The 72,089-nt window shown below is 37.9% G+C and overlaps 2 protein-coding genes and 1 non-coding gene across 3 annotated transcripts; 2 read left to right on the top strand and 1 right to left on the bottom strand.

Annotated features, from left to right (window-relative positions):
• Nucleotides 1-12,313: 12,313 nt before the first annotated feature.
• On the bottom strand, nucleotides 12,314-32,897 carry Pmm2 (phosphomannomutase). Its single transcript, XM_089254410.1, has 7 exons — nucleotides 32,702-32,897; nucleotides 30,047-30,161; nucleotides 26,015-26,091; nucleotides 18,944-19,035; nucleotides 16,569-16,668; nucleotides 16,368-16,443; nucleotides 12,314-12,868 (listed from the first exon to the last, which is right to left on the bottom strand). The coding sequence occupies exons 1-7, from the start codon at nucleotides 32,840-32,842 to the stop codon at nucleotides 12,645-12,647; spliced, it is 825 nt and encodes a 274-aa protein (XP_089110536.1). The 5' UTR covers nucleotides 32,843-32,897; the 3' UTR covers nucleotides 12,314-12,644.
• Nucleotides 31,403-31,476, top strand: TRNAS-GGA (transfer RNA serine (anticodon GGA)). Its single transcript has one exon. It is a non-coding gene; the product is annotated as a tRNA-Ser (tRNA).
• Nucleotides 32,898-38,300: 5,403 nt separating the features above from the next.
• LOC149065018 (uncharacterized) lies at nucleotides 38,301-62,687 on the top strand. Its single transcript, XM_089254270.1, has 4 exons — nucleotides 38,301-38,553; nucleotides 38,661-38,906; nucleotides 60,730-60,840; nucleotides 61,117-62,687. The coding sequence occupies exons 1-4, from the start codon at nucleotides 38,301-38,303 to the stop codon at nucleotides 62,553-62,555; spliced, it is 2,049 nt and encodes a 682-aa protein (XP_089110396.1). The 3' UTR covers nucleotides 62,556-62,687.
• The last annotated feature ends 9,402 nt before the right edge of the window (nucleotides 62,688-72,089 follow it).

Raw genomic sequence — 72,089 nt, 5'->3', positions numbered from 1 at the left:
AGTCAGTCTAATTTCTCCGAGACGTCATTAATTAGGTTTGGGATTCATCCTGCTCCTCGCTCGCAAACAGTGCCACCAGCGCACTGTCAGGGTGAAGACGCGGCGATCTCCTTACCGGCGCTGGTACCGGAGTTGCAGGAGCTGGAGGAGACGGATCCCTTATCTTCTCGGGATGTTCCTCAAGGAATTTCACCATTTTTCTTATCTTTTCCTTTGATTCTTCTCGACGTAGTATGCCAAGCATCCGTGGTCTGTGTAAATGGGCAGCCGGCGAACAGAAGTGAAAGGGCATCGTTTCTGGACAGCATGTGGCGTAGTGCAGGGGCGTGCCAGGCTCAAGACAAGAGCATTTATCGCTGGCAATCACTTTAAAGCGATGTAAGGTTGCTGGGAAAGGCCCATGACCGGTGACAAATAAGATGAGCTCTCGTGACCAGCCCCTGCTCCTAGTATCTACTTTCTTTATAACTTCGTGAGTTGATCTTCCTGACGCCTCCGGCATATCCCAATGCAATTGCCAATTTGCTATCATGTCCCTCCAGAGGAGTGATTTTGCGTGAGAAGCTGGGTATAAGAGTTCGTCGTAAAAGACTCCGGTATTGGTCGCTTCTTTGGCCGCTGCATCCGCAAGCTCGTTTCCCCACTGGCCGTTGTGGGCTTTTACCCAGGAGATGCGTATTGATGGGTGAGATACAAGTATACTCCTTATCTTTCTCGCCATTGCGTTTTCAGAGAGCGGGTTTAGAATGGCCTGGAGACTTGAACGGCTATCCGATCTTATTACAGTCTGCCTCCTGTTTGTAGCTGCATCCAGAGCTGCTGTAAATATAGCGAGCATCTCAGCTTGATATACTGAATTATTTTCTTTTAGTTTAGCAGCCCATTTACGCACGATCTCCGTTCCCACGGTTTTTATACAGGCAGCTCCTGTACCTGATTCCAGTTTAGAGCCATCCGTGTAATATACGACGGATTTCTCCTCAGGCGTATCATCCTCCGAAGATTCTAGGAATACTTGATTGGCCTGCAGAGATTCTGCAGGATGCGAGGTCCAGCCTATAGTTTTTTGCTCGAAGGCGTCCGGGACTAATGTTTCCTCTAACAATGGACATGGCTTGTGAAGCTTTAGAAGACGTGTGACTCGTGCCAGGAATTCTATCTTGAGAGATAATGGCGGGAGCCCCAAGATCACCTGAAGAGCATTCGTAGGTGTAGTTCTATACGCACCAGAGATATATAGAAGGAAGGGTCTTTGTATAGAATCGAGTCGTCTGAACATCTGGACCTTGGGAGAATGCCATATTGAAGCTCCATAAGCTATCATAGGCTCAACCACTGTCAAGTAGAGGGATCTCCTCAGAGCCCGTGTCAGTCCCCACTGTGGTCCAGCCATCAGGCGCATCTTCTGAAGAACACGTGACGCCTTTCTCTTCTGTTCTTTGATGTGATCGTCCCAGCTAAGTTGCTTATCGATAAAAACGCCTAAATAACATAGCACGTCCGTTTTCTTGATGGTTTTCCCTTGGAACCAGATGGTGGGAGGTCTTTTCTTTGATATCCACAAGAATTTTGTCTTAGCGATAGAGAGAGTGAGCTTATGCATGTGCAGCCAATTTGACACTGTTCTAAGGGCTTCTTCTGCTAGATCACCTGATCCCTTGACAGTAGGGGCAGATGCAATTACCAAAAGGTCATCAGCATAAGCCTGAACTTTGACGTTTGAGGGCCAATTAATTTTCAACAACTCATCCAGAACAAGATTCCATAACAAGGGGCCGGAACATGAGCCCTGAGGTGCACCCTTTTGAAGCTCTTTCACAGCTTTTCCCGCATCCGTGACCAACACCGCTCGACGGTGGTACAAAAGATCCGATAAAATTACCTTGAGCTGTTGTGGTATGGGCGCTATTGCTAGACGGCGGCGTATAGACGAGTATCTGAGGTTATCGAACGCCCCTTCTATATCCAGGGATATGATGGCTACGTCATTACCTCGATTTCTTTGCGTCTTAACCTCTTCCATCATGTCTGCAAGCGCCATTTCTGCTGAACGACCTTGTCGGAATCCGTACTGGTTGGCATGCCAGAATCCTTGCCTCTCCGTGTAAAACATGACTCGTTGTACCAAAATTTTCTCCAGTACCTTCCCGAAGCCAGAGAGTAAAGAGATAGGGCGGTAAGCTTTTGGGTCTCCTGGACGTCTTCCTTTCTTCAATAAAAGGAGTAGCTTACCTTCTTTGAAATGATTTGGAAAACATCCCAGTTGCAGGCACTTATTGTATAGGGAATGTAAAAGATCTGGAAATGCTTTATTTATCGCCTTGACCATCCTGTTGTTCACCCGGTCTAGACCCGGGGCTTTCCGCATATTAAGCTGGTCAACGATTCTTTTTATCTCTTGCTTAGATATTGCTGTCATATTCAAATCCGGCTCGAAGTACATACTAGAGCTCATATAAGGAGGACCATAGTCATCGGAGTCAACATCGGGGTAAATGTCATTAAGGTGTCTTTCCCCCGCCTGCAAAATTGTTTCGTCACCAAATTGGCTCATAGTCAGCTGCGGCTTCGTTTTGCGGGACATAGAAGCACGATATACGGTACCAAATTCAGAGGCTGTTTTTTCACATAGTGCACGCCAGGCAGATAATTTTGTTTTACGAATCTCTTTACGGTACTGAGCCTGATATTTATTAAATGTCATGCGCAGGCGAATTTTGTCCTCCTGATCTTTTGCTCGTATATATCGTCTTTTCAGAGCTCTGAGCTTCTTGCGTGACACTTCCAGTTCAGTTGTCCACCATGTGCTTTTGGATTTAACTGGCATTTGCGATCCGTAGGGAGCAACGACCTATTACCTGCCTCTTCTATTACTTGATGCACAGTGTTTGTAATATGCTGAAGTTGATCATACGTTCGGCACTCACGAATCTGCCTTATCAGGACTGGTGTTGTACTTCTGAGGATACGAATAAAATTGAAGAGCTTACGCTGCGTTGTTTTGAAACAAGGGGTTCTAGTTGATGGAGATGAGTCACATATCACCATGTGAATATAGGAGTGACTACTTGCCGAATATTCCTCTCCCACAGACCATTGTATGGCATTTGCTAGAGACACGTGATTGCATATAGATAGATCCGGCCAGCCGAAGGATCCAGTGTGTCCATAGGTCGGTGTGCTGTTGTCGCCATTCAAAAGGAAGAGGTCTTTGGACATAAGGAAGTCTAGGATGTCTTCACCTCTTTCATTATTATCGGAATAACCCCATAGAGAGTTGTGTCCATTCCAGTCTACGGCAATAATGATCCCGTGCCTTCCATTCTTTACCACGATCTCCTCAATCTCCTGGATGGCTTCTTTTATGTCCTTGTATGGAGAGGAATATGAGCTAGCCACGATCAGCTCCCTTCCGTCTACATGCAGTTGCACCGCCACCGAGTTATTCATAACCGACAGCACAGCTCCATGAAGTGCTCTGTTGCGGATCATGATCGCAGCCTTCCCATTATTTGATGTCCAGCGTGACCAAGTCAAGGGGAGACCCTTGAGTTCCGGACCTTGCGCTGTGGACCAGACCCAGGGCTCTTGGGCCAGTACTATGTCCACGTTCATTTCGTTGGCAGTTTTTTCCAATTGATAAGTAGCCGCTTTAGAGTGATCTAAGTTAATCTGAAGTAATCTAATTCCCTGCTCTTTACTCAGTAAACTATTATTGGCCATTACACAATCTATTTCATGATATTTCGTCTACCCTTGATAAGAAGAAAACTGGTGCACATACGATCATTGGCACGGTGATAGACATCGAGATTTGTGCCATGTGCTAGGTTTTGGAAACAGCACTCCACACATCGGTCCTTTCCTTCTCTCCTGAAATCGAGGATCGACGGGAAGTTATATTGATAGAGTTGAGCACCGAATCGGAAACGATCAGCTTCTTGGCAAGATCTGCCATTATCATAATTTGCCTGCCGTCTATAGTTTTTGCCACTACTATAGCTATTTCCATTAAGATGCTTCATATTTCCCGTGCGTCGCTGACGATCTGAGTCAAAGTGATGTCGCCATCTACCACAATCTTGCTGCTTCATAAATAAGCCGCCGGTGCTACCGGATTTGTGATTTGTCAATAGAAATGTTGGGTGAAGCGGGTTGGCCGACATAAATTTCGAGCATCGGGATTTACTTTTTATCTTTCGCAATCGTTGAGGCCTCGGAGAGTCAATGAACTTTTGGTGCGAGTTTCCCCTCGACTCACACGTATCATTCGAAGGTGACCAAGTGTCAAGGACTGTGTATCTCGAGATAGTGTTTTCATTAGGTATCTCTTCGATACCCTTCAGCGGTTCAGGATTAGCTTGCCACTGGCGTTCTTCCAAAGGCGTTCTCCACTGCACTTTTTTAGTATTTCGGAGGCAGCTCTTATATGTGGTGTTTGCAATTGGCTCACCGTTGTTGTCCCTTCCAATGTCCTGAAGATGAACCGGCCATTCAGAATTACATTGCCGTGGAATTTTATTTCCACTTTTCTGGGCTCTAATCTGCTGTTGTGTTATCTGGGGTGGCCACGAGTCCAAGGTACGTACCTCTAGCTCCTCCTCTTTGGTAGATCTTTCATACCAGTCGGATATGGGTGTACTGTGCTTCGATACTTCTGTTACATGGTCGAACTTACCATATGGACTATTCAAGAGCTGATCACTATGTTGGTCTTTGATAGAGTTCGTGTTGCTCTTCTTTGTGCAAGTGTCAATTATTAGAAAGGATGGGCGTGGAGATGCGAGCTTCCTTTGGCGTTGCTGAACTGGCTGGATTTCCTCATTCAGCTCCTCCTCAAATTTCCCTCCAGTTTCTGGAAGCTGTAAAGACACCTTTGCTCCCATCAGGACAACCGGATTTATCTTTTCTGAGAACCTTAGCTTTTTTCGTGCAATTTTCCTAATATCATTACATTTTGGACTGTTGTCTTGACTTTTGACGCTTTTTGAGGCACAGTTAAATGCGTCACAGGATGGTGGGGCATTCTTTCCAGAGTTCCCTGTAGAAAAGATATCAGCTGGAGGCCCATAATGTTCAATCGAATGACAATTTCTTGGTGTTATTTTCGTCGATGATCTTTTCTTGTTCCTGTCATGCACTGCCTTTACTTCGTCAGTTGTGGCGGAGGGTTGATCGGTGTTTTTCTGAGCCAGCGCTGAATCCTCAGAAGAAAACTCTGCTGTTTCGACCACCTCTAACATTTGTATCCCAGAAGTACCACTTTGTGATCCTAAGGGCGGCTTTGGGTTCTCCAACGAAAGGAACACATGTGTATTCTTCAGAGAATCAGCACCAGTGATTGCCACACCATTTTCCTGAATCGATGTTGCAGATGCCTCTTCCATTTTTAATTTGTGATCAACCTGGTTTATCTCCTCAGCAACTATTCCAAGATCCATCGTTGCAAGTCCTTCCGGGGTCTTCTTAGAAGCCACAGGTGATACCACAGTATGCTCTTCCCTCGGTAAGACGATGTTCATATGCTGTTCCTGGCAGTTGAGTGATTGTTCCAATTGGTGAAATTGTATACGCAATTCTTCCTGGGCGTGTAAAGGCACAAATCGCTTGTGCTTTCCTACCGAGTTTCTGCGGGGAGCAGTTAGCCATTCCCATATTCTTCGCACATGCTCATTAGAGAAGACGCCTTCGTAATCTGTCTTGGACAGTGTCAAAGCTCCTATATCCATCTGCTCCGTTTGATCTGCAGTACCGCTATAGTCCTCTACTAACGACATCATGGAAGATTGTAAAGTGCGCAGCTGATTAGCACCGTCTGCTACTACACTTCTCTTCAGTGCTCTAAAAGTCTTCATTCCTATGTATAAAACAGTGCTCAGATACGTATTTTAAATGGTCTTATCCCGCATACCAGTCATTATAGAGGTACGTCGTCGTTCTTTCCGATTGCCAAGAGCGTTAGCAATGAAAAAGTCACACGTCTTATAAAAGGCAGCAATGTCTCGAGTCCGACAGTGAGACGCAAAGGAACACACTGATGGCCTTTAGAAAACAAAGAATAAGCATTGCCTTGGTAGCAATGTTGAAGCGGCCATAGAAAGTGGGACAGATTCTATACTAAGCCTAATTCGGTCAGAAAAATTGCAAAACCCTTGAGAGTTTCACATGAATCAGCACAATTTAGCGTATAGATGATTCGGAATATGAAATCAGAAATCGACACACACATGATTATATTTAAATTAATATATAAATCACTTGCGATCGCGCAAAGTTCACTCGAAGTCGTTTCGCCGATTCACACTATGGCCGCTGTCGGAGTCCAGCTTCCATCGGCGGGATGATGGCAATATTTTAGGAACTGCTCCTGCTAGAATCTTGAGACTAGTCTCATCGGAGACCTCACGATGTAGGCGAAAACGGGAACTAGTGAGCGCTGCTAAAACAAACAGGAAAATGCCTCCTTTTGGAAGTTGAAGAGGAGCTCCGTAAAAAAGCGTCTGAACAGTTCTGCAGCCATTGTTGCCTGACTTGGGGGTCTGGTACCCCCCCCCCCCCGAAATGTGAGAAAATGACCGAAAAAGGGAAAAAATGGCTAAATCTATTGTTTTATCACTTTGGGTCCCCCCCCCCGAAAGAAATTTCTGGCTACGCCCCTGAAAATAACACTATAATCTATAATCTCGGTTTGGGGGGGCCCCCCCCCCTTTGCGAACGCCAACGTATATTACAGCATTTTAATATTCTACGCTGCGCATTGAAAATTGCGTTTCAAATGTTATCATCAAGACCGTCACGAATTCATCTCCTAAATTGATTAAAAGGGTTTAAAATTAATTAATCCATTTGTGTGTGTGAATGGTTTTAATTAATAAATTAATTTCCATACAATTAAACAATAATTGGTTGTTTATTAAACATTTATTACCTTATGAACGAGTGAACTATTCCAAGCTGGGTCGTAGACTCAGAAATTTAAATTTGATTTACTTGGCCACGGTTTGAAAAAAGGTTGAGAACCACTGTTTTAGGTACATTTTTGGGCACTCAGGTTATGTGTAGACCTATCTGCTTATGTTTCACTACTTTCTTGGGATGGAAGCCATGCAACCCCCCTCCAAGGGTGGTGCCAACAGGGCCCAAGCCCAGGGTCATAACAATTACTCGACAGGTAGCCCACTATTTAGAGGGCTAAGAAGGGTGGCACGGTGCGAATTCTATTATTGTGTTTCATTTTTGACGTTATAAATTTACTGAACAGGGGAGTGGGGATTCTGATCTAAAAACACCAAAAATCCTAGCTTGTAGGTCGTCTAACGTTTTCAAGTTTTACGCTAATTCAAAGTGATGACTGACCACAGATCAGTGTCGTCTTAACGCATGGGCTCACTCCGGCACGACACAGGAGCCTCAAGAGCACAGAACAAAAATGAGAACTCTTTGATATTTTCGGAATTTGCCAAGTAGGCATAGGAAGTCGGGGGGGTGCATGATGACGATGATGTCAATTCATATATACATTAGATGAATCGACTCCACCTTTGATGATGGGGGGGGGGTGGCATTCCCCCCATATCTCCGCCCATGCAAGTAGGGCCTAAGAAAAATCGTTTTTGTCCTGGGGCCCTATAATGCTCCTAACATGGCCCTGTCACAGACGTGGATAAAACGTGGAACTAACAAGCAATGTGCCTAAACACACGAACCGAAGGTTTAAAATCAACTGTTTTTAAGAACGGGTCCTTGGCCAAAGCCAGACTTTTTACGAGCCCATCTATAGTTAATTTCTAGAATGAAAAAAACAAAAAATGATGGTAATTATCCCGGGCTCTGTCAGCCCCATCATTGTGGGGGGGGGGGCAATGATTATGAGTACTTGACAGTTTTAAGTAAATTAACTATGGTGTCCTACTATTTCCTTCAGAGGGCTAAGTTGCTTCTTCAAATCGAGCACAACTCAGGTCTATCGCCCCGGGCAATTTATTACCTAGTAAGTTGTGCTGGAAGTGTAAGTGTGTATCTGATATTGTGTTTGAATTTTCAGTACTGCATCTATATTTGAGAAGTCAAGTCAATGAAGTGTAATGTACTGTGTGACCGTTGTGCAATGTGCCGCTGTGGTGGCAGAGTGGTCAGTGACGGTCAAAGTTCGAATCCAACTGTCACCGCATTGGTGGTCGGCTGAAGTTGGTTTTCTATGGTTCCCAACTTGAAGGCGCAAGTGCGAGCCAATCTCCTTGTTAAAAAAGTCTCGCCGCAGAAAGCAACAGGCTTAGAGGAATATGGACGAGGTGCATGTCTGGTTTAGTAGTAGTAGTGAAGTGTAATGATTGAGTATTTGTACCGTTTGTGGACCCATTGATCTCTATGGCCAGATTTTTTAAAGGGGATATCGGCTCGTATTCGAGCCTTGAAGTTGGGAGAACCACAGAAAACCAACTACAGCCGACCACCACTGTGGTTCGAACTTGGGACCTCACGATGCGAATTCATCACTATGACCACTCGACCACCACAGCGGCTAGACTGTCATAAAGAAAAGAAATCTTAATTCCTGATACAGTAGTATACAGAGCCGCAACTAGAGGGGAGCAGGCGGGTCTGCTGCCGCCAGACCAGAGGAGGAGCAAATTTCACCTTCTTATATCTCATTCAACATTACAAAGAGAGCGCCAAAATTAGATCTTGCCCCGTGCTGACCAAGTACCTATCTAATTGTGGCCCTCGTAGTATAGGTCAGTGGTTCTTAACCAGGGGTACATCCCTGGACTTTTGCTATGCAAGATAGAGAAAAAAAACTGCAACACGTAGATTCATTAAGTGGAGAAATTGAAACGCAAAAAATTTAATTTTTAAATTGAAAAATACAAACCATTCCTAAATTTCGGTACCTCATTTTTTAGCTTTCACTTGCAGAAATGTGTTGTGCGAAATTCGAATGTTTCCAGCTTGAAGGGATTCAGAAGACACACTCTTATTATGCAATTTTCACATACTTTTGCCAAGTTTATTTTTCTGTTTGCAACACTAGTCCATTTTTTTCAACCTTTAATTGTATCAATGATGGTAATTTAGTGCAAGATGCTTTCATTGAAATACGAAGCTGCTCACATATTATTCAAATGCACTTTCAAAATTCTGATTTAGAACAATTTCTGTGTGCTGAGTTGGAACTATTTCCAGAACTGGGGAAGACTGCTTCCAAACACTTCTACCATTCGTTACCACCTACCTGTATAGAATGGGATTTTTTACATCACTTTTGCTGATGAAAACAAAACCATGAATCGCTAGAATGTAAGTGATAATATGTGGGGGTAGGTCCCCTCTCAAAGAGAAAAACCTAAATTTCAATATCATGAAAAAAATTATAATAAATTAGTCACTAAAAATTGACACAGTGTATTTTAATTTTTTATCAAGTTGATAACCACACGCTTCTTTTTTTGTTCAACAAATTTGTTTTGCAATTATTTTTTCACTTTAGAATTTCTTTAAACTACTAATTAGTGAATAATTAATGCAATTAATTGAGGAACTTAATTTTTAACAAATAGTCAACACATTATTCAAGAAGGTGCGGGAAGGTAAACTGAACTGCACTGCAAGTGTGGAGTGGAAAAACTTTAAGAGCCACTGTTATAAACCTTTGCAAGACCAATATCAATTATGTCAGTACCCACAACATGATTCAAGGCAAAAAGAAAGTATTCACGTCAAAACTTGGGGTTGTGTCCAGGACACACAACTTACCTAATTTTTTCCATCAAAAATAGAAACCAATGATTTTGAATTAAAACTATTAAAATTTTTGAAAAAAAACTTTAAAAAAGGGCTATGGCTGGAGGAGGAGAGGGACCATTTTCAAAAAATTTCAGTAAAATGATTTTTGTATTTCTACGACGTTTTTACCTGTTTGAGCATATAAACCTCTTTTATACAATTGATGCGCCGTAGGAACAAGGTTTCATTATATGGAGCCTGAGCTCTCCCCCCCCCCCCAACATTTTGAATAACTTTATGCCTATGACAAACAGTGGTGCAACATTTGATGTCCACTATTGCAATAATTTTCAGTTGACAACTGGTTTAGTAGTAGTAGTTGATAACGTGGACCTGGATGAATAACACCTCCTTCGTTCATAGAAGGTCCACTATCACTTCTCTTCGGAAATCAGAATGCGAAATAAGATCTGCTTCTCGCAACTCTGAATGAATTTTCCAACGTGCTATAATGGTCATATGGCAAATCTTTTCCAATGGAATCTAGAGTTGAGGTTTTGATCGGATTCTAGGAAGAATTTTTTTTATCCCATGCAACGTTGTTTTTTCCCCCTTCCAGATTGCTCAAAACTGTCTTGCCTTTTCTTGAAACGTTCACATGAGTGTTGCATTTTTTCCACCCTACATCTTTTGAAGAACATGTTTCTGGAGTTTCTAATACCTCATCCTCATTATTGCAAAATAAATCTAGCATTCCAGCATTTTATATACATCAGTTGGAACTGTTGCCACTAGATAATTTTCAACAATAACATCTTCATCTGTGATGTTACCATTTTCATTAGCAAGTAATTGGCATATATCTACGAGTTATAAATTTTCCTACTCTAGTTATATATATCTAAAAGTTTCTAAATATCCTACAGCTTCTTCTAAAGTGAGATATCTTTTGGACATGGTTACATACAGCTGAACATAACAAGACTACCTACGATTTCTAATCTCGGTTTGATTAGTCTGCGGTTCACAAAAACATGTATTTCTAAGAATGCAAGAATAAAAAAGTGCTCACCCAATATAAACAATTCACCCCAGAAAGCACGTTCCTCTGTGTCATATTACCCAGAATTCACCCCATATACATGTCGAATGATGACAACACCCTGGGGGTTTGAATGGGAAAATTGAAGCAGCGCCACTGCACATTAGATATCTCTAGAATCCCTTTCTCTTGAAAGGCCAATGTTCCATAAATGGAACATGCATATTTGAACGGCCGTAACTTGTTCATGTGTAACAGTACAAAAAAAAATAATAATAATAATAATAGACTTACTTTGATATATTAAGTGGTAGAAACACACAAAATAATTTTCAATTTATTCCAAAATTGAAATTTTGGCAAATTTTAATTGAAATGGGGAAAAAACGTCAAATTTCAAAACGCTGTCAAAAAAGTTCATATTAACCTAAAGTTTCTGAATTTATTTCAAAAAATACTTCGAACTCTTCTCTATATACGATAAAAAACTGGAAATGTTTGATTCAATTTTTATCTGATACTTCTGTAAATAAAAACTATGTTCCATTTAGAACATTGGCCTTTAAATGGTTAATCATCAATATTCACCACATAGGATTAATACATACATACATATAATTAGTCTTAGCTGCTACATTACTCCATCGTTCTAAAATCTGACAACACTGTAGAATTTCTTGACCGTGCTCAAAATCGGTAACTGTTCCTGTAGATCAGGAACAGTTACCAATATCATATCAGTTACAAAACATTTTTTCCAAATTTTCCTGATCATCTGGTAGTAGCGGAATATATTTTCATTAGAATTTGTTAGAAGAAACTGTTCTGAAGAAATCAGTTTCCAGAAGTTGAACAACACAATTTACAACAAGTGGGTTCATAATTACGATGCATTCCAGCTGAACAATGTTGCAACGAGCATTGAATTATCATAAAAAACTAAAAATTTACAAATTGGCATTTTGAATTATTTTTATACGGATAGTGGTCAATACTGGGGCAATTACTACAAAGGTAAAAGTAATGATAAGTAGCCTCCTAATAACATTGTGAGCAATGGATATATCCTACAGTTTCTTACCTCTGAAATGAACAGTGGCAGTTTTTTTGGGGAGGGAATGATTCTTGTAAGCAAAAACCTGATTCTTATAATCAATGATTGTCCTATGATAAAACAGCTTTTGATTTTACTGATTTGATTCTTATAGCCAGTCCCGTCTTAAGGCATGGGCCCACCCAAGCATGGTGGTACCTGGGGGCCTCAAGCGAAGAGGGGCCTCACAAAAATGAGATCTGGTTGCAATTTTCGAGAAGTTGTTCGGTAGGGCCTCAGAAAAATCAATTGGCCTGGGGCCCATGATACTCTTAAGATGGCCCTGCTAATAGCCAATGATTCTTAAAAGTGGTGGCAACTGTATTATCATTATTCCAAGTAATTAGCATTATTCCACCAAAAACAAATTTATGTTAGGGCGATACCCAAAAGTTTGCAAAACTAAGATCATGTGCTATTTTTGCTTGCATATGTTAATACGGGCATCCTTAATAGACACGTGCCATAGAGATTTTTATTGCCATAATGGTAGCTTGAGAGCAAAATGCATCTCATGAATACAAGATATCGTATCATATTCATCGCATAATAAAGGCACTCGAGTAATGAATGCACGATTGTGATTCCATAAATAAAAAAAAAATTTATAAGAAAGTATTTATAATGAACAAATCAACAAATTCCAAAATTCTTAACAAATGTATCTACGAAAGCATATGGTGCTTTTGTTCATTTGATTTCAAGTTATTAAACGCCTAAGAGTTGCCAGCAAAGCGAAATATCAGACAACATAAAACGTTACGTACATACACGTATTTCGAGACATCACAATGATGACAACACTTCAGTCACAATAACTTTTGTATTTTCCGGGCCGCTCACACTATGACCTATAGTTCTCGGGTCATTGAAAATCTCGTAATCGTTACCACCTTCGAACGTTCTATCACCAAAAAAATGTATGGCGTCAAAGTTGTCTTTCTCAATCACCGACAGAGAGTACGTCTTGTCCCATCCAGACGGAAAACAGTCAACACTAATTTGGCCTCCTGGAATGAAAAAAAATCAAACATTCAGTGTGGGTTTCCCAGAGCATTTGAATTGATTGGTTAGATATGAAAAGCTTTATTACAATGTAAACAATAAGCTCACTGGACAGAAAATTAGTCACAGTGGCATGCAAACACATAGGTGTTAAACCGGTATAGATAGCACAATGGTCAAGTCATATGCTCAATGCCTCTACATCAGGGTTTTCCAACATGAAAGCTTGCGCGGAACCCTTAACAAATTTTTCATATTTCTTCAATATACAGGGTAACCCAAAAGTCTACATTTGTTCTGCAGAATAAGAATCGAAACTTGTAGTAGATAAAAAAGTATCTAAAAATATATACATATATTCGAGTTACATATAGAGTGACCATATGACCTATATTTTACAGGACAGAATTATTTTTTATAATATTTGGCTATTTCATCGTTTTAGTAAAAATGCTAATTTTGTCAAGCCTGCTAAAAAAAACTCACTTTGAAATTTTTGAATCATGAATGCGTATTTAAGCTATAGGCCCTGCTTCAATGAAATGTCCGGTTTTTTTTTTTCATTTGGTCATTCTAGTTATACACATAGATTTAGCTTCAGAATAATGAAAAACATGCTCTTTAATCTTTTTTTCTCCACCATCTTCATTTTCTATGCAATAGAACTAATTAGACCATTACTTATACAGTTCACAACCAATTCCGAACGGCTTTTTTTTGTGTTTCTAACTGAGAGGTTTGTACTCCAACTGTTCGGTTTGCAGACTTTCCTCAATCGTGATCTACTGTTTGATCATCATGGCACTGTTTTTGTAATAGTTCTTGTATCAGAAAACAAAATAGGGCATCAAACACACTACATCTCTGAGCATCTTGTGGCACAGTTTGCAAATATCTTATAGACCTGGCTACCATATTCCACAGCTATGTGTGAAATATGTTTGTGGAATACTACTTGTAAGTAGTATTCCACAAATACCCACACGGTTTTTAATCATGACAACTAATACACAGTATCACTATTCTCACCCCAAATATAGAATGAGAGGTCAAAGGAAGAGGAAATCCCCCCTTCCTGGTCAACACCAGCTATAGTAAATATGAAGATTATAAATTATTCCGATTTCAGCACAAACTGAAATCATTGTCTCAGACGAGCAAAAAATTGCAACTTGAGCAAAACATAAAACATGAAGTAAAAGGATGGTCAGTATTTAGCAATTGAGACCCCCCCCCCCCCATGTAGCTTTTTTTTCTGGAACATGCTCAAAGTTTGCCTGTGACGTGATGTTACATAACTGGCACTGATTGGAGATTGAGAGCCATTATGTGTTAATTTTCAGTAAATTCACCCACATAAAATGATGGTCAGTTGTGGGAAGTTTCTCTTTCACTTTCCATTCAACATTAAACAAAAGACTAGCTGGGAAAAGGAAAAATGCAGTTCAATGTCAATGCTTTCTCGAGCTCTTCTCATGTGGTTCAAATGTCCCTCACAGACCAGGATGGGAGCAAGAAAAAGGAGACAACAGGACATTTATGAGTGGAAAAAACTTCAATTACTCTAAGGCTAAAGGGTGAAATTTGCACTTCCTCCAGTCTGGCCCCCAGGACACCAGACTCCCCAGTTAGAACCCCTTAAGTCCCATCCCCCTGAACAGAATAGTCTTAAAAGAAAGTTCCCCCCCCCCCACTCAAAGCACTAAAAAGGCAATCAGCAAAGGAGACAGCTAGCCGCGACATCCTTAACAAAGGTTGGCGATGCCCCTGAGATCCGCGACGCATGGTTTGAGACATTAATGTCTAGTATTTCTGTTATTTTCTTTTAGACAACTTTTGAAAAGCTAGATTCGATTCATTATCTGCTGCGCTTTTAGATATGAAAAACAATAACTTTCCTGTTAAAGTGGAAATTACGTTTTTTTCTTTCAAATCTTCAAGAGATCAATATAATAATACTCAAGATTTAAGCAACAGTGAGGTGATGTAATGCAAAGTACAGTTATTTAAGTAATTTATGATATGATTTTGAAAAATTTAATGTTAGGAATAACCTCAAGAAAGATTATTATATAACAAACAAAATGAAATTAAAATCATTGAATTTGGGATATTTTCTTTGAGGTCTATGGGGCGGGGAGAGATCATTTTCAGCGAAGTATTATCAGTTGTGCGATTTTCGCCCATATACAATGTTTTGACGTGGCCTCTTGAACGTTGTATAAATAAGCTTCCATTTGTGGTAAAGAATCTGTAGAATGGGAAAAAATGACCTCAGACAAGCTGGAAAGAGAAACTTTTCCTTTTCTCTGTTTTATTACAATTGCTATTTAGAATTTGGTATTTAGAAAAGTGATAAGAATCCGACATCATAAAGCTCAATTAGCCATCTGAAGAAGGGGGGGGGGGGCACAGAATGTAAAAAAATTTTTTTTAAGTTCCGCATCTTTGGAGGAAGACCCTTATGCATGTAGGTCTTGAGTTTCGGGAATACAAATTCCTAGGAAGTCTTCTTATGAAAACTGCTTTAGGTGAAACAGTATCAAGAAAAATTTCAGAAAAAAATCAGGGTTCCATCACATTTGATTCTGCGGTACCCTAATAAAGCTCTCATGGAACAAAAGTTGAAAAACCCTACTCTACGTGATAATATAATGAGTGAGAAATTTTTGTTTCAAGCGGGAATTGTTTGCCAAGAGATGGGTAAATGCAAGGATGTGACAGAGTGGCAAAAAGGTACAATTTTGTTTGGCTGTGCCCATGGCCATACGGTGAGTGAAGTTGCTGGGTTTGTTTGTTGCAGTAGACTGTTTTAAGTGTCAACAAGAACTGGTGTAACACACACATGGCAATGAAACACAACACCAAAACTGTGGTCAGAAAAATATCCTAACTGAAAGTGACCAGAGACGAGTTTCACGGCTTGTGAATCAAAATTGCTTCCAAACCTGACAGAAATTGCTGCAGTCAGTGAATGAAGGTCTATCCCAACCTGTTTGTGAGAGAACATTGTGATGGGAACTGCATGCAAAAACAATTTGGAGTCGGGTACCTCGTAAGAAGACATTGCTCACATAGGCACATCTTCCATGAGCCAGAAATTACAGAATGTGGACAGTAGCTGACTGGCGGCATGTAATGTGGTATGGCAAATCACTGTTTTGCCTTTATTCAAATAACGAACAGTGTCGAGTGCACAGAAGGCCCAAGGAAGCATTTCATCTTAATGTGCAATCTGCATTAATACAAAATCGGCATCCCCTTCAATTTTGTGGATCTTCTTGATCTAATCCTCAGTGAGTGGCTTAAACTGGATGTGACGTATATGCAGAACCTTTTGGACTAATCAAGGCCAGAGGCGGAGTTACACAGAATTTACATGATTTCTCAAGGGGTGACTAATTTTTTGTCCGGTGAGCTTACATGACATAATATATTGATTTCAAAAGCATGTATTTGTAATCATCATTAAAAATTTGCAAAATAAAATAAGTATACATATACCTATTGAATAAGCCAGGCCCAAATCGGTAAATTTCTCTCTCAGAGCTCTTACTAACTTCTCTCGAACTTTATGTTCCTATTTCAATGAATATATATCATGTATGAATATATATCACAGAAAAAAAGAAATGCAAGAAATAAATGTATAAAAGATTGATTGTTTTATTCAACTCATTAATGGTAATTAATGAGTTATCTTACTTGGTCATACTTTTCGAACGAATCTCTTTCCTCTTGACTACAGCTCCTTCCGACAGGACAGATGTTGATCAACCCAGTGCGGAACTCTACGAAGTTGCCTCTGAACAAAATTAAACATGAACACATGCATGTAATACTTTTTATACAATTAAAACAAAGGAACTATGTACCACATGTGACATACATAGGTTATAGGGGGGGGGGTCACAGTTTGGGAACCACTAGTGTATATTATGCAGGTTCTAAGAAAAGCCCCTAGGTCCTCTACTCACATGGCAATACTTATGTTAACTAGATTCATCAGATTTTACGTCAAGATGTTCGTACATGTAAGTAACGTGAGAATGAGTTTTTTTTTTATATTTTAAAATAGAATTTATAAACACCAACCATACAAAGCAGGGGGAAGACAAAACATGAAGAAGGGAAAACAACACAGTGGGATGGGGGGGGGGGGAGGAAATCAAAAGCAAATATCCATAATAGACCCAAGAGATCTATATATGATCTGTCCAGGATCAAACCACAAATAATGTTGTCGTTGGCAAACACGTGCTATTGAAACACAATACACAGCATTATAAATATACATAAATAATACAAGTTGATCAAACAATAGGCACAGTACAAGGTATGATTATTTTCTCTAATAATGTTTCTTTCACAAAATAAAACTCTGTTAAACACTTGACAGATATTGGTTGTTTTTTTAAATTGAATTAAAAGGAGTTGATGTAATCTACAGGCAATTTTTTGAAGCGGCTTATGTTTTGTATATACAGTCGAATCCCATTACAATGAACTCCAAGAGACCGGAGAAATCACTTCATTATAACGAAATTTCGTTATAAAGGATTTCCAGGTTTTCACATTGTTTTCATATAAACTTATCTGGGGGATTAGAAAAGTTTTCGTTAAAACTATATTTTCGCTATAATGGTATTCGTTAAAACGGGATTCGGCTGTATTCCGAGTATTATATTCCAAATTACACAAAACAATTACAATTGTCTTAATTTCCTGTATTGCTGTATGCCATGTTTTACTCAAATGTAGTCCTCCTTCTATCCTAGACAGGGTGATTCAGAAAAGATGGGGAAAACTTTAAGAGGTGGTGGTGGTTCTTGGGTGACAATTGTCATCCAAGAATGCATGGTCTAACGTGAAATGCAAACGCACTAGTGGGTTTTGAAATGGCTGCATCACAAACGTTAAAACGACATTCTTGTTAAATTTATCGGGGGGAAAAAGAACACCATGCATGTAAATGTAACATGGGGAAATACACTATTTATTTTCATACTGAAATGCATGTCTGCTTTTTCAGTATTACTAAAGTGCGCCATTATTCCATGTTACAACTGTTAGAATGGTTACACGCTGGAATAACTTCACAGGGCTGGCATTCACGCCTTTTATTCACTGTGATGCAGATTTGCATGTGGTTTCTTCTTCTCCAGGTTACATTTGCATGCATGTATGGTGTTGTTTTTGTCCCAATAAATTTCAACAGGAATGCCATTTTAACATTTGTAGAGTGGACGCTTTGAAACGCGCTAGTGCGTTTCATTTTAGACCATGCATTCTTTGATAACAATTGTTTGTATTGGTGTGTACTCTCACCTCTTAAAGTTTTCCCATCTTTTCTGAATGTTTTTCCCATGTTTTCATTCTGTATAAATGTTTGTGTTTGAAATCACTATTTCTTCGTGGTTCAGCCAGGTGCAAAAATGCATTTTGAAAGAGGGATATTGGTCTCTTTGAAGTGGATATCAGGTCTTTGAGAAAGGCATATTCAGCAACAGATTTCTTCCATTTGCTGCTGGCAAGAGTGGCATTGGTGTTTGGATATGTTTGTTTTTATGGAGCGCAAAGTGTTTCTAATGTAGATGGATCCATACGAACATGGGATACTGTAAACTCCTGCTGATGAGAATGGGTCCCAAGGGTCCATCAAAAATAGGTGTCTATTGTTTGAGCGGGTTTGAAGATCGTAGAAATGTTTATGCTTCTGAAATATGGAACAGATTCGATTAGTAACATTTTTCCATGTATGGGAAGAAAGCTCAGGGTGCTCAGCTTGTCTGGAACACCCTGAGATTTTGCATCGAATCTTCTGGAATGGATAACTCTCTTGCTCTCATGGAATATATATCAGTTTGATTGGAGGGCTTGGTTTAAATGATTCAGATCTTTGATAGGTTGATTGGCTTACAGATTTCTTAGCATGGCAAATGAGGGTTCAGGTTAATCGCAAATTAGATTTTATGTTTGCTATAAAAGAAAGACTTTATACACATGCATGTTTTCATTCATAAGAATTTGATAGAGAAAATGCAGAAAGTTTTTTCACGTACGGAAGTGTTAAAACATACCTTTTCGCGGGCAGAGTTATCTGTGACAAGTAATGCAAGCAGAAGTTGATGAACGTCTGAAGTTTTTCTTCACCCATGTGAGTTAGTATGTTCTATAAAAGAGAATATACATTAAAAGAAAATAATAATAGTATTTCCTGTATATATACTCAAAGCTTACATGTCAATTAAAATAGAGCACCTTAGTTTTTACACAAAGTTAATCCACTAAGTGGGTTATAACCTTTATAACCTTATTTTCAAAAATTTACTTTCAGTTTGGCAAGTTTTTCCCATGGTAGAAAGCAAAAACCATGTGGGCAGAAATTGTGTTTGCAGCAATACTTTGCTAATTGCAAGGATCATAAAAAAAAAAAAAAAAAACAGCAGCATTCCTCATACTTCTACTGTAAATTCAATCCTGATTTAATTTCTAGTTTTAGAGATAAAGTAAGTGCTATCGATTGGATAAATACTGTTGACATTAGCGACCTAGAGATCACTTATAATAAATTTGTGCTAAACCTGGATAATAATAACAATAATGTAACATTCATAATGATTCTTTTTCGCTGATACAGTATAGGGTTCACAATAAATGGAAAAAACCATGGATGAATCGGCACATATACAAGACAATTGGAAAGAAAAACAAAATTTTCCGCCATTTCATTAGAATTCGTAGTGTCGAAGATTTAAGGGATTTCCAGATTTAGAAATAAGCTAAATATTGAAATAAAATGTACTAAATGCAACTTTCCTATTTCAGCTTTTGAGCATAATCACTAGAGCCCGGAAGTTTAGGCACTAAAAATGGTTGAAATAGGCAGGTAAAATGGCACTTAAATTACCTGAAATAGGCACTGAAAAAGGACTCTGGAAAAAAGGAAATATAACTAAAAACTAAGGTATTAAGGGTCCAAAAACTAGTTGAAAAATAGGTTGCACTTAATCCGTCTACTGTTTTAATTATGGTTCATAATAACTGCATTATTATCCAAGTAAAATTGATTTCAACTGAAAATAAAGTATTTGAGGTCCCTCAGGTCACAATTTCAGGGCCACCATCACCAGATGGTGAGCCTGAAAAGAAAATGATTTTGTGGGTGCCTTAGAGTTGCAAATAATTCCTGTTTATTTGAATTATTTGAAACAATCACTCTCACTTCTATAGTCTAAACATAGCTACCTTGTTCTGTTTTTGTAAAAAAATTTACTTTTTTTATATTCCCTCATACGTATGCAGGATTCTTCCAAGAATGGGGCCCTGTGTGGACACATTTGTCGCATACCCCTGAGGGCGACTCTGGTCAATTTAATCAAATACAAAAATAAAAAATAAAATAAATAGCTATGGTTGTTTGCAGTGCATTTATAGGGTAAAAAAAAAGCAAAATCAAAACAACATGGGGAGCCCCCCAGAGCTCTGTGTTCTTCTACCTAGCTTTGTGTGAGTCCTGATGTCAACTGGTGACCTCTTGGGATCATCAGTCAACTATACACATACAATGCTGTCCAATGCCTGAGCCAGACATATAATGTGAAGCATGTGGAGAAACAAATTTCTAATTTTCCTCTGCTTTTCTAAAAGTGGGCTGCATTCATCTGAAACAAAATTATTCACGTCTAACATCATCTGGTCAAATCAAAGTTAATGCATGGCAATAACAAGTTTCCTATTTCTCAGATCATGTATTTGCGTTTAAATGGGGCTGGAAGGATTGGGGTGGAGGGAGATTTTCTGATGATTATTGATACTGAGAGCTTGGGAAAATTTTTTAAAAAGCACTTCTTGCTTCTTGAATGCTAAAAATATCCAAGTTTGCATATCATGGCCTCTGAAATGCACCAATAAACTTAAAACTATGTAAAAATAAGCATTTATGTGAAATAAAAAGTTAATTTTCATTAAGAAAAAGTTCATAAAAGGCATTTTTAAAAAAAAGCTCGAAAATAGGCATTTATGGCATTTTTCCTGAACTTCCGGGCTCTAATAATGACAGTAAAACAGTTTGGACTAGTGTTAAACTTTTGACAGGTAAACTCACTCACACAGCACCCACTACACCTCTATTTCAATCAACAACAACACTACCAATGATTCTAGAGATAGCAAATGGTTTTAACAGTGTCTTTACTGACTCTAATCTATTACTAAACTGTAATTCGGCTCAAAAAGGTGCACATATCTGAAATTCCAACAGTCATAGTATTTATTTTCCAATGATCAGTACTCAAGAATTTGTGCAAGCATCCAAGATAAGATATGACATAGGCTCAGGATCTGACGGCTTAATGCCAAAAGCCATAAAATGTGTGATTGATGTTCTCTCAACCATTTTAATTGCTGCATCACCAATTCAGTTTTTCCCAAGACACTTAAGCTTGCCAAAATTACTCTAATCTACAAGAATATAGGTGATTCTTCAGTTATGAGTAACTACAGACCAGTGTGCAATCTCCTATTGCTAAAATTTTTGAAAAAATCATTGCTCTACAGCTTAATAATTTCTTTGGAAAATGCAATCTAATCCATCACAACCAAAATGGATATCGTAAGGGTAGATTGACTGAAACTGCTATTCATGGGCTTCTGGAAGATGTTCGAAAAAATCTTTGCAATCGTCAATTTACCTTGGGGGTGTTCGTCTATTTATCCAAGGCATTTGATAGTTCTGTAGGGTATTCAGTTAGAAAAACTGTATAATTATACACTCAGTTAGAAAAACTGTATAATATATACGTGGGCCTGCCCATAGTTTGCTGAAGTCGTGCCTCAGCTATCTTGTGCAATATGTGTTTATTCAGGACATCTCGTCAGGCTGCCTCCCTATTAAAATTGGTGCACCACAGGGCTTGATTTTAGGACCGTTACTTTTTATTTTTGATGTTCATGATGTTTTTAAGGTGAATAATTCTGTCCAAGTTCACATGTATGATGACGACACGACTCTTCTTTTCCGACATTATGATATTGATACTCCCCACAGAAATGTTCAACTTATTCCCCCATCATATATTTCATGGTTAAAGTCATAATTTGAAATTTAATCTCTCTAAAACCCAGTGCATGCTGTTCTATGCTACCACATATTATAAATTTTGAAGACATTGCCAATGATTCGTGGAATGAGAATCTTATTGTGAAATACAAAATATTTATCGGAGTGAAATATAAAATACTCGCTCCGATGGATATTTTATATTTCACAATAAAATTCTTATTTCATTTTTTTTTGTATCCTGTGTATATAATATGGCAAGTGTAAGATAACAGATGAGATGGCATGGGGCCCCCTCCAATTGCTTTTAAAATATACCTCCATCCTAACATGTGTACATTCATCCGTCTTAACAAAACCCTGAAACTTTTCTCCAACTCTCAACCCCATCTTGTCTGCAATCACAAAATTTGTTAATCATGACAGTACCCAATTGTCCAGGGAAAATATGTTGTAAATTTTTTTTTCCTTTTTTGACACAAAATAAAGTGTTCCAAACTCTGCCACAAAGTTGGGTTGGAAGAGATCTCGGCAACGGGATAAGTCCAGTGGCAAAGTTCTGGCATTCATTCGTTCATTGCCACCGACTTGTATACTCTCTCAATTTCTTGGAATCACCTTGCAACATAATCTGAGTTCGCCAATTCATATACATAACCTTTGCATCAATCTCAGAAAAATATGTGGAGTTTATCATAACAAAAATTATATGAACAAAAAAGTTTCTTCAATGCTTTATCACATTCACATGCTCAATCTTACATTAATTATTGTATATCTGTGTGGGGTAATCCTAATCACAGTTGCTTTGATCATTTTTGCAGAATCCAGCACCGATTCTTGAAACTCTCTTTGGAAATGGGATCATGATCTCATAACCAAAATAATCACCCTAACACAAATGAAACTAATCTTCTGGTTGTGGATAGTAGCCTTGAAGATATGTATAATAATGTTTCAACGAATTAAAATGAGTAGATATCATGACATCATCATATGCAACAACTCTCAACATAACTACGCCACAAGGAATCATAACATACTTATCCCACTCCAAATCAAATCTGAATATATGAGATGCAGTCTAAATTTTGTTGGTCCGGTGATGTGGAACAAACTCAGAAATCTTAAATAGCCTTTCAATTTTCAGGAAACGTTTAAAAACCTGGTTACTCAATAGAAACGATCTTACTAATTAACATAAATATCGCAAAACATGTTCAATATCTATTTTGGAATGAAGTCATGAATAATGCTGGAAATTGAGAAAAAATATTGCCTTTCTTTCTTTTGGCTAAATTAATTTTTAACATTTTAAGACCTCTTAATCCTGGAGTTCATTGTTGCCAAGCATGGCAGTGGGAACCAGTCAGGGCATATAGGGTTCAAGTCTGGGCATAGAACGTCAAAAGCAAGTTCTTTACCTACCGAGCCTGGGGCGACCACAGATGGATGGAGCCTTCATTTCCTATACTACTCTACTGGTCGGAAATTGCCGTATGGTGACGTATGACTGGAGTTGGTATGCGGTAAAGTAGTCAGGGCATCCAAATGCCCTCGCCTCTGCCAGCTCAACGACACTCAGACAATAATAATCATGACCAAGTTTTTTTTTCATTAACATTGGTTTATGTGAATTGCTTACTCGCCTCCATAAATCTGACTTTTCTTTTGTCTTTGCCTAATTAATTAATGATTTTGTCGATATTGTATGTATAAGATAATGCTGGGTATTAATCCCTGGTTTTTTGTATTCACTTGTGTTGTTGTACAAATAAATCTATCTACCAGACGTGCACCTCGTCCATATTCCTCTGCGGGATTTCTAACGAGTTGGTATATGTTGGAAAGTGTATGTATGTGTAATGAACCTGACGTGAAGTTTGTTTCTGTCTCATGCCTGTGTTGTGCTAGTGCTTCAATCTGCCATTAATTTTTCTAACTATGAGTCAGAAACCTTTCTCTTCAGAGAAAGTGATGATAAACTTCTATACTCATCTTGAGTATGGAGGGAACTCTACAATAACAAATCGAGAAGGCACCATGCATCAGTATTTGCCTCAAATTTGAATTGCAGTATAATCTGCAGATGTAAATTTGGCCACTTTGTGATATAAGAATTTTATCAAGCAGTCTGCAATGGCTTATAATCAGCCTATGCACACTTCATTTGGTACTATTGAAATCATAAGGAATAGACGTGTTATTTGTTGCATTTTTTGTTACATAAAAAACTGTAGATCTCTCTCTCTCTTGTATTTTGTGAAGGATCCATTTATCAGGTATGGAATTTTGTGAATAGTCCAGAAAAAACAAAACTGAATTTTGGCTGAACTGACGCCCCTCTGTTTCAGAAGAAAAAAGGCTACAGAGAAAAAAAGCAACAGAATATATACTGCATTGAGAAATTGTTCATGTTTTTTTAGCATATAATCCAAGGATTACATGCAAGACAATAGAGTATACTATGCAGGGTGAACTTCTACTAATCTGCCAAATGAAAGTGGATAATAGACGAGGCCAAGTGGAGCATAAAACAGCATAGCAACCCTGTCATATCCCTAACTGTTTCCGAGGCATGGTGGATAATGGATTATAGAAGGGAAATGCGTCAAATGTGAAGGGAAAAAACCCTCAAATTTTTGTGAGATATTCCTGAAAGAAGTAACACACAAACTAAGCACATAATGTGGAAAAAGCAGGAAAAAATCTTATGAGGCGACACCATTTTCATCAGAATATCTGGATTCAATGGCGAGCTACAAGCGCTGAATTATTGAAAAAGTACAAAATTATCACCAAAATCTGTAGCCACCTATTCTGAATGTTTGTCAAATGTCTACGAATGCAGATTTCAGTGATGTGTTACGAACAAAAGGCTAAATTTCTTCTGAACTAGAACATCAATTTACTGTAGGCTCTTTTGAAAGCTGTTGGAATGAACAAGTTTTTTTAGTAAATCTGACCAATTACAGCTAGAAGGGTGTTTGCGGAATCTGCAGTTATAGATTTTGGCAATAATTCCAATTTTTTCACTTCACCAATCTTTGTGCTTGTAGCTTGCCATTAAATCCAGATATTTAGAGGAAATGTTGTCACCTTATAGAAATTTTCCCGTTCTTTCCCAAATTATGTGCTTAGTTTGTGTGAAGGTCTTTCAGAAACTTCACAAAGTTTTTTTTTATGAATTTGACACATTTTTATTCTATTCACCATAACTTGATAGACATAGAACAGCATTGCTGTGATGTTTTATGCTCCACTTGGGCTGTTACTACTACTTCACCAAATACCAACTCTGGCCATATCACAATTTACTGCCATTAATGAGTTGAGTTGGAAATGAAGACACTGTCTATCTGTAGTCGCTTCAAGCTCCTTAGGGAAAATATCTATATCCTCCCTCAGGTTTGAACTTGGGGTTGACCATGACAGCAACCTTGATGATGGTAGACTAGCATCTTGCCACCTCGCCTCAGGTGCATTTGTCTCATCTGTCACCCACTTTCATTTGGCAGATTAGTAGTTCACACTGTTTATACCACTACTATTACAGTAAAATCTAACAGAGGGGTGACCATTAATCAGGGGCTTGAAATGCATACAGTTTATAATGGGATAATGGGAAATTATTTGGCCGTAAAAGAGGGGTGACCGCATCTTAGGGGTGTCTGTTAAGAGGGTTTTACTGTACTAGACATCCATGCACCTCATACACATTCTTCTGTGGAATTTCTAACAAACTGGCACAAGTGAGAATGTGTTATGTGTGTATATATGCATGGCCCTGATGGTGATTATGTTGGTGCCAGCATTAGACTTGTTTTCGTGCTGCTACCTGTCTTCCATGTTTTTATGTGGGAATGGCAAATGCTTTATATATATATATATATATATATATATATATATATATATATATATATATATATATATATATATTGCCAGTACTGCAAACCTTCAAAGTTTTAAATGTGCTTGTTGAATTTGTTTTGAGCTATTCAGAAAATTCACAAGCGATTTCAGATAGATAAGTTTGGAAAATGTTTGCCGACTATGTAAATTTGTATGTAGGTCTTTAGGAAACACATACCTGACTAGGTAGTAGGGTCCCGTTTCTGTAACCGACCAGCCCGTTTTCAGCAAAAACATAATCATATTCTGAAGTCGCTAAAATGAAAACATCAATGCAATATTAAATTTGAAAAATGATTCATTAAGACAATCGAGTCACAAAATAGTATAAATATATACAGGGCTGCAACAAGGATAGGGCATGGGTTCCGATACCCAGGGCCAGAAAAAACGCAGTTTACTCTTTACTCCTTCAAAATTATCAGAAAAGGGGGCTGAAATCAATACCTGCCCCAGTTGACAATTTCTATTTCTAGTTACTGCTCTGAATGCATAAAGTAATCAGATTGAGAAGAAATTTTTTGGACATTATGCTGCAATTAAAAAGATATAGTGCCAACATAAGAGCTGCAAACCATTCCATGATTGACATCCATATTTTTATGGGCATCTTTTTCTCAGCCACCTCGTTGGGCATTTTGCCTGTTCTGGCGTTGTATTTGTATAACTATTGTTACAACTGTGATCTTGTATTATACAAATGTTCGCTGAATAGTTGAAATGTAGTTTGATGTACTTATAGTTATAAGATAACAATCCTATAGTCTATTCATTAGATATTGTGTTTTCCTTTTTTTAAGTAAAAAGTGACACAGGCTCAGTATGCCTTCAGAATCATGGGTTTTAGCCCTCAAGTGCACTGCACGGGTTAGATCTGTGAGACCCATGCACAAGTATATTTCTCTCATTTACTGATAAATATTCAGGACTCTCACTCAAAAAATTACAGTCATGGCAGAATGATACCTTAATTATAGCACTGCACGATTTCATAATTTATGGAAACATCACAAAAAACGAAGTAATTGAACAAATAACTACACAACTTACTTAAGAAATGTTAAATATGTTGTCCACCACGTGTTCTGGCTATGAGATTGAAAGCACAAAAATTCTTGTTCAACAACAGAATCGGAGTATGCCATGATCATAATGTGGATGTGCTTGCAATTCAGCCTTTATTAAACCAAACGCGCCCCCCCCCCCCGTTAATATTCCTGAGGAACTTCTAACATATAGGGAATGTGCTGGAGATTGCAATTCACCAAAGTTTGCAATCTGACCACTGTTCATAACATTTTGAGGTGCCCCTACAGCCAGAAGTTGCAAGGGTTAAGGTGCATCCTGTCAAAATGGGTCTTCAGCAGCTGCTTTGCTGGTATTGCAATGTGCATCTTGATAGAAGTTCTATCCACACACTGATGCTGTGGATGTGCCGAAATGATGTGGTTACACAAAATAGATTATACTGCTGGCCAAGTACAGCATCATCTACTTGCACATTTTGCATGTTTTTCTTTTGCGAAAGAAACTTCCATTGCTTCAGGAGTATCCATGCAAATTTTCAAGTCATTCCGATCAGTACTTATTGTATAGTTTTGGAATCAAAACTTAAATTATAATCACCTTGTATATTGCTGATTATTTTTCATAAATCTGTTACTACTATACAGTAGAACCTTGATTAACTGGGATTAACAGTGAGAAAGTATAAAAAAAAACAACTATTGAATATTAAGACTAGGAGATATACAGTAGGAGATTTGCTATTTCTTATGGGAAAGAAAATGAAAATGTATGTGAGGTAATGTAACTACTAGTACACTAGTCTTTGTCCTTTAAGGACAGCTGGTGTCTTTATTGGATTATAGGACCACCTGCCCCTAGCATGATGGTGTCACTACTGTAGCTGCTTCTTTGTGAAGGGAAAAAGAAACCCTGTGAAAAAGAAACCACTACATTTGAATGTGTGATGCAATCCTTATTCATGAATTTGCTAAAGTTAGAGCATCAGAATATAGCCAAAGGTTAGAAAATGTTGTAAGAATGAGAAATTTTGGCTTTTATATATAACTTTAAATAACTAAGATACTTCATATGAAAAATATATATATATATATATATTCTGGCCACTTTTATGAGACCCCAAGGATATAAAATGTGGTAAAAATGAAACATTTTGGCTAATAATGAACTAATATGATATTTTTCAAGGAAAAAAAATGATATATAGGCAATTTTTATTTGATTTTTTGAAAAAAAACCAAAAAGATTGACTCAAGCCAAAGCAAAATTGCAGAAATGACTTGGTTACAAAAACAATTTTTTGGTCAAAGCGCAGATAATTGTTTTGTCTCTCCTCAAAATATTTATTACATTCTTTCTTTTTTTTTTTTTGGAGTATTCCACAATCCAATCTGTCAACTTTCTGTCGACAATGCACACAGCAAATCATGAAGACATGTAAGTTTTTTAAGAATGACGCTCTTTCGAGGCCACTTTCAAAAGCACAGTGAAAATTGTGTAAATAACAAGATCTGATGTAAATAAGTCAAGGTGAACCGGATGCTTTTACTGTACCGGCCATTCTTTTTTAAAGGGATTTCTTTACATTACACTGTTCAATGCCAGTGTAATTGTTTTTGACAAATGAAGCCCTTTCATTTCTAGCTCTTTACTGAGCATTGTAAATATTGTGTATGCCTCTTCATGCCTTAAAAATGCACAAGACCGCTGAATGCTATTGGGTAGCATCAGAATCACCAAACCTAAAATAGGCCTAAGTATCCAACTAGTTTTGTAATGCAAACTAGTTTCACCTACACACAAAATGTGTGTGTGTCATAATTTTGAATGATGAATGTTAGTTACTGTCCAAGACCATGAAGTAATAAAATAAATACAAAATTATTTTTTCCATCCAAACAGAAGTTTTTAATGACTACTATACTTGTTGAACGCTCAAACTAAGCAAATGAAAAATTAATCAATCAAATGGTTCACATACACCCGCTCCCCCAAATAACCTTAAAAACGATACAATTTCTGCTTTGGCAGAATCATTAATTGCAATCTACAACATTTGTAATATTTATCAATACATTGATGATTCCCTGCTCAATTAAAATCAATTACATGAATTTTATTGATAGGACTTGGTAAAAAAAGTAGGAAAAAGAAAGAAGGACATTTTACCAAAAAGTAAGAAAAGTAGGACAAGTGGGAGCCATGACTATTTCAACAGTTCCGGAAAAAAGGTATCCATCATTTGATAAAGTAGACATATTGCTACTACTGAGGAAGCTTTTCTCGCTGGAATAGCGTAGAATCGCTGCAGATCTGACAATGTGCTACAAACTAGTCCACTAAATTGTTTATCTACCATCGAGAAAACCTTTCTTTGAAATCATAGACAGGCGAGTTAACCTATGTAGGCATCCCTTCCAAATAAGAATACCAACGGCTAAAAGGGATTGATTTTTCCACAGATATAGATGCTGTGTGACGAGAATATGGAACAGTCTTCCATCAGAACTTGTATGTGTCTCCTACACAAGATTTGCTTCTGCTATTGAGGATTTTGACCTGACTCAGTGCATTTCATGCCTTCTGGGGTTATTGTAAATAAATAAATAAAATCATGTCTAAAGTTAGAACAGTAGATAAATGAGCTTAAATTAGGAAATGAAGTTTAGAATAGGAACAAAATAGGTTTTGATGGCCATACGTTCTTTCAGAATTTTTTTTTCTCCAAATTTTTTCAGCGTTATCCCCAGAGGGTAAGAAAGTCCACACACATTGTGAGAATTCGGAAGATACAGGTATGTGGATAAGACACACATACACACAGTAAGGTCTTTTGATCCTTTCCTGTAGAATTTTCTTTCGTTTTGGTGCTTTGCTTGCTGGCTGCATCAAATCTGCCGCTTGTAATGACGAGAAAATGAAAAGCACTTTCTCTAAAAATAAAACTGGAAATTTTAGAAGTATTCGACGAGAATTTTAATGTCTGAAGTTGATCTTGCAAAACAGTTGAATATCCCTGTCAACTTTGAAAACGATTACAAAGCAAAAAACTAAAATCAAAAACCAGGCTGCTGATTGCGGATAATCTACCGAGAAGATATTGCAATTTTTTACCCAAAATGCTGTGTCCCAAACAAATAATAGTATCATAGCTTCAATATAAAACCTTGAAAAACACTCATACTTTGAGGTCCACCCATTTGTTCTGTAATTTTCTTCATGTCAGATCCACCAACTAATCCGATACTGACTCGTTGTTTCAGACCGTCCAAAAACTCTTTCATGTCCTTGGTGATAGCCTAAAAAAGATGAAGGTAATCAATATTGATTTTTTTCCTCCATTGCAATCATTTAATAACTAAAATTACATTACAAAAAAAAAGTAAGGCCCATAATGTGAATTTTGCTATGAAGAGCGATTTGAGTTCCACTGTTAAAAAGAACCAAGCCATGATGGGTCGAAATAGAGGGATAGTGGGGTCTTGTCAATGATATAGAAAATTTTAGGAATCAAATGTCAATTTTTGTTGTCATGCCACCTATGACTGAATGATTTGTCAAGCCTTACATAATTATACACATACATAAAAAGTCAGTAGCCTATTTATACGGGGGGGGGGGGGGTGGTGGTGGCTAAATGGCTATAGCCAGCCCAGGGCGGCAAATTTTTTAAATTTAAATTTTCTGGTTTTCCACACTATAAATTTACTGTAGAAGGGCTTCCATGAAAATTCTGGTCTGGGGGGGGGGGGGGGGGGGAGGGAAGCCCATCACAGATCCTGGGAAAGGGGGAACTGCTGCTGAATATGAAAACCATGGTTAAATAATGCTCTGGCTTATCATTTCGAGAGATCAGGGGTGGCAATCCCCCCCCGCCCCAGCTTTAAAATATACAATAGAAATGGAAAAACAGGGTGAAATATATATGTTATTAGCAAAGCCTGCCGAAGTGCAGTGGAACTAGCTATTCAAAGTGGAACCAGCTATTTCGTAAATTGGCCAAGAGTTTTGGCCAAAGTACAAATACAAGGATGATGTCACTCTCCGCTACCATACGAAGGTTTTTAACAACTGGCTGTTGCGAAGATATATTTCGGAAAGAGAGAAAATTCAACTGCCCCTGCGGGGAATCGAACCTATGTCCTTTCACTTTCCGGGTGAACGCCCTAGACCACAGAGGCACAGAATCTCTCAATCTTTCCTTGGAGCTCGTGTACACTGAAAGGGACCGCACATGGACGGCCGGCTGAGGCCAAGCTCACAACTGCTGACGTTGCCACCAGATGGCGACTTATACAAGGATGACATCACTCTCCGCTACGAGAAGAATTCGGAAGAGAGAATTTTCTCTCTTTCCGAAATATATCTTCGCAACAGCCAGTTGTTAAAAACCTTCGTATGGTAGCGGAGAGTGAGTCATCCTTGTATAAGTCGCCATCTGGTGGCAACGTCAGCAGTTGTGAGCTTGGCCTGAGCCGGCCGTCCATGTACGGTCCCTTTCAGTGTACACGAGCTCCAAGGAAAGATTGAGAGATTCTGTGCCTCTGTAGTCTAGTGGTCTAGGGCGTTCACCCGGAAAGTGAAAGGACGTGGGTTCGATTCCCCGCAGGGGCAGTTGAATTTTCTCTCTTTCCGAAATGTATCTTCGCAACAGCCAGTTGTTAAAAACCTTCGCAAAGTCCAAATGATTTAGACTTTGGCCGGCCATTTTGTGAAATGGCCAGATATCCCTGACCAAAGCTTGATGTGCTGAAGTAATATGGCCCAGTATGAGCCAATACATTTTTTTTAATAGCCAACGTGTAATACACATCTATACATAGCAGCTGTATTGGACTGGATCCACGTGACGAGAGAAAAAAAAATTGAAATTTGAGAGAAAAACTATAAAAATAATTTTATAAACATGTTTTTTCTGCCAAATTTTGGAGAGAGAAGAAAATGATTACCACATCGTAACAGAGGTTTGATGGGTTGCCATAACTATTGACATAATTGTCACGAAAAAATACGCCAAAATACGCCGTTTAGTACTGTTCTGCGACGAGATATCAGCTGACGAAATGTTCTGCGGTAAAAATCCCCATACATGTAATAGTGCATTTTTGCACTTTTTCTTAAAATTCTTCCAAATTGTTCTGCGACGTACGTCGCAGATTTTGGCACATTCTGCTTTGGGGTTGACAATAATCCCAAATCACGTCTTTTGTTTCGGACTTTGGCCAGTGATCACCGGCCACTACGTGAATGTCCGAATATTGGCTGGGTCAGTATTTAACGAAATTGGCAATACACAAATTGGCTAATTTCGGGAAATAACATGTATACATACATATATTGATTATATGTTCTATGCCCCCCCCCCCCCACAGAAAAAGTTGAGATGATGGGCCTGCCCCGGCCCTAACAAGGGTGGGAAATGGGCCATAACTAGATGCTTAAGCAACTGGGGAAAGCATGTATTTTGGCGCTCCCCCCATGCAATGCTGAAAGAGAGGTTAAGGGGTGAAATTCGCACCCCCATCCAGGGTCGTCTTAAGAGCATCATGGATGGGAATGCCCCCCTCCTCCCGGACCGTCGAAAGAGCATCATAGACGGGAATGCCCCCCCCCCCCCCTCCAGGGCCGTCTAAAGAGCATTAAGGATGGGAATGGCCCCTTTCCGGGTCAAGTGATTTTTCAGGCCTTACGTGGAAAATTCTCGGTAGGCCCGGGTGGGCCCATGTGTTAAGGCGGCACTGCCCCCGCCCAGTTGCGACCCTGTGCCAAAATATTAAGGAATAAATATAATAGATTTATAAAAAACGACAATGAAGGAATGAAATGTCATTATGCATACTTGTCGGGATCGCGTCAACGTCCCGTCAACGTCGAACAGAAAGAGAACTTTCCTCTTCATGACCGAAAACCGACGTCCGACCAAATTCAAACTGAACAGCAGCAGAATTTTTTGCTGACTGAAAACCGGCCAACACGACATATGCAGGGGGAAAAGAAAAACTAGACAACACAACAAACGTTTGGAATCTTGTTGCCAACTCCAAGGAAAAAACTCTCGACATTTCCTTTTATTAACCAAAAAGAAAACAGTTTTACGTTTAAAAATTAGATAAACGTCATTTGATGAATATTTACATCCCTTTTTTTTGTATATATTTCTCAATTTCTTTCATGCAAATTCCTTACCGTGAAATTAATATATAATTTCCTTGGTTGTTGGACCAATGAAGCATGTAAACCCTACAGAGATATGATATAAAATTCTGATGACCATACAAAAACCCTTACTTCCCGGGACAGAATTATTTTTTTCATAGGGGATAAGTCGGATGACCATACTTCCTTAAGAAAAATACGGGACATTGAGATTCCAAATACGGGACATCACCAATTATCGCCAAAACCAACCAAAGTTGCCAAATATTGTTGAAATTACGGAAAAATCACAATGGCGGGAAATGATGCATCGCTGCAAATTGCAGTGGATTAAAATGTATTCCACGAAAAACAAACGTTCAAGACAAATGTGGGAGATTAATATTCCCATATATAGTTGTAATTATCGTAATATAATTTCATGAGTTGAAAAATAATGTCAATCTTTGACTTCAATAAACAATTAAAATTCAAGTAGGCTTCGTGTAAAATACGGGAAAAACCGGGACACTTTTGCCAAAAGTCGGGACGGTCAAAAAAACAGAAAATACCGGGACTGTCCCGGGAAATACGGGACGTATGGTCACCCTAGGGATAAGCCGTTGCTCCCCTGGCTTTTGAAAATACACTAAAATTGGTATATATACACACAAATAATAAGATAAAAATCATTGAGAAGAAATATATTTCTCCTCTAAGATAAAAATACAAGAGAAATGAAGATAAAAAATGAATAGATAGTGAAAAAAGTAACTTTTGAACGACAAAAGCGCTAGTGCTGCTCACTTGTTCGTTCAAAAAAAATATCTGTATATACAGAGAAAGAATTATTTTAAGAAAAAGGAAAAAAAATTTAATTACATGAGAGTGAAATATAGAACCCATGCAATGGGTCGTCATCAGGGGGAACCCCATGCATGGTTTGAAAAGTGTAGGCGTTTCTGAAGGGTGGCTATGCCTTATTGCATTAAAAAAGCCAACCCTGTATTTTTTGTATATATATGCATACCTTTGCACCCCCCACCCCTTCGCAAAAAGTTGAAATGATGTTCCTGAGTTAACCGTCGGTTTACGAACTTCATTATTTCCTGAATTCCGTTTCTATAGTCAGTTTCAGGTGAACTTTGCAGTGAAGAGGAAGCTACGAGGGAACCGCATCATTCGTTGCTATGACAACGAAAGCCTCTTAACCTATGTATCGATGCGCGGCCTCGGTAAGGTATGGCTGATTCTCGCCAATAAAAATATTTTTCACGTGTAACGTAATGCTTGTAGAAAAAATTGCAGTCAGTTAGTAACAAAAAATTAGCTAATGAAAAAAAAAAACCATTGTCGATACTTTCAGAAATTAAAGTGCGGTTTTTGAAATCATTTTTTTTTTTATTGAAAGGTATCTTAGTAACTCCTATTAACCCGGTTTTTACGTTTGAATTTGGGAATAGCCCCAAATAATAATAATAATAAAAATGATACGGGATAGGAAAAATTTATAATTCTTTTACTCACTTTTCTTGCCGAAATTTCCGTCGCTCACCCACCCGAACGCATATATGTCGATGCCACTTCTTATCAGTACAGTTTTAGTCATTTTTTACGGATTCCAATTCTATGGAATCCTCACTTGAAGTTGTAGAACTATCGGATTCTCTATTACTTATTAATTGTTGTTACTCCAACATGTGTTCCATCAGGCCACCTGCAATCCAAAATTCCTCTTCTTTTTCAATAACGTGCTTTATGCATTATTGCCAAAAAGAACGGAGAATGTTTTAGCTTGTCTATCGCTAGTGAAAAGAAAGATACAACTGTCACAGAAGGAAAAAATACACTGAAAGCCTAAACCATTGTGGGTCTCTCTCTCTCTTGCTTATTTATATTTATCTGGAGAGACGCTGAAGGGGCATCTGGAGGAACAGCCTCTGCTGTGGGGGAGAAGATGGCGTTGGTGTAAAAGAGACATTACTTATGTCAACAGCCTCCGCTATCGGCTATTGGAATTAAAAAATTCCTATCCTACGAACACGGCATTAAATAGATAATTTAAAAAAAAGGGGGGTGCCTGGAACCGTAACCTACACCCATAAAGAGAGCCTCTCACAACGGTATCGGCGCTGTCGTGAAAGAGGGACACTTCCTGTAATCTATGAGTGAATATCTAAATTAAAATACAAATACAAGGCCACAACAGGCAAAATTCCCAACGAGGTGACTGAGAAAAATATGCCCATAAAAATATGGATGTCATATATTTCCAAAAAAAAATATAGCGACCCAATTAAAAATGCAATTAACAAAAATTATAATCAATATATACACATGATAAAATATTATACAATGCCCATAAAGAATACTTATGGTTGTCTTATTCTAAGTATGGATAGAGCTTCTCGATTTACCCCAACATGTTTATCGTATTTTTTTTAAACGTGTCAATTGTGTTACAATTTACTACTTCCGGGGGTAAGCTATTCCATTTATTAACAACCCTATTAGAGAAAAATTCCCTGCGACACCATAACCTCGCATTGTCCCTCACCAATCGATACTGGTGTCCCCTTGTAAAAGCAGTCGATTGGCGGTGTACTAAAAGTTCATGGTCCATCCTATCTATCACATTGAAAATTTTGAACACTTCGATCATATCTCCTCGACACCTACGTTTATCCAATGTAAACATATTCAAAAAATGAAGTCTCTCTTCATAACTCAAGCCTCGTGTGCCGATAAGGACACGCGTAGCTCTTCTCTGCACCCCTTTAACCAAGTCTATGTCTCTCTCTAGGTATAGTCTCCAAAACCTTACAGCATACTCCAGTCCAGGGTGAACTAAGCCTCGAAAAAGCGGAAGAATGACTTTAGGAGAACGCGAAGAGACCTTCTTGGAAATCAAACCACGCATTCTATTCGATTTTTTGACCACCGCTGAACTATGTTCAGAAAACCTAAGCCGCTCGTCAATGAGAATTCCCAAATCGGTGACCCTAGTTGCATCCGGGATAGTGACACCATTCAACTCGTAAGAGACCGTGGGTTGTTCGAACCAAAATGAGTGAATATGCACTTATCAACGCTAAACGTCATGCTCCATTCATTTGCCCATGCTGCAATCCTGTTTAAGTTGGTCTGAAGCAACTCCCTATCGTTTTGATTCCCGATTACCCCCATTAGCTTCACATCATCTGCGAATTTGCTAGTAATCCCATCGATACATTGATCGAGTTTATCGATAAAAAGTGAAAAAACTATGGGGCCAAGGACACTTCCTTGAGGAACTCCACTTGTGACGTCTGTCCAACCAGAGAATTCCCCGTTCACCATAACTCGTTGCGACCTATCTCTTAACCACGATTCTATTCAATTCAGCAAGTTGCCCCCAGTTCCAATCTCGTGTAAACGCGTCAAGAGTTTGCCATGTTGGACCCGATCGAATGCCTTCTGGAAATCAAGGTAAACAACATCTACATTTTTGCTCTTACCCAAAGCCTTAGTCACGTGATCATAGAAGCAAAGGAGGTTAGTTACACATGATTTCCCCTTCCTGAACCCATGCTGATTATCCGACAATACATAATTCTCGTCTATCCACTTCACAAACTGCCTTTTGATGATAATTTCCAAAATTTTCGAGAGGGAACTCGTCAAACTCACTGGACGATAATTGGACACCGCTTCTCTACTACCCTTCTTAAATATCGGAACAACATTAGCAAGTTTCCAATCCCTTGGGACGATACCCTCAGCAACACTACTCCTGTATATCTGTGCGACTGGCCCTAACAATTCATTAGCACATTCCCCGAGGACCCTTGGATAGATATCTGGTCCTGGTGCTTTGCTTGCACATACATTTCTTAGAAGATTTAGGACCTCCATGTCTTCTACTTGAATATCGTTGAGGGTTTTATTACCCCATGCAACACCCGTATATCGAATATCATTAAAGTCATTGAAAGCACTACACATGCCTACATTGCTCTCTAACCTAGAGTCTCCTATCGAGAGAGGGCCAACTGTCCCCTTACATCCGTTATTGACGTATCGAAAAAATTATTTTGGGTCAGAGCCAATGCTATCTGCCAAACTAGATTCAACTTCCTTTTTACTATCCCTTATCGCTTTCTTCAACACTCTTCTTTTATCAGTAAACAATGATAGATCACCTCGCCCACTTTTATACTCACTGAATGCTCTTTTCTTTTCAAGATAAAGGTTACGCATGCTATCCGTGAACCATAGAGGGTGCGATGTACAAACACACTTTTTTCGAACAAAGGGTATGACGTCATGCAAAACAGAGGACAGCTTCGTACTAAATTCTTCCCATTGACTTACCACCCCTACTGATTCCAACCGGTGTTTGAAAACTTCCGCTAACCTTCTTCTCAAAACATCAAAGTTAGTTCTCCGAAAACAAGGAACCAGTCTTTTGTTATCAACCTTACCCGAGGAAAAGTTACAGTGAAATCTGACGATACTATGATCACTGGAAGAAAACTCTTCCCCCACTGAGCATGTTCAACAAGATCCTCAGAACTAGTAAGAACTAAATCCAAAACCCCTAGTGGTTTCTGATACATGCTGATACAAAAAATTTTCGAGCACCAACTTAAGAAAGTCTCTTTCATACTGATCTCTAGATGAAAGGTTCACCCACTCAATACCTGGGTAATTGAAATTCCCTAGTAAGAGAACCCTCTTACGCTTACATATGTAGGAAATTTCATCATGCAATTTGGCGATGTAGTTTAAATCCCTATTCGGTGGATTGTAACAAACCCCAACAATAAGTTTATGAAGTCTTTTGTTCTCAAGTTCAACCCATATAGATTCAATATCACTTCTCTGCACGTTACACTCTCTAGCCTTCAAACAGGATTTCACGTATATCTGAGATGTGTAAGAAAGATTCATCCCCATCGTTTGCCCAAGATTCTGTAATGGCTATATCCAGGACTATCATAGTTTCTAAAAAATCTTTATTATCCAAGCTCCTGGCATTTATTAGCACACATTTTAATTTGCCCGGTGATTTAGTGTTAATCGAGAAGCCATCCAAGTCAGAGGTAAGTAATTCCCCGTCAGTACTGTAGAAGGTAAGCTACTCCTTTTATTGAAGAAAGGAAGACGTCCAGGAGATACAAAAGCTTACCGCCCTATCTCTTTACTCTCTGGCTTCGGGAAGGTACTGGAAATTTTTTTTTTACATCGAGTCATGTTTTACACGGAGGCAAGGATTCTGGCACGCCACCCAGTATGGATTCCGGCAAGGTCGTTCAGCGGAAATGGTGCTTGCAGACATGATGGAACAGGTCAAGACGCAAAGAAATCGAGGTAATGAAGTAGCCATCGTATCCCTGGATATAGAAAGGGCGTTCGTTAATCTCAGATACTCGTCTATCCACCGTCGTCCAGCAACAGCGCCCATACCTAAAGATCTCAAAGTCATCTTATCGAACCTTTTGAACCACAGCTTAGTGGTGTTGATCACGGACGCGGGAAAAGCTGTGAAAGAGCTTCAACATGTTCCGGCCCCTTGTTATGGAATCTTGTTCTGGATGAGCTGTTGAAAATTAATTGGCCCTCAAACGTCAAAGTTCAGGCTTTTGCTAATGACCTTTTGGTAACTGCATTTGCCCCTACAGTCAAGGGATCAAGTGATTTAGCAGAGGATGCCCATAGAAGTGTGTCAAATTGGCTGCACATGCATAAGCTCACTCTCTCTATGGGTGAAACAAAATTCTTGCGGATGACAAAGAAAAGACCTCCCACTATTTGGTTCCAAGGAAAAACCATCAAGAAAACTGACGTGCTATGTTATTTAGATGTCTTTATCGATAAGCAACTTAGCCGGGAAGATCACATCAAAGAACAGAAGAGAAAGACGTTAGGTATTCTTTAGAAGATGCGCCTGATGGCCGGACCACAGTGGGGACTGACACGGGCTCTGAGGAGATCCCTCTACTTGACAGTGGTTGAGCCTATGATAGCTTATGGAGCTTTAATGTGGCATTCTGCCAAGGTCCAGATGTTCAGACGGCTCGATTGAATACAAAGACCCTTCCTTCTATATATCTCTCTGGAGCGTACAGAAGAATGCTCTTCAGGTGATCTTGGGGCTTCCACCATTATCCCTCAAGATAGAATTCCTGGCAAGAGTCACACGTCTTCTAAAGCTTCACAAGCCATGTCCATTGCTAGAGGAAACATTAGTCCCGGACGCCTTCGACCAAAAAACTATAGGCTGGACCTCGCATACTGTAGGTTAATCAAGTACTTCTAGACTCTTCGGAGGATGATACACCTGAGGAGAAATCCGTCGTATACTACACGGATGGCACTAAACTGGAATCAGGTACAGGAGCTGCCTGTATAAAAACCGTAGGAGCGGAGATCGGGAATAAATGGGCTGCTAAACTAAAAGAAAATAATTCAGTATATCAAGCTGAGATGCTCGCTATATGTACAGTAGCTCTGGATGCAGCAACAAACAGGACGCAGACTATAATAAGATCGGATCGGCGTTCAAGTATCTAGGCTATTCTAAACCCGCTCTCTGAAAACGCAATGGCGAGAAAGATGAGGAGTATACTTGTATTTCACCCATCAATACGCATCTCCTGGGTAAAAGCCCACAACGGCCAGTGGGGAAACGAGCTAGCGGATGCGGCGGCCAAAAAAGCGATCAATACCGGAGTCTTTTACGACGAACTCTTATATCCAGCTTCTTACGCAAAATCACTCCTCTGGAGGGACATGATAGCAAATTGGCTGGCAATAGCATTGAGATATGCCGGATGCGTCAGGCAGATCAACTCATGAAGTTATAAAGAAAGTAGATACTAGGACCAGGGGCTACTACTACTTCACCAAACACCAACTCTGGCCATATCGCTATTTGCAATTTACTGCCATTAGTGAGATGGGTTGGAAGTGAAGGCGCTGTCTATCGGTGGTCGCCTCGAGTTTGTTTTAGGGAAAATATCTTATCTATATCCTCCCTTGAATTCAAAGCCGGGACCCTGACAACAACCTTCACGATGGTAGACGAACATCTTACCACCATGCCACTCGGGCCAGGAGCAGGGGCTGGTCACGAGAGCTCATCTTATCTGTCACCGGTCATGGGCCTTTTCCGGCAACGTTACATCGCTTTAAAGCGATTGATAGCGATAAATGCTCGTCTTGAGCCTGGCACGCCCCTGCACTACGCCACATACTGTCCAGAAACGACGCCCTTTCACTTCCGTTCGCCGGCTGCACATCTACACAGACCACGGATGCTTGGCATACTACGTCGAGAGGAAATCAAAGGAAAAGATAAGAAAAATGGTGAAATTCCTTGAGAAACATCCTGAGAAGATAAGGGATCAGTCTCCTCCAGCTCCTAACTCCGGTACCAGCGCCTCCGTTAAGGGGATCGCCGCGTCTGCACCCTGACAGTGAACTGGTGCCACTGTTTGCAAGCTAGGAGCAGAATGAATCCCAAATCTAATTAATGAAGCCCCGGAGAAATATTAAAAGATCTTCAAAAGTGATCAAAAGCGAATTAGACTCAGTGTATTGAACTGCCCGAGCACAATGGGGTGCTCTGCCCTTCTGTTATACAATCCTTGATCAATCAAATTCCGGACTGCGCCTTTTGCGATAAGATTTTATACAACTTTCTATGATTATTATCTGTGCCGTTGCACTTTGACTTTAACTTGATTAATTTGATTCTTCAAATTTACATAATTTTTGATTTCCTTGCACTATATCTATGTAATTTTTGACGTATCAATAAATTCGGTTTTACCGGAAATGCACTGGTTCCCCCGGGCCGAAGTGCTTACGTTGCTTCTTGCGACAGAGCCTGGGTGTCTCGCGGTTTCTCCCCAGTTCTCCAATTAACGTCAACCGATGAAAACTGTTTCAAACGTGGGAAATATCTGATTGTGACACAATAAAAATGTTCATTATGATTCTGTAGTCATCGATGGATATCTCAATTCCAAAATACGCTTAATCGGCCGGAACTAGAGAAAGGGTTAACAACTGCCCTGGGCAGAAAATTAAAAAAAAATCGAAACTCGCAGCAGTGGAGTAGGAAAAATGTTTGCCCCCACCTCCCAAAAACCATAGTTATGGCCTGAACTATGGATATTGGCAATAACCTGTAAAGAAAAATGTTATTGAAAAATTTACACACAACAGATATGCTTATGAAGCATTATTTTTAGACATTTTTTAAATTGATTTTTAAATTTTCTTGGGCCACTTGAAACAATGACAAACAAAGAATATGTTAATCCGATGAAAAAAAAAGCTTTTATCATGTGAGAAATACAGTGTTAATACAAATCAAGAGACCCTTTGTGTGTCCATATGGGACAATGAGAAAAATAGAATCTGGGAGTGTAATAGCAATATGCATTGAGCGAGTATCATTAATAATTTAGTTTCCATGTCAATTTGTAAAAGTTTCACAGAAAACTACTTGGCCTCGTCTATTATAAAAAAACCTGTGTAAACTTCTCACAATAAAAAAAAAACAAAAATCATTCATTTTATTTTCAAAATAGATTTTACAAGAGTTCTTATTGGATTTTTTTTTTTGTGTGTGTGTGTACTTATTCTCTCACCCTCTAAAACACCCGTCCTTATCCCCTGAATGAGGAGCAGGTTCTTCCACTGATATGTCATGGTAGAGCCAGGGATTGACAAGTCACAAAACAATCTAGGTACAAGAACAATATTTTAGGAGCCAAACATTTTTTGGTCCCAAGAAAAATAGGTCCAAAACAATGTTGTTGTGGTTTTTCACTTTTAAGGGACTCCCTTTCATGTTCGTATATATGCTGATACAAGTTCCAAAAATTTTTATATAGTTCTCTGACTTGAATTTAAAAACCAAAACAAAGTAAAATTTTCACAGCAATACCAATTCCTTAGTCGCCGTGGCAACCTGGGATTTGTCAAGCACTGGGTAGGACACATTCTCATGCTAAGCTATTTGCTTGACACTATATATTTCATTCCCATCAGAATGAATCAACTTGTGCTTCTTCAGATGAGAACTGATTGAAAACTTCTGGTAACAAAAATCGCATTCGTGTGGCTTCTCTCCAGTGTGGACTCTTTTGTGTAAGTTCAAGAGGTACAATCGAGAAAATGTTTTACCACAGATTTCACACTCACGTGGCTTCTCTCCAGAGTGGACTCTTTTGTGTCGGTTGAAATTGCTACGATCAGAAAATACTTTACTACAGATATCACATTGGTGTGGCTTCTCTCCCGTGTGGACTCTTTTGTGTAGATTTAAGCTGCTACTTTGAGAAAATGTTCTACGACAAATATCACACTCATGTGGTTTCTCTCCAGTATGAACTCTATAGTGTAATTTTAAATGGACAAGCTGAGAAAATGTTTTACCACAAATTTCACACTCGTGTGGCTTGTCCCCAGTGTGGACTCTTTTGTGAATGTTTAAATAACTTTGAGAAAATTTTTTATGACAGATATCACATTCATGTGCCTCCTCTCTCGTTTGTACTTTTTTGTGCATATTCAAATTGCTGCGACTAGGAAATGTTTTACCACAAGTATCACAAAATGTGAATGTTTCAATTACCTACAAGAGAAAATGTTTTACCACAAATTTCACACACATGTGACTCCCCAGTGTGGACGGTTTTTTTTTTTTCCGAATGTTTAAATTGATTTTTAGACAAAATGTTTAATGACAGATATCACTTATATGACCTTTTTCCACTATGGACCCTGTTTTGGTATTTGAATTACCTACTTGAAAAAATATTTACCACAGAAATCACAATCATGCAGATTCTCCTGTATGTGGGCAGTTTTGCATCAGTTCAAATCACTGATGTCAAAAATGTTTCATCAAAATTGTATGACTTCCCTCACATGTGGAAAGTTTTATGTGCATTTAAATTTTTTACAAAACAAGTCTTTCCACAAAATTCATAATCATGCGGCACCTCTTCAGTGTGAATTTTTGTATGCTCGTATTAAACTGTTGATCTGATGAAACATTCCTCCACAGGTGTGGCTTTTTTTTTTTTTGTGTAGATTAAAAAATAGCTGATTTCTGAAAATGTTTTACCACAGATGTATTCCACTGATGTGGGTTTTTTACAGTGTCGACATTTCAGTCTTAATATTTTTACGGACACTAGCCTAAATTCCTTTTCGTCAATGTTCTTCTGCAACAGTGACACTCATATGAGTTGTCTTCGGTTTGAAATCAAAAAGAAATGATATATTTAGTCTAAATTGAAACTAAACTGGCATTGCCTGCATCCACATTATCATTATTATGTGATCTTGCAAATGATTCACCTATAGTCTTATTTAAACGGAGAGCAGTCAACAAAATCTGAAGTCTGACGTTTTTTAAAAAAAATTTTCAGCATATCGTCTTGTAAAGCTTCTGCTGTTTTTTCCTGCAGATTATGGTGGGAATCTTCGATTTATCTATAAAAGAAAAAATATCATCATCACAAAGTCTAAATATATTACAATCAAGGTTTTGGTCAATACGGTAAAAATAACGAAATTTACGGCACTGCCCAAAACACTGACTACAAAAGCCATACATGAAAAATGAAAATCAAAGTAAAGATAATGGGCTACATTAATAAAAAACGAAACATTTACAAGCAAAAAGATCAAAGTGAAAGCAGAAGCTTCAAGTAACAGGTAAAAGCAAAATCTTTAATCCAGATTTTTTAATAGTGATAACTAGGTTTCTGGTTTTTATGACCTAAAACTTGAAAATATGCAAGCATTTGACCTAGAAACATGAAAATGTGACCTTAAAATTCCGAAACATGGCCTTATACAATTTCCCCCATTATTTCATCTCTTTTTTTCAGTTACTGCTTCTCACCTAGTTGAGTTGAAGAATAAACAAAAATTTCATCAGTGTATAAATTTTGGGGGTCATTCAAGTATTACGTCAGCATCAAGGGGGGGAGGGGGTTTCGAATTTGCTGACTTTTGATGACAGGGGGGGGGGGTTGAAGGTTGCTTACGTCATCAAGCACCCTTTTTGAAGATATGAAATATTCTAAGCTGCTGACGAAATTTTGCTGACAAAGGGGGGGGGGGGAAGAGGGTCAAAAATGGCTAAAAATCTGCTTACGTAATACTTGAATGGCCCCTTAATTAAAATTCTCTCACCAGATTCAAATGAAAACCCCATGCACAATAATACTGTTATTCAGTACAGTCAACCCTTGGTATACAAAACTTAATTAGTTCGTAAACCGAAACAATTTCTCCCATAGGGATCAATATAAGATATATACTTTGGTTCCTGGGACCATAGGCGGAGATGGACTTGGAAGTCTGGGGGTCACGATGATGATGATGTCAATTCATATATGCATTAGATCAGTTGACTCCACCTTTGACGCTGGAGGGGGGTGGGGAAGGGACAATGCCTCCCCCGTATCTCCGCCCATGCCTGGGAACCCCAAAAATTTCTGGTGTAAATTTTTACAACAGCTTTTGTGAACAACAGTAAAACCAATGAAAATCATTAAACCAACACCGAAAAAATTATCATAGGTATGCAAATAGATGAAACGAATCTTATATGACAAGGCCATCTATAATCTTAGTGATGAAGCCCTTCACATTACTGCCAGCCAAATTCATTGTGGTGTAATACACTTGCTGCCAAGCTTTGTCAATATAAAGTATTGAAATAATTTTTTTCAGAAGTGTTGAGTGTTAGTAAATTCTAAACACGTTCATTGCAAAACATCTTTGAAAAAATTTCTTGGTGTAGAGCAGTTTCCCCATAGTGGGCAATATCGTCCCCTGGGGGGGGGGGGGGATGATGGAATTGTGAATTGTCCAGTGGGGCAATAAAAGCTACAGGTATAACATAGCATCCTATGGATTCACTTGAGTTGGGGGGGGGGGGAATAAGAGGAAAATTTTCTTAAGGGGGTGATGGAACAAAACATTTGGGAAACTATGGCGTAGAGCCTAGTTTCCAAAACTTTTTGTTCCACCCCCCCCCCTTCTTCAGAAATTTTTTTCTCTCAAAGCCCCTCTACTCAAGCAAACTCATAGAATCCTATGTTAAACCAGTAGCTTTTATCGCCCCCCTGGACCTTTCCATCGCCCACCAGAGAGCAATATTGCCCACTTCAGGAAACACTGGTGCAGAGCTTCTTAACATTTAAAATTACCAGTTTTGATAGTACTCATGGATGGATGGGATGGAGAGCAGGAGTCATTTTTTGGGGGTCGGAGCTTTGCTCAGAAGAAATTTAATTATTCAACCAACTCTTTTGTCAGAAGAAAAAAAAAAAATCGACATGTGGCCATAGACATCAAAAATATACTTTTCCAGGATTTAGTCAGTTTTGCATGTTTGTTAGGCTTGCTTTTTGACAGCTTATGCATTCCTAAACCAAATCGTTTTGTGTCGTTATAATTATGTGATCTCGTATATAATTGAAATAAAATAAAAATAAATTAATTGATAATAAAGTAAATAATTTAAATGTATATAAAATAATATCCATTATTTATTTACTCTATAATTATTAGACATTTCGATTTTCACAGCATCTCTGTAAAAAACTTCACCCCACTCTGTTCATCTGAATTGACATTTACGTTCATTTTCAACTTTAAAACTTTCAATGAGGGCATCAATATCTGTCGTGTAAGGTTTAGCTAATACATTGTTGTCTATGCTTATGTAATTTTCAGTACCGGGCTGTAAGTATGATTTTTGTGGGGGAAGGGGGGGGGGCAAATTTTGCTGCCTTGATCATTGTAAAATTCCGTGATTTTATAGGGGTGTTTTTGTTCCCACCTAAATTTTGCCACTCGGGCATTGTCCCTTCCCCTACCTCTAATTCTAGCAGTGTGACTATAGAAAGCAGCTTGCATACAATTTTGTAAGTCTTACAAATCACTTGTAAATCCAACCCTTACACCTATTTCTAACGTAGAAAAGCCTGCTTTTCCAGAAAATGTTGTTACAATTTCAGAAATCAATGGATTCGCTACATATGACTTTTTTAAAACCGCAGCATCAAGTACAGAAACGTTTTTTTGCTAATCTAAGGGTGAGTGAAGTAGAACTCATTGACAAGCAAGGATTACATAAAAAATTTTGATACAGCAATTTAACATTTTTTATGATCCTTTGGTCTATTGATCATGAAACACTCCAAGTATTTGTGTGAAATTTCCCGTCTGAGAGGTACAATTTTCCTTTCTCCGTATATAGGGGGGAAATCGGTGCGGAAATGCGACTGTGAGCAGAATATGCAGCACCAGCACCACTACCCCAGCAGTGACCTATTGCCAAGAAATTTTTCAGAATATAGACTGGGTCGCCATTTCGATTAGTAAGTAAGCAAGCAACAGTACCACTGCATGACAAAGCAAAATGTCACTAAGTTCACCGATGCAATAGCGCAGAAAACGTTCCATCCAATTGCTAACATACCTACATGCAAATGTGCAAACGAGACATTAAGAGGGAACAAAGTAAAACTGCTACAACTATAACTATAGATGCGATATCGCTTTCACTTTGTCATGATCCCTTAGCCCTCAAATATAAATATACTACTACTAAACCACACATGCACCTCGTCCATATTCCTCTGCAGAAGCTCTAAAGAATTGGTACATGTTGGAATGTGCATGTACGTGTAGTGAAACTTGACATGTAGTTTGTTTCTGTGTAATGCTTGTTATGTGTAGTGAAATATAAATTATAATAAAAATGAATAAGAAATGCAGCGGCTTACCAAAATGCAAATGTATTGGAATATTTAGAAATCAATAAATGATAGCGAGGCCCAGCTTTTCTGGGCGCACGAGTAGTTATTATTGTCAACTTGATGTACCTGAACCGCATTTGGATTAAAGAAGAAAGAAAATGTAATTTTTTCACAATACTCTGTTAGCATTATTTCACTAAGCAGGTTTAGAGCCCTAGCAGACAAAGAAGACAGTATAATGTTAGCATTAAAGTTTGTTTTCAAACGTTGTAGCATGTTTTCTTTTTCGGGTATCATGTACTTTAGATAGCCTTCAGAAAGTCACCAAATATCAGCTAACCAAACTTCAGAAAGTCACCATTAGCTTGTTAGCATTAAATGCTAACAAGCTAATGTTAGCATAATCCAGTCGGAGCAGGCAAGCACAAAGAAAATAAACAAACGTTTCTAAGGTGCCATATTTGGTGACTTTCTGAAGGCTATCTAAAGTACATGATACCCGAAAAAGAAAACACTGCCAAAATAATGAAATATTTAAAAAAACAAAAACATACATTATAGTTTGGTACATACTCAAAATCATTGCAGTGGCCTTGGAGAAATCTGCTTTTTCGAAATCTTGTTTTCAACCAACCTGAATATTTTTTCCTCAGAATTGTATGGAGTTATTGTTGAACACATCCGCCAATAACCACCAATAGTTTTCAGGGGAATCCAAGATTCATAAAAAGTTTCCTAAATAAAAATCTGGGAGTTTTTCAAGGAGTTATGGTGAACTTCACAACTTATGAGTTTTATAGCAAAAAGGGTGGGGGGGGGGGGGCACATATGCATATTTATTTTGAATCTACCACACAAATTATCCCTCTTCTAACAGAATATAGTGGTTCAGAAATGACAACTTTTGAGTTGTTTTACCCAGCGTTATCAGAATTCATAAAATAATCAATCCACATACAGACAATCCATACTTTTTGGTCGTCACCAAAGTGTTTTAAAACATTCAAGTTTTGGTCAAAAGTATAATTCATAATGGCATCACATAGGCTAAATTACAAAAAAAACCTAAGTGATATTAATTCCGCTCCAATTATTTAAAATAAACAAATCAAAGCTGAAGAAGATATTCTTTAAAAAATTATTTATATTTGCAGCAAACTCTGTGCAGGGGTCTGTCTGGCAAAAACTTGTGTCCACTTTCCAGACACCCATTACAAAATTCCGGATCTGAAAAAAGTGATCCTTTTGTTTTGGATCTGAAAAAATGAACCCTTCATAAAATTCCGGATCTGAAGAAAATGGACAATTGTTAATCTAGTAGTTCCCGAATGGTGTTTCACTTAATCTTGTTCACCCCTTCAGAGTGTGTATTATGTTACATATGTGTGGCAATGTAATTTTTATGACATGAATGTCGCTGTCCACTTGTTAATACAAGATATACAGGAACTGGATGTTGTGAAGATATTTATTATTTGAGATGTTAATTTTTTTTTTTTAAGGAAGGAAAAACTCATCTCTGCCTCTACCGGGAGTCGAACCCGGGTCCCTCGTTAAGTCCCAATTGTCCTCAGGTAGGAATTGGCACAGCTATGGCCAACTCCGTTTAACGAGTCACTCCGCTTACTAAGTCATATTTTTGCTCTCCCAAGAGTGACTCATTAATGAGGTTTGACTGTATAGCCATCTGGTGGCTCATCGTCCATGAGCTATTAGCTGATCGGTTCACCGTCCATTGCACGGTTCCGTTCGGCAGATATATACGCTCTAGCGAAGGAAAATATCTATCTCTTCTGTAGCTTAGTGGTCTGGCAATCGAGGGACCCGGGTTCGACTCCCAGTAGAGGCAGAGATGAGTTTTTCCTTCCTTAAAAAAATAAAAAATAACAGCTCAAATAATAAATATCTTCACAACATCCAGTTCCTGTATATCTTGAATGTAATTTTTGTTTACCTTTTGTAGTTTGTATTGCCTTTGTCTTTTTTTGAAGGTACTACCATTTTCCCTGTCTAAATAAAATGTTTGAAGTTACTTTAGGTTATGGGGACCAGTGCTCACTATTGGATTATTGCTGCGCCGTTCAGGATGGGGAAAAAACAGGTGAGCGCTGTAAAAAAGTTTTTTTTATTTCCCTTTCTCGAGGTTATATTAGACTCTGAAGAAAGCACAGCTCACCTGCTATGTTGATCTTTAATCACTGGAAATCAAGTAAAACGATGAGCAAAATGCACCGATCACTAATTAGTCAAATTAAAATAAGAATATCACGATGATACAAGCGTCGAATGAAGCCACTAATACAAAACCGCATCGCTTGCTTCCGCCAGTTTGTTTGTATATTTTCTTTAGTGTTGCCAAAACTAAATAGAGTATAAAAATATATAATATCAATTGACCATATATTATGAAATGCTCGAAGTGGTGAATTAAAATGTATTTCACGATGCGTGGAAAACTTTGAACTTGAAAAAAAATGTGGCAGATGTGTGCGTCATGGTCAGAGTATTTAACAAAAGACGATGTATTCACAGAAAGTAATTTTCGAAAATCCTCTAAAACAACAACAACTACTACGAACTTCACTCCTTTGCTTACCTGGGAAGTTCTGTTCGGTTAAAGTCGACGATGTTTACCCGAAACGGGTATCGCTGATTTTGATCGTTAAATGGCGATAATCGGTCATCAGAGGACGTAAATGGGATCCCTTCTCGGTTTAATTTACCAATTCCTTGGGCGAATTCATCCGTGGTCAAGTTCAAGTACAGGTCAGTAGCGTAGATGCGTGTACTTCCGTTTTAACAAATTGGGATGCTTGAAAACACGTAACTGCAAGCATGCTTTCACAAACACCAGTTCACTAAAGAAAGTCACGGAAATTTAAATGTCAAACAGTTCGGCGCGAGAGAGTCATTGAGAAAATGAATGAGTGAATCAGCAAGTCGGTGAGCAATTGAGTGAGTGAGTGAATTCACTCGCTTGCTCAAGTTGGTCGTCAAGTGAATGAATGAGCAAATAAGTGAGTGAGTAACTAACCACTGTATTGAGTGACTGAGTGAGCAAGTGCTAGCTGCATCTTAGTTACAGGCCGGTTTTACAATCCTATTTAATTTCACATCCAGAAAGTTGGACTAAATAAAGCAGTCGTTCGCATATCCTCAACTCCCTCGTGATGATGTGTGTTGCCCATTACTATAGCTCATTTACTCGTTTGCCCAATCGCTCATTCACTCACTCATTTGCTCTATTGCTCATTCACTCACTCATTTGCTCTATTGCTCATTCACTCACTTGGTCACAGATTTACTTAATCACTCATTTGCTTGTTCGTTCAATCATTCACCCACCCATTCAACTGCTCATTCACTGCCTCATTTGTTCACTCACTAGGTGCTGACCTGTTGTTTTGTGTGAATTGTCAGCACGTGCACAGCTTGTGAATGATGGAAATCGATTCAATATTCAAGCTGCTTGTTCAATCAAAAGGTTTGCTCAAAATTCTCATTCAGATGCTTGTACTAGAAGTTTGAACATGCATGCTTGTCAATCTTGCAGTTACTTGTGTAGCTTTTAAACAGGTTTATGGTTTTTCTGCCTGTTGGCCACAAAAATTTTGTTATAAAAAAAAACCAGGTACAATGCCAGAAATGTGAGCTGGTACATCTATCATTAGCCTGCTTTTGCAATTATCCATAACTAGAAATTTTTATATATAAGAAATTACAGGCCATACGTATGAATAGAGATGTAAAATTCTCAAGAATAATCTTTTGGAGAATATTCTCTCGAAGGACTAGTATTATAAATGACTTGAGAATATTCTTCTTATTCTTGATGAGAGTGTTCTCCGGTTATCTATAATATAAATATATACAGTATAATATCCTTGAAAATATTCTCTGGAAGGACTACTTTTTCAACAGGGCCGTTATTTCAACTTTTTCTAGGGGGGGGGGGGGGAGTCAAAGAGCATGCACTCAATGTATGCATATATATATATATATATTGTATTTATATATACCATTTTTAGTGTATTTTCGAAAGCCAGGTGGGTCATTCCATGTCAAATCACCCAGCCATGACACCCATAGTCTCAGATTTCAATGATTTTTTTTCTATTTGTTGCATTTACCATCCTTATTAGCCCTGTGAAATATTATTTGCATATCTCTAAAACTTTTTGAGAAAAAAAATGTTGAAATTTAACAAAAACTGATGCAGATGACTTTTCCGAGGCTCAATTTTTAAGCGGCATTGTTTGAGAAAATAAATCATAACTTTTTCAATTTTCAATATATTCAAGTGAAATTTTCACTAAAGTGTTCACAAAAACATACAGAATATGAATAAAAATAATTCATACACTTACATTTGAAATTTACATGCAAAAAAATTATGTAAACTTTGTTTTTGTGGAATTTTTTATTAGAAAAAATACAATTTTTCAAACGTATTTTTAGACCAGAGGCACAGCAGTTACCAAAACAACTTTTATTTTAAATTTCTCCTAAATATATGAAGTAAAATACTGGAGAAAAAAAATTAATGGTTTTTTGACCGTTAATATGTTTATTCTGGCTCGCAACACAAAATTCATCAAAATAAGACTGGATCGTTCCGATTTCAAATCATTCAACTAGATACTGAAATGCAACCCATCATCCCGGATTTCAATTATTATTTTTTATTTATTGCTTCTACCATGCTTGTTGATCTTGCAAAGTTTCATGTACATATGTTAAAAAAAATTTTGAGAAAAAAAATGTTTTCTAACCTCACGAATGACGTCTCTTAGGCTAACCCATTCAAGCAATATTATTTGTGAAAATATATCATAACTTTGCAGATTTTCAATATATTCAAATGAAATTTCCACTAAAATGCTCACAAAAAAATTTAGATTATGACTAGGAAAGAAAATTTAAACCTTAGAGGAAAAAAGTCATTTAAATTTAATTTTTTTATTATTATTTTTTTATTTTTAACACAATTTTTTAAACACTTTTTTTTGGATGCACAGCAGGAATTTTCAATTTTTTTTAAATTTAATCCTATTAATATATTAAGAAGACTGTAGAAAAGTAAACATTATTTTGACAGTTAATACATTTGAGTAACAAAACACAATTGTACTTATATGACTACATTAATTATATTTGTACATTTTGACTTAATATAATGATTCATGCTTACTAAAGCCAAATTTATATTTTATTTTTCATGTACGCTTATACATTTATTACAGTATTCACTAAATTAAGTTTCAGGAGTAGTTAATGCAATAATTCAAAACAATTAATAAATTTTAAAATTCTAGGATTAAATGAATTTATGAAATAATTAGAAATGTTAATGTAATATGTCAAATGGGAGTTGGTGAAAAAAAAAAGGTTTTAGGTTAACAAAATAATTTTTCAAATTTAACCTTCATGTTCTGATTCTTAGAAGTGTTCAAATTCCAAATAATTAATTTCACTTTTAATTGATCTATAAATATTTCTTATGATGCAACAAAGACAAACTTTTGCAATCTGATATATTTTTGCATAAAGAATTATTTTGTATTTGATAAATCCAGATAATATTAATCATATATATATAGATTAATTTTTGAAGTTTTTTAACATGATTAATTATAAAGTTATTTTACCACAACAGTGTTAAATTTTTTTTAATTACTTTGATTTTTACAGCATATATTTTAATAAACATATATTTAATGTATATGATAAATATGAAATGGTTATACTTGTGTGAAAAAAAATCTACATTATAATATTTAACACAAGCCTCTATATATTTTTCCTAAGAAATAATTTAAAATTGCTGATAAAAAGCCAGAATATGAGGCATTAAATAACAAAGAATGAAATTATCAGCTACAACCTAATTGTTGTAGCTGAAGCAGATGGAAGAGAGTAGAATTGAAAACCTAATGTATATATTGCCTGGTGGTGATATATAAGATGTAATGTTTCTTGTTGTGATGATGATTGTAAAAAATAATAATAGCTTCTGTGAAGATATAAACTATGGCACACTGGTCTTTGTCCTTCAGAGGGCAGCTGGTGTCTTATTTAATCATAAGACTTTATCATCCCAGCAGGTGATGATAAAGTCACTGCTGCTGCTTCATTGAGGAAACTAAAACAAAAGTGTTAGAACTAAACTGCTCCCCATAAAATGATGCAAGTCTCAATTATGATCTTGCTGAAGACAGAATGTGCTCCATAGAGTAGCCAACTCAGGGTTAGCAAATTTTTCTTATGATAACACAATTTCCATTTGAGCTAAATATTTTATCATTTTGGAATTCAAAGTAAAATGTCAGAAAAGACACTTGAAATTTATAGTGTTGGAAAAAAAACTGGATCTGACTGTGATAAAAAGTGTTACGCAAAAGTGTAAAATCTGTTACCCATTACATCATTGGACCCATCGGACATCAATATTGAGGAGTGGAGCAAGTTCTGAACATTTATCTACTGTATGTTTAAGCATCATAGAGCTTTTTTCTCAAAGTATGAAATACATCCGAAAGCATGCTTTAATCCTTTAAAATGTCAGAAGAAAAAAAATAACAAAAGGTTTAAGGATAGTAAACTTGTATTTTTCATGTATAAATGAAATAAATGGTTGTACAAAATCAATTCCAGGGCGAAAAATATGGCATGCCTGTAGGGACAGTGAATATAAACAACAAGTTAGGTGAAGAAACTGAATACTGTGAAGAGATGAACAGTGATAGTAATGTAGAGAAGTAACTTGGAAAAATGTCAATTATTAAACAAGAAGCACTTGAAGAAATAAATTCATCTCTACAGAACATAGAAGAGTCACCAATTAAACTTCATAGGGTAGCTCCACAGTGCAAGTCAAACAATGCCAAAAGAAAAGTTGAATTTGCTTGTAACACTTTCAAACCAAATGTTTGTAAAGTTTTTGAAGAATTACCACAAAATGAATCTCAAAGCACACTTAATGAAGATATTAAACAGAAAGCAAATATGATTATTTTGATAAAGTTAATTAGAAATAAGACTCAATTTAACCATCACAACAAGGGGAAAATTGCAAATTTTAACTCTGGCCCCTGCTTTAGGAAAGGGGAACAAGGAAAAAAATCTGAAGAGTTCAATGTCACTGAATATGCTGTGCGAAAAGCAGGAGAGCTTTTGTAAATGAAAAAGCAAAGGTGAGCCATTGTGTTTTTATTGTAAAAAGAATCAAAAATTAAATTTCATTTTTCAATTTCATTTTTCAAAAATTTCATTTTTCAATTTCATTTTTCAAAAATTTCATTTTTTCAATTTTTTTGCCATCTAATTTTTTAATGCAAAGGTTTAAATTTTCTTTCCTAGTCATAATCTAAATTTTTTTGTGAGCATTTTAGTGGAAATTTCATTTGAATATATTGAAAATCTGCAAAGTTATGATATATTTTCACAAATAATATTGCTTGAATGGGTTAGCCTAAGAGACGTCATTCGTGAGGTTAGAAAACATTTTTTTTCTCAAAATTTTTTTTAACATATGTACATGAAACTTTGCAAGATCAACAAGCATGGTAGAAGCAATAAATAAAAAATAATAATTGAAATCCGGGATGATGGGTTGCATTTCAGTATCTAGTTGAATGATTTGAAATCGGAACGATCCAGTCTTATTTTGATGAATTTTGTGTTGCGAGCCAGAATAAACATATTAACGGTCAAAAAACCATTAATTTTTTTTCTCCAGTATTTTACTTCATATATTTAGGAGAAATTTAAAATAAAAGTTGTTTTGGTAACTGCTGTGCCTCTGGTCTAAAAATACGTTTGAAAAATTGTATTTTTTCTAACAAAAAATTCCACAAAAACAAAGTTTACATAATTTTTTTGCATGTAAATTTCAAATGTAAGTGTATGAATTATTTTTATTCATATTCTGTATGTTTTTGTGAACACTTTAGTGAAAATTTAATTTGAATACATTGAAAATTGAAAAAGTTATGATTTATTTTCTCAAACAATGCCGCTTAAAAATTGAGCCTCGGAAAAGTCATCTGCATCAGTTTTTGTTAAATTTCAACATTTTTTTTCTCACAAAGTTTTAGAGATATGCAAATAATATTTCACATAGTTAATAAGGATGGTAAATGCAACAAATAGAAAAAAAATCATTGAAATCTGAGACTATGGGTGTCATTTTGCCGGGTGATTTGAAATGGAATGACCCAGGTTTGTTCTAAACCCCCCGGCTTTTGACAGGCCTGTTTTACAAATTGCTGGGGAATATTCTTATTGAAAATGATGAGAATTATTCTCAAGTTATTCATAATAGTCCTTCCAGAGAATATACTCAAATATTCTTCTCGATAAGAATAATCTTCAGTTATTTATAATAGTAGTCTTTCCCAGACTATTCTCAAGAATATTTATAATAACATGCATTATTATAAATAATCTATATAAATAACTTGAGAATAACTCTAGTAATTTATAATAGTAGTCTGAGAAAATATTCTGTCCCTATTTCTCATCGCATGAAGAATATTGGAATATTGAAGTTTGTAGCCCACGATATCAAAGTTTAAAAGCAAGAAAATGAAACCAACGTGGCTGAATTGCGCAACTTTACAAAAAAATGGGAGCGACACGAAATTTAAGTGTATGTACATTGCAGATGAAAACAGTTCTGTATCTTCTTAGAATGAAGGCGATTATATAAGAATAACTTCTCCTTTATCAATCAACTTTCATTTTGAACTTATTTCTGAAAATTTAATCTAATTTTAAAATAATTTTTTACAGTTTTAATCTCAACGTTTCTGAAATCTTCGTAACCAAACTTTTAAAACCTCTGATCATGACCAAGAGAATATTCTCGAACTAAAAGTTGTTATTAGAGGCGATCATACCAAAAATTACTTTGTTGTAAATGTTTCAGGCAATGAAAACTGATTTATATTTTACAATATAAACCAAATTAGCAAAAATTTCATTATTTAAAAGAAAACTTGATGTATTCTCAATTATTCTCCAATTTTTACATCCTGGAGAATATTCTCAGAACATTCTCATTCTCTGAAAACATTCTCATCTCACATCTCTACATATGAAATTATGGTAATTATAATCTTTTGTGTATCAAACCATTATTTATAATTGTATGAGAATAATTTTTTACCTATTATGCATAAATAAATAAACATATATATAATTTATATTTTCCATTTTTCTCCACAGGAATATCATTTGCAATTTACCAGAAACCATAGCCAAAAGATGATTTTTCATGTGAGCTGATGTGCAACTGTCAGTGGACTGAATCGATCCCTGCTCGCTGCATTTGAAGCTGTTAAGTAATTCTATATAATAAAAATTGTTTTTTCGGGTTCGAAGACCGTCGTCCGTTTGAGTTTGTTCTCAACGTTTCCCCAACACTAGTGGTTGGCATCATCAGGAGAATTGATAAACTGGATCAAAGTCAAGTTTTCCGGAGTCTCAGGTTGTATTTATGCACATAAGTGGCTTGAACTACACTATTGTTTTGTGATTGGTCAGTTGATTCTATGGCTGGCAGCGTATTGTAAACAGTTGTTATGCTGGTAGAACCTGATTGGCCGAGAGATGTGGAGTTATCTGATTGGCTGTTGTCATCATTCTGTTGCTGGACCTTGAAGGGGAAGGTTCTTGTTCTTCTGAGAGCTGGTGTCCAGGATCTGCTCAATTTCAAAGTTTCTTCTCTTCTATTATAGCTGTTTTTGTGCTTGTATATTTCAATAGCCTCTCTGTAGATTCGTGGGAAGAAGTGGTCAACATTAGCTATTACCTGTGTTTTGCTGAACTGTACACTGTGGTTGTCGTAAAGCGCATGCTCTGCCACCGCTGACTTTTCTGTTTGGCCCATTCTGCAGCATCGTCAAGGTCCAGCAACAGAATGATGACAACAGCCAATCAGATAACTCCACATCTCTCGGCCAATCAGGTTCTACCAGCATAACAACTGTTTACAATACGCTGCCAGCCATAGAATCAACTGACCAATCACAAAACAATAGTGTAGTTCAAGCCACTTATGTGCATAAATGCAACCTGAGACTCCGGAAAACTTGACTTTGATCCAGTTTATCAATTCTCCTGATGATGCCAACCACTAGTGTTGGGGAAACGTTGAGAACAAACTCAAACGGACGACGGTCTTCGAACCCGAAAAAACAATTTTTATTAAATGATGGCCGCGAAAACCTTATCAACTAATTCTATATATATATATATTTTTTTATACCAACATTTTTGTTTGGGCTGCATTGGAAACCAGTATGTCTTCGAATGAAGAACAAAACAATGACATATAGGCAAATAGCACTGAAAAGAAAAATGATGTCACATTAGTTGCAATTGAAATGTGAAATGTTCTGTTTTAAAGGGAAGAGGGTGTAAAATCGCTGAAGACATTCTTTTTTTTCATTGCAAGAGCATCCACAGAAGAGTTGATCAACTTTGCCCAAGACTATTAAGAAGACACCAACAAATAAGGCAAATACACAAAAATACAAAAATCCTATTGCATTTCGACACCAATGGGTGTCGTTTCCAGAGGAAAAATAGACCTATCTAACCACTGTTGGCAAGAGGGCCATAGATTTAGATTTCAAGAAGCGAGAGTTTTTCACAAAGTCAAGTCCACAGTTGATTTAGTTTTCTACGAAGGCACATATATTCGGGTCTTCTAAAATACACTACTGAACAATAATAAATCTACACCCCTGATCACAACACCATGGCTTAAATTTATTTCAAGCTGGAATTCTAAGAAAATTTGAATAGACCAGTCGGGTAGCACTATTCCGCAAGTGTTCAATCAGGATGTTGCATTAGTATCTCACGCAGGCACACAGCTTCATTCTGACCACGACATTTGAAGTGAACAGACATACTTTTTCCACTGAGCAACTGTGCGTTAAGATTTGATATTCAACCCAAGTGAGAAACTTGGTCAGCTTGAAGACGACACGCATTGGTGTCGAAATGCAGTAGAATTTTTGTGTATTTGCCTTATTTGTTGGTGTCTTCTTAAAGAACATACACATTGCACAAATGCTGGAAAACATACACAAGGAAAGCCAAAAATAATTCAAGCTATTTGTACACACAGTTTATTTTCCATGTGGTATTTATGCATGTAATGTGACATGTCTCTAAGATTCATGCTCTCCAATATATATGTTGCTGCCAAAGCCGAAAGTTGGACATTTTGCAAAGTGAATGTCCTAAATTCGGGCTTTAGTGGCCCTAATAAATCAATCCCTATACAAATACAAATACAATGCCACAACAGGCAAAATGCCCAACGAGGTGAGGTGGCTGATAAAAAGATGCCCATAAAAATATGGATGTCATATATTTAAAAAAAAAAACAAATTAAAAATGCAATTAACTCTTTAATTACTCATTAATATAATTAATTCTTTATGAAGTTGACCTGGCCAATGTCCAAAATTCCAAGTTTGGCCGGCCCTTATATGTCGATCCCTATATATGTATCACTAAGATATCGATATTCAGATTCCTCTGATTGTTAGGGTTGCCATAGCTAACCATAATTATTTTGATTAGCTATGACTAATTATAAGTGACCATAATTATCAAAAAATATGCTACAGTGGCAATGACCCCAAATCATAGGGATCGATATACAGGGGACAGCGAAAGCCTAATTTTTGGACATTGGTCAGGTCAACTGGGCTGCCCACTTCAGTGGCCAACTTCTGGCTTTGGCAGTAACATACGCAACTAATATAATATACTTGTAATATGCAAAGAGTATATTAGTGATTTAATAGTAGCACTATTGTAACTGGACTTGAAATTTTGCTTCTTCACTTCAACACTTTTCAACAAAAAATTTTTTTTCTTAGGATTTGAATTCCATTTCATCAATAATTGGCTTCCCCCCCCCCCCCCCAAATCTAAAATCTTCAACTTTCGCTCCAACTTTTTTGAAAAATCTACGTTCAATCAAGATTTAATACTGACACTTGAACCCTGCATTCACTCAGAAAAATTGTAATTTTGATCAGGGCTGGATCTTGAATTCTGCAAACTATGTTGTCGCAGAAGTCGATAAATGAAAAGTGCAGATGGGCAAGATTTTTTATCATCAAAAATATTATTTGCTTACACTGGAAAAATGTCCAGACCCAGTCCTGATTTTGACGTGCAACAAAACATTCATAAGCGAAGTTTAATTCCTTGCTGAGAGTGTGGATGCTATTCTTTTTTTAATTCCTCTCATTCTCAAAAACTTTGAGTTGAGTTAAAGAAACATTTTAACACCGAAATAACATTGTGGATTATGGAGTAGCGTGAAAACTTAGAATTAAGCAGACATTCGACTCATCTGAATTCTACTTATCAAGAATTTTCTGTATAGCGCAAGAGGAATTTTTCAATCTTTCTATAATTATTAATATATAATTTGTGCTGTTAAGTACGGTAAGGATGCAAAACAGCAGTACTTCATTTTTCATGCATAATTAATTCTGCAAACGCACTGGCAATTCAAAAAACTTGTATATTGAATCAAATGTTCTCATAAGAAATAATAGAGACTCAAATGATTTGTTTCACACAATCGTCGTCCTCACGTTAGTCACTATTATTTCCAAAGATAAAGTACAGGTTGTATTGTTACTTATGCAATATTGAAGGTGGGGGGTGCATTTATGGTTGTGCCACCTGTGAGCTATACAAGAATTTCACTGCCTTTCTCCCATTCTTGTGTGATTTTCTTGACTACTATTTCCTGGAATTCCCCACCCTGTGCTATAACCCGCTTGGCCTCCCCCCCCCCCCTACCACTACTGCAAGTACAATGTGTCTCTAAAGTCACTCTTTTAGTCATTCACATGCTTGCACACTGTTTTGGTCACTCATATATTTGCACACTCTCTAAGGCAGTTTTTCTCAAAGTATGTGTCACAGTTCCTAGGGGCATCATGATGAGCGTGAAATATTGATGTGTGTGGCTATTTATGCTTTGAAGTTGTTCTTTTATGAATTTACAATATCCACTACACTATTCTGGGTAGTCGCAGATGAACCTTGAATAGGAGCCACGATTAACAAAAGTTTGAGAACCGCTGCTCTAAGGTCACTCACTGACCTGGTCTCTTGCACTGTCTGGTCATTCACATGCTTACCCACGCTCTGTAGGTCATTCATTTGGTCACTTACGAGCTTGCACACTGTTTAGGTCATTTACGTGCTTGCACACTGTTTAGGTCACTTACGTGCTTGCACACTGTTTAGATCACTTACGTGCTTACACACTGTTTCGATAACTCACATGCTTGCAAACTTACTAAGTTGCTATTTTAGTCAGTCCCTGACCTGGTCCCTTGCTGTCTGGGCATAGGCCAATTTATTGAGTGGGTATGCAAATTTTACCGCCATTATCCTATTGTACTAATTTATTTGGCCACCCATTCCTCAAATTTGCCCCTCCTCTGAATGTGCCGCCCTGGGCTATTGTCAACTTGCCCCCCCTCCCCTCCTGTAAATCTGTTCCTATTGAAGGCTCCAACATTTTCGGAATGATGTAATAGAATAAGGGACCTCACTTTCATGAATACACTCAACAAGGTGGTGAAATGGTCTTTCATGAATGGGAACCATGGGGCTCTGGAAATTGCCTAAGTCAAACAAACCCCCCCCCCCCCCAAAACTATCAAAGGTTTTCATTAATATGTATATATTTGCACTATATATATACTTTAGTTGACCTTTCATCAATTAAAATATCAAAAAAACATTCTTGGGCGTAACTCCTGAACTCATTAAAACTGCCTTTCCCACAGTGAAAGAAAGAGAACTCTGTGTCTATTTAGTTGTGGTCATGTGACACTCGGCAGACAAAATGAGAATTTGCAAAGCATCTTATAGACTATTCTTTGGTATACAGACTACTCGTGTTGTGAGTTCATCATATCAAAATTTATTACAAATACAAATTTTTTCTCATCTAGCAAAATATTTGAAGTTTTGCTGCATGTGATGTTGACATCCCATTGGAGTATAAACGTTCCACTATGTATTTCCCTGAGACTCGTTAACTCGAGGCATCCCAAACAAAAATTACAGGACATGTCGGGCTGGCAATCAAAAACAGTAGAATGACTGCAAATACTTTTCACATAGTATATTGATATGATTCTCTCACGATTTGACTCTTTGTTTCTATTTTCTCTCTGCAGGTGCTCCAGATGCATGATCCAGAAAATTGGAGTCGATTTCACCCTCTTCGAAATCTTTGCTTGCTGCATTTTGAAGCCATTGATTTGAATTTGAGTGCTGTTAATATTTTGGTTCGTAATGAAAATGGAAAAGCCACCTTCAAATGAAGGAGAATCAAACAGCCCCCCTCATACTGAAGAGAAACCGTATGCATGTGATGTTTGTCAACAGGTATTTTCACAACAGGATGAACTAAAAGCACACCAAAAAATTCATGCTGAGTCGAAAACTTATGAATGTGGTATTTGCAAAAAAATATTTTCACGGATATCCCATCTGCAAATTCATGAAAGAATTCACTCTGGATTAAAACCCTATGTATGTGATGTTTGCCAGAGGGAGTTTTCACAAAAGAACAATCTAAAAATGCATGAAAGAATTCACTCTGGGATGAAAACCTACGAATGTGGTATTTGCAAACATGTATTTTCACGAAAGGATAAGTTGAGAATACATGAAACAATTCACTCCAGGGCAAAGGCCTATGAATGTGATGTTTGCAAAAAAGTATTTTTACAAAGAGGTCGTCTGAAAAACCATGAAAAACTTCACTCTGGGACGAAAACCTATGAATGTGGTGTTTGCAAAAAAAAATTCACAGGACCATCACATCTACAAATCCATGAAAGAACTTGCTTTGAGATGGGAACTTTTGAATGTATTATTTGCAAAAAAGCATTTTCGCGAGCATTCCAACTAGAAATTCACAAAAGAATTCACTCTGGGTTGAAAATCTATGAATGTAGTGAGTGCAAAAAAGAATTTTCACAGATGTCCCATCTGAAAACTCATGAAAGAATTCACTCTGGTGTAAAACCCTATGAATGTAGTGTTTGCAACAAGGTATTTTCACAAAAGGGTAATTTAAAAAAACATGAAAAAATTCACTTTGATGTGAACCCCTATGAATGCCATGTTTGCAAACAGTCATTTTCTGAAAAAGATGAACTAATCATGCATGAGAAAATTCACTCTGGGGCGCAAGTCTATGAATGTGAGGTTTGCAAACAGGTATTTTCTGGAAAAGATGAACTGATGATGCATGAGAAAATTCACTCTGTGGCGCGAGGCTATGAGTGTGGGGTTTGCAAACGGGTATTTTCAAGTAAGGGTCATCTAAAAACTCACGAATACATTCACACTGGAGTTAAGCCCTACAAATGTGGTGTGTGTAAACAGGCGTTTTCACGGAAGGATAATCTAAAAGCGCATGAAAAAATTCACTCTGGGTTGAAACCCTATGAATGTGGTGTTTGCAAAAAATCATTTTCGCAAATGTCTCACCTAAAAACACACGAAAAAATTCACTCGGGGGAGAAACCCTATGAATGTGGTATTTGCAAAAAGTCATTTTCACGAAGAAGCGCTCTAAAAAACCACGAAAATGTTCACACTGGGGTGAAACCCTATGAATGTGGTGTTTGTAGACGGTCATTTTCCCGAATGGATAATCTAAAAGTCCATGAAAGAGTTCACTGGGACAAAACCTTATGAATGACAAAACCAAATGTGGTTTTTGCAAAAAGGTATTTTCGCAGAAAATAACTCTGAATGTTCATGTAAGACTTCTTACTGGAGTGAAACCTTACGTATATGATATTTGCGATAGGGCATATCTGAAAAGTCACCTCTAAAAACACATGAAAGGGTTTGTACTAGAGGAACATAAGTAATGTGGAATTTGCAAGCATGCATATTTAAGTCTGCTGGCATGAAAAAGGCACAGAAAGCATCATAACTCCTCCTAACCAGATCAAAAAGGGGGAGGGGAATCATTCAGAAAAGCCATAAATTCACCTTATTTATGGCAAGTAATTTTTTGGATTTTTACATGAATATAAAAGTGGTTCACAAAACGTACATTGTGTCTGTCTGAGACTTTGCAATCATGCTCATTGAAGAGAAATTTTGTCACAAATACAAGAGCTTGAAACAAAGAAATCTTCTGTCTGTCCCATTTGTGTGCAATGAACATTTTTCAGACCAGGCAAATCTAAAAATTCACATTGTAATTCACACAGGAGAGGAAACCCTTAGAATGTGGCACACACTTGTGATAAAAATATTTACATAATGTAACTTGAGCAGACACAGGAAAAGCTGAAGTTGTGAAAGAGCTGAATTTGTCTGAGAAATGATTGATCAAAAAAGATTAAGAGAATTTGCGCAATTTGAATCAAAGCCAGAAATTTACCTTCATTAGGTCAAGTCCAGTAGAATTTAATCGTTTAAAGCAGGAATTTTTAAGAAAGTATTCACCTTTCCATTATCTTCCTAGAACTGTTCGCATTCTTCATTAAGCCTCTTGGATGTTTGTTTGCTGCAATTAAATAATTTTCGCATACCTAAAAAGGTTCGCGATTGGCAAAGCTATTGTTCAAGTGACAAGGAAACTCATAGAAAAAAAAATGAACATGTATAACAGGAAATCTCAATATTGAGTCCTCTTCCCAAGAAAGGAGTAAGGAGTGAAGAATAGCGTAAATCATCACTTGAAATTAGGGCTGGGAATCGACTAAAATTTTTGACTTGTTAATCAAAAAAAATTTAGTCGAATATTTTCAGATACTATTCATTCATAGCAAACGTAGTGTTGCTAACTATAAAATATCAATTGATGCTATAAAAACATATTCTATTCATTTCATGCATCTATCCACTGAATGGATGTAAATAAATATAAAAATAGATTAACAGATAAAAGCCACCTCCATATTAAATAGCTTCAATGGAGGTGGCTTTTATCTGTAATCTATTTTTATATTTATTTACATCCATTCAGTGGATAGATGCATGAAATGAATAGAATATGTTTTTATAGCATCAATTGATATTTTATAGTTAGCAACACTACGTTTGCTATGAATGAATAGTATCTGAAAATATTCGACTAAATTTTTTTTTAGCCCCCCTTTCTCGGAAACACGAATGTGCAAATTTATAGAACTTCAAAAATGACTTTTGAATGTTTACTCTACCCATATTACTCTATGGAAGTTGTTCTAAAATGTTTTGTGAAATGTATTTCAATAGGAGATACATATTTGCGTGTTTCTCACAAAACTTAGCAAAATAAGTGATTCAAACCAGCTGATAAACTCAAAAGTGAAGATTTGTACATTCATGTCTCTGGCATAAAGGGGACAATATGCTGAAAGTTCTTGTCATTTCCTGGAATTTCTTAACTTGATCTTCACTTTTTTTAAATCAGTAATTTTAGAAATCACTAGTTTTCATTGAATCGACTTGTGTTTCCTCATTTCGAAAAATTTGATCAAAGTATTTATCCCAATATTTTTAAATACGATCACTTATTTGAAATGTTATGTATGGGAACATAATTTATGACATTTAATTCGTTTAGTCAAATAAATCAAGTGAAATTATGAACTGTTAATAAAAATTTTAATCAAATTTTGACCAGATTGATTCAATTAACTCAACTCAAATTCTTAACTGTGATTAACAAATGATCGATTAATTGACCATATAGGCAGAGATAGGCTTGAATGTCTGAGGGGGGCACGATGATGATGTCAGTTCATATCAGGGTTGTTTGGTTTAAACCACGTTGGTTTAAACCATGGTTTAAACCTTGGTTTTAACCAAGTGGTTTTTTTAAAAAAACCAGTTTGGTTTTTTTCAAAAAATCAAATAAAAGTTGCCTAAATATCATTTTTTTCCTTTAAAAATATCATATTGGTTCATAATTAGCCAAAATGTTTCATTTTTACCACATTTTACATCCTTGGGGTACATTCTGATGGTATATCTTTAAATGACATAAGATTTTATAAGTGGTTTTTTTCAAAAAGTCTCATAAAAGTGGCCAGAATATATATAGATTTTTCATATGAAGTATCTTAGTCATTTAAAGTTATATATAAAAGCCAAAATTTCTCATTCTTACAACATTTTTTAACCTTTGGCTATATTCTGATGCTCTATCTTAAGCAAATTCATGAATAAGGAGTGCATCACACATCTAAATGTAGTGGTGTATTATCTCACAGGGTTTCTTTTTCCGTTCACAAAGAAGCAGCTACAGTAGTGACACCATCATGCTAGGGGCAGGTGGTCCTATAATCCAATAAAGACACCAGCTGTCCTCAAAGGACAAAGACCAGTGTACTAGTAGTTACATTACCTCACATACATTTTCATTTTCTTTCCCATAAGAAGTAGCACATCTCCTACTGTATACCTCCCAGTCTTAATATTCAATAGTTGTTTTTTTATACTTTCACACACACACACTGTTAAGCCCAGTTAATCAAGGTTCTACTGTATAGTAGTAACATATTTATGAAAAATAATCAGCTATATACAAGGTTATTATAATTTAAGTTTTGATTCCAAAACTATACAATAAGTACTGATCGGAATGACTTGAAAATTTGCATGGATACTCCTGAAGCAATGGAAGTTTCTTTCGCAAAAGAAAAACATGCAAAATGTGCAAGTAGATGATGCTGTACTTGGCCAGCAGTATAATCTATTTTGTGTAACCACATCATTTCGGCACATCCACAGCATCAGTGTGTGGATAGAACTTCTATCAAGATGCACATTGCAATACCAGCAAAGCAGCTGCTGAAGACCCATTTTGACAGGATGCACCTTAACCCTTGCAACTTCTGGCTGTAGGGGCACCTCAAAATGTTATGAACAGTGGTCAGATTGCAAACTTTGGTGAATTGCAATCTCCAGCACCCCCAAAGCAGAATGTTTTGCGATGTTCTGCAACGAGCCCTCAGCTGACTGAAAATGTTCTGCGGTAAAAATTCACATATACATAATAGCGCTTTTCTACACTTTTCTTAAAATTCTTCCAGATTGTTCTGCAACAGCACTGGTTGTTCTGCTACATACGTCGCACATTTCGGCATATTCTGCTTTGGGATCCAGCACATTCCCTATATGTTATAAGTTCCTCAGGAATATTAACGGGGGGGGGGGGGGGACACGTTTGGTTTAATAAAGCTGAATTGCAAGCACATCCACATTATGACCATGGCATACTCCGATTCTGCTGTTGAACAAGAATTTTTGTGCTTTCAACCTTATAGCCAAAACACGCGGTGGACAACATATTTAACATTTCTTAAGTAAGTTGTAGTTATTTGTTCAATTACTTCGTTTTTTGTGATGTTTCCAGGAATTATGAAATCGTGAAATGCTATAATTAAGCTATCATTCTGCCATGACTGGCTATCGTTTCCATTCTGCGTGCAAATTTCCCACATGTTGGATGATGTCATTAATTTTACATTTTTAAGTATTTTTTCCCCTTTATCAAATAAAGTTGAATTTTTTCAGGAATATTCATGTCAGTTTTCAAGTCATCCTGACAATCATTCTTTTTTTACAGTGTTTTGAAATCAGAACCTTAGTTATAATCACCCTGTATATCGTAAATCATTGCTAATTAATCTGCATTATTTATGCTTCATTAAATACATTATATTCACCTAATTTTTATTACTTTTTGCAAAATAGCTTCCTAATTAAGTATACTGAAAGTAACTGGAGAAAAACCTTTATATATTATATGATTAATAACAACATTAAAATAATTTTCAAACACACAGTAATCCATTGAGTTAAGCAAAAAATAATTAAATTGCAAAAGTTGGTTTGTGTTAAAATGTAAGAAATATTTTTTGATTAATTAGTATGGGAATAGTGTTAATTACATTAATAACCATTTTATTTCAGTTAATTATTAGAAGTTTGAATGATTTTTCAGAAATTTCATTGTTTTTAATGTTAATACTATTTAAAACAAAAAAACCGGTTTAAACCAAAAAAACCCGGTTTTTTGGTTTTTTTCAAAAAAACCGGTTTTTTTACCAACCCTGGTTCATATACAACTTTGTATACACATATACATTAGATCAGTCTACTCCACCTTTGACGATGGGGGGGGGGGGTGACAATGCCCCTGTATCTCCGCCCATGTAACCAGCCTAGTTAATCAGACCAGCACTACTTTAAATACATAATAATCAAACATTATAATTGAATTTCTACATGTGGTGCCATCTCTCAAGACAGTGGTTCTTGACGTTATAGCATTTGCAGATCCCTTTGTTAGCAATCATGCTATTATTGCTCTCATGCCCTTCGCCTCGTGATGTTTTATGTTATCATTTTTCCTCATCATTTACTAGATCATTTTCCTAAAGCTCTGCTTCATGTGGAAAGCACAATTGCATCATGCATATGAAAAAAAATCATAGCAGTAGCGTAGGAAAAATTTTCTGGGGGAGGGTTAAACTTTTTTTCTCTTTGTTTTTTGCTGCAAAAATACACCATAATTGCAGCTCCCCCTGAATATGCCAATGGCCCCCGTGTTGAACCATGTTGATGTCGCTACTCATCTCTGTCTTGGGCTTTGTTCTTTTAGTTTGTTATAGCTGGTACATTCTGTGTCATTTAGTATCGTTGAGATCTAGGTGATTCTGGGCATTCCCCTGGACCTTTTCCCTTCTATCCTGCTTTCCATCACATCTCGTAGCAATCCGCCGTGACGGAGAACATGTCCCAACCAGTGTAGGCGTTTTCCTTTTCAAGATTTGGGGTGACTCTCTCCAACCTGTGTTAGTACTTGTGAATTTGATCGCGTCTCTCTTGTTTATGGTCCGTCTTTGATCCGTATAGTGCAGTGGACCATACATATACCTTAAGCAGGCGTTTTCGTAGTTTAATCGGTAAGTTTTTGTTCGTTAACAATCCTTGTTTAGAGCGTAATTCTTGTTTAGCAAGAGTGATTCTATATCTTATGTCATTGCTGCAGTATCCATCTTCCGTGATCACCCCCCCCCCCCCACAAGTATTTAAACGATGTTAGTTGTTGACCTTTGATTTTTCTAGTGAAGCGATGAGCTTGCCCATCGACATTATTCGTTTTGCTTATATTTATTTTCATCTCCTACTTCTGGACCTTGTGGTGAATTTTCGAGAGTAGTCTCGTCAATGTTGCCAGGCATCCTGCCAATAGAGTAAGTTCATCCGCAAACTTTATCGTTTTCACTATCCGTTCCGCAGGCCGTCATAATAAAGAGATATGGAACCAATCAGAGTACGGCGCTGCGGTCGGCAACGCCTATATAACACAACAAGTGTCTGGCATAGTTGTTAGATCGGTAACTGCTGCTACAATGGCAGGTTATCGAGATTTAAGTGAGTTTGAACGTGGTGTTGTAGTCGGCGCACGAGAGATGGGACATGGCATCTCCGAGGTAGCGATGAAATTTGACGACCATTTCACGAGTGTACCGTGAATATCGGGAATCCGGTAAAAAATTAAATCTACGACATCGCTGTGGCCGGAAAAAGATCATGCAAGAACGGGACTGACGAGAATCATTAAACGTGATAGACGTGCAACCCTTCCCCAAATTGCTGCAGATTTCAATGCTGGGCCACCAACAAGTGTCAGCGTGCGAACCATTCAACGAAACATCATCGATATGGGCTTTCGGAGCCGAAGGCCCACTCGTGTACCCTTGATGACTGCACGACACAAAGCTTTACGATTTGCCTGGGCCCGACAACACCGACATTGGACTGTTGAGGACTGGAAACATGTTACCTGGTCTGACGAGTTTCGGTTCTAATTGCTTCGAGCTGATGGACGCTTACGGGTATGGAGGCAACCTCATGAATCCATGGACCCTACATGTCAACAGGGGACTGTTCAAGCTGGTGGAGGCTCTGTGATGGTATGGGGCGTGTGCAGTTGTGCAGTTGGCGTGATATGGGACTCCTGATACGTCTAGATACGACTCTGACAGGTACGTAAGCATCCTGTCTGATCACCTGCACCCATTCATGTCCATTGTGCATTCCGACGGACTTGGACAATTTCAGCAGGACAATGCGACACCCCACACGTCCAGAATTGCTACAGAGTGGCTCCATGAACACTCTTCTGACTTTAGACACTTCCGCGGGCCACCTAAATCCCCAGACATGAACATTATTGAACATATCTGGGATGCCTTGCAACGTGCTGTTCAGAAGAGATCTCCACCCCCCTCTTACTCCTACGGATTTATGGACAGCCCTGCAGGATTCATGGTGTCAATTACCTCCAGCACTACTTCAGACATTAGTCGAGTCCATGCCACGTCGTGTTGCTGCACTTCTGCGGGCTCGCGGGGGCCCTACACGATATTAGGCAGGTGGACCAGTTTTTTTGGCTCTTCAGTGTATATATATATATATACACACTGAAGAGCCCCCCCCCGGAAAAAGTTGAAATGACGGCCCTGCCAGCAGCATTGTATTCATCAAAAGCCAAATTTAAAATTAGTTCTGAAAAGGCATTGAATAACCCTGGTGATAGTAGGCATCTTTGTCGGACACCGCGACAGATGCGAGCTGGTTTGATGTTGCCTTCTTCTAATCTTACAATTGCCTTTTGTTCTGTATGTAGTTCATGAATTAGGTTTAATAATTTTTCTGGACATCCGATCCTTTTAATAGTGGGGATAGTTTGCTGCAGTTGATACAATTAAACACCTTCAATGAAACATGTATAGCCTTCTTCCCACCGGGTTCAGGCGCTCGGCCAGGGCCATAGTGTGCCTTTTCTGGGCCTTAGGGCAAACTTTTCCTTGCGGCCCTTCTTGAAAGAGTTATTATGCAAAGTAAGTGTAAATTTTTTTGGGGCTCCCTATTCGGCTTTTGGCAGTGCCCCAGGGCATAGTTATGGCCCTGCGTTCGGCTATCAGTCTTAACGGCGTCGCTGCATCTATTGTCGCAAATTTCTTCCTGATGCCGATTTGCAAATCATCCCGGTATAATCATCCCGGTATTTTTCGATGCAGTTTTCCATACAATATGGAGTAGTACTTTCGAGGCATGACTGATAAGGCTAATTGTTCTGTGTTCATTGCATCTCTTAGCCGATGGTTTCTTTGCGAGAACGTAGCGAGGATTTGGGGGTCTGGTCCCCCCCTCCCCCCGAAATGTGAGAAAAATGGCCGAAAAAAAGGGAAAAAGATGGCCAAATATATTGTTCTATCACTTTGCCTCCCCCCCCCCCCCCCCATCCGAATGAAATTTCTGGCTACGCCCGTTTCTTTGGTATTGGTATGATAACTTTATTTCATTCAAACCAAGCACAGCTCAGGTCTATCACCATCTATGGGCGATTTACTACCTAGTGAGTTGTGCCGGAAGTGTAACTGTGTGTGGATGTATACTTAACAATCTGAGTGCGTATGCTTTAGTGTTGTTTGATTTTTCAATACTGCCCTTTATATTTGAAGTGAGTGATGTGTTATGATGGAATTACAATTTGTACGGTCTGTTGCTCTCTTTGGCGAGACTTTTTAAAGGGGAGATCGGCCCGCTTTCGCGCCTTGACGTTGGAAACCACAGAAAGCCAACTTCAGCCGACCACCGCTGTGGTGACGATGGGGTTCGAACCCGGGATCTCGCGTCGGCAGTTCAGAAGTTTCAGAAGATTTCCAGTTCTCCGTAGAGCTCTTCATTCTCCTGCTCTGAACTCGATGATCTCGGAAAATAACACTGGCATATTGTTATGTTGACGTGCATTGCAACGAATCTCACCATTATTATATCCTCGCTTCTCTTATCTCAACTTCCATTAGTGCTTGTTTGTACTTTTCTCCGATGATGAAGCCCGCTTTCCCCGACCATTTCTTGCAGCAGGCATTATCACTGAGTTCTTTCCGCTCACAAATTCGTCTTCTTCCTTCCATCTGGTCTCAGCGAAGCCCAAGATATCAAGATTGTATCTCTGCATATATATACATTAGATCAGTCGACTCCGCTTTGGACACTGGGGGGGGGGGGGGGGCAATGCCCCCGCCTCTCCCCCATCCCCGTATCTCCGCCCATGATTCTCTCATGTTAGAAATCTGATGCAAAGGATAGGTGATTTCATTTTCTCCCAGGAATATTAGCTATATTCAGGGAGAAATTGCTGTAGCAAAGAAAGACAAGTTATGGATGCAAAAACTTTGTCGAGGGGGAGAGGGAGTAGAACATAGGTGGAGATGACTTGAAAAACTGGGAGTGGGGCAGGAGGATGTCAATTATACAGTCGATTTCCGTTTTAACGAAACCGTTGGTGATTTTTACGGTCTCTTGGAATTCTTTATAATGGGATTCAGCGGTACACGCATTTTCATTAGATCACTGCTCAGTACTTGACACTGGGGGGGGGGGGGGTTAGTTTAGTTTAGAACCGATCACGCCCAGGCTCTGTCGCTTTTACGATATAAGCTCATTGGTTGTGAGATCGTGGGCATGCCGGAGAAAACTCAACCGGCAAGCCGGCCGGGAAAGCACACAACCGGTTCGGACTAACATCCCGCCAACCCCCTAAGCAGCACAACCATACCCCCATACCCAAACCCCCAATCACCGGGCACATCACCCCTCGACAAATTCAGGACAGCGCCGCGAGTGCGATTCTCCCTCCGTCCCGACACCCGCGAGAAGGCCCCGCCGGCGCGGTCCACAGCGCCCCAACACCCCCCCCCCCGAGACCACCCCTACCATCCCCGCTTCCAAGAACTTCTATTGTGGATCCGATATGAGAGAACAATTTGTTACAAGACGGGAACATCGCTTCTCATCAAGGAAAACATGGAACGCCTCGCGACAAGGGCCTCAATCGGCGTGGGGGGGGGGGGGAAACGCCATTTCAACCTTTTCCAGGTGGGAAGGCAAGGCATAGTGAGGACGGGGGGGGGGACTTGTTGGTCTGGTCTCCCCCCCCCCCCCGAAATGTGAATGAAATTTCTGGCTACGCTCCTGGGAGGAGGTATATATATATCTATACCATTGCTAGTGTATTTTTGAAAGCCGGGGGGTTTGTCCCCAAATGACGGGCCCGCTGGAGGGGGAGCTCTCATGCAGGGCCGTCTTATGAGCGTCATGGGCCTCTGGGCCAAATGATTTTTCTGAGGCCCTACCAGGCAAATTTTCGAAAATCTCAACCAGACCCCATTTTTGTGAGGCCCCCCTTTCTCTTGAGGCCCCTGG

The sequence above is a fragment of the Pholcus phalangioides genome, unplaced genomic scaffold (genome assembly GCF_987345545.1).
Source record: "Pholcus phalangioides strain wild (caught in Gottingen) unplaced genomic scaffold, Ppha-v1.0 ptg000041l_1, whole genome shotgun sequence".
Taxonomy (NCBI): domain Eukaryota; kingdom Metazoa; phylum Arthropoda; class Arachnida; order Araneae; family Pholcidae; genus Pholcus; species Pholcus phalangioides.
The sequence above is the reverse complement of the archived record's forward strand: the minus strand, read 5'-3'. Positions and strand labels throughout refer to the sequence as shown.

What these genes read in the sequence shown, in the direction of transcription:
- Pmm2 (XM_089254410.1), bottom strand. Translation starts at nt 32,842, where the DNA reads ATGTCGTGTTGGCCGGTTTTCAGTCAGCAAAAAATTCTGCTGCTGTTC. An exon ending in ATAACTCTGCCCGCGAAAAG is followed by an intron (nt 16,669 to 18,943) that starts GTATGTTTTAAC and finishes AATTTTGTTCAG; the next exon opens with AGGCAACTTCGTAGAGTTCC. An exon ending in CGTTCGAAAAGTATGACCAA is followed by an intron (nt 16,444 to 16,568) that starts GTAAGATAACTC and finishes TCATTGAAATAG; the next exon opens with GAACATAAAGTTCGAGAGAA.
- LOC149065018 (XM_089254270.1), top strand. Translation starts at nt 38,301, where the DNA reads ATGGTGCTTGCAGACATGATGGAACAGGTCAAGACGCAAAGAAATCGA. An exon ending in TCAACATGTTCCGGCCCCTT is followed by an intron (nt 38,554 to 38,660) that starts GTTATGGAATCT and finishes TTGCCCCTACAG; the next exon opens with TCAAGGGATCAAGTGATTTA. An exon ending in GATGTTGACATCCCATTGGA is followed by an intron (nt 60,841 to 61,116) that starts GTATAAACGTTC and finishes TTTGAATTTGAG; the next exon opens with TGCTGTTAATATTTTGGTTC.